Here is a 72,089-nt window from a genome sequence, read left to right as displayed (position 1 = left end):
TCCCTAGGAATTAGTGCTCAGGTCAGGTGCTCTTGCAAGCAGCAGGTGTCCAAAGACAGGGCATGGCCTGACATTACAAAGAGAGCAGATACTGGCTGCACTGTTGTGTACAAGTCCTCTCAGACAGCCAATGCTCCAGTGCCTGCACGGTGCAGACTGGCAGTAATTTCTGTAGGTGATACCCACGAAGCTGCATCTCTAAGCCATTCAGCAAACTTGTTGAATCCTCCTACCTTTTGTCTTGTGCTGTGCCTATGCTTCATTGTCTAGCACAGGCAATATACTTTGATTTGCACATAATTCCTATTTTGCTTCAATATCTAATTTCACACAACTAAAAAAAGAAATTGATTTATTTATTTATGAGGCATAAAATTGTCAATAGCCATTAAGCAAAAATCTTATTCCACGAAAACTCTAGTAGATTCATCTTTACTTTCATGGTCAGATAATGTATTTATTCAGTGTCATTGGAGCATATGGTTAAGGGTAACAATATTTTTTACTAATGTGTTATATACAGAGAAGTTCTAGAACATTTGGGGGCTTTTTTTGCATTTTTATGCATTTGTGCATTCCAAATTCATTTCATTGTCCATTAAGTTTTAATGATTTTTCAGTCTTTCCAGGCAGATTTTTAAATGTATTAAATTATGAGAAATATTTGGGTTTTTAACTTATTTATGGTTACTAAGCATTACAAAGACAAGGTAGAACTAAAACCAACTATTCAGGCATATGTTGAAAAAACAGTCATCTTGGATATAGAAAAATTTTAAATGTAAAATTTCTTTCCATTCGATGATGATTGAAATTGATTTTTCATTCCTTCTGAATCTTCTGTAACACATTTTAAGATATATTTATCCATTTTTTAAAAAAATATGTAAAGTAAAATTGTGAAAATATCTTTTTTGTTTTATTTAGAAAGAAGTTGAGAAAAAATTTGACTCAGATTAGAATTTTTATTAAGTTTGCTGCCTTTCCATTAAGTATTAATTTAAAACAAAGCAAAGGATTTCTCTTCAATTTTCATACGTCTGTCAGAAACATTTAGTATAAGTAGCAGAAGGCAAACTACCCAATTGCTGTTAATTCATTTTAGAGCCAAGCAAATATTTGGGTTTTCTCTGTGAAAAACCACAGAGAATATTTGCATTCCAAGTACTTTCTCACTTTCTTTCATCAGCTTCATAAATTCGAATACTAAGATTTTGTAAAAGAGAATAACTCCATATCATGAAATGTAGTCATTAAGTTGACGAAAACAAAGAGAAAGGGATGTTTTAATTGACAATGGAAGATCACACAGATCACTCAGTGGGGCAGATGGTGGTCATGATGCATCCTGTGGCTGAGTGGTGGATGGAGTTACAGAAGAGTTCCAGGGCCAAGGACTCCTGAGGTGGAGCAGACAGCCCTTCTGGGGGATTGAAACAGCTCCAGGGAACGCTGAGCCCAGCGCTGAAAAGACCGAGGTTCTCAACACTTTCTTCACCTCTGTCTGTCCAGCACTGTTGGGCCCCAGGCCTTGGGAACAGGAATCCCGGTTGAAGTGAACACAGACCCACTGTCAGTGAAGGAAGGATTGGGGTGTCAACTATTAGAGGAGCCTGAGACCTACAAATCAGTGGGCCCTGGCAATATGTGCTGAGTGTTGAGAGAGCTGTCTGACACCATGGCAAGGCCACTTTCCATAATCTCTGAGAAGTTGTGGAGATTGGGTGATGTCCCAGAAGACCGGACGAAAGCTAATATTGACTCTATCTACAAGAAGGGTTTAAAGGAGGATCCAGGAAATGATAGGCCCATTGGTCTTGTTCGGTCCCTGGGGAAGTTATGGAATAGAGGCTCCTGGGAGACATCAGAAGTCAAATGAAGCACATGATTGGGAAAAGCCAGTATGGATTCACCAAGGACAAGTCATGCTTAAAAAACCTGATGACCTTCTGTGACAAAGCAATCTGCTCAGTTGGTGGGGGACCAGCAATGGGCATTGTCTACATAGATTTATCCAAGCCTTTTGATGCGGTTTCCCATGGTCTCCTCCTATGTTAAGGTCTGTACAAGTGGTCTGTGCAGTGGATGGGGAATTGGCTGACAGGCTGCACCCAGGACATGGTGGCAAGTAGCTTCCTTCAAGATGGCAATCTGTCACATTTGGGGTCCCCTGGGATCAATACTGAGTCCAACACTGGTTAATATCTTGGACCAGAGGGGCCATGAGGCCCCTTCTAATCTGATATTCTATGATTCTGCAATAGTGACATGGGTAAGTAGTGGAGCTCAAGGACAGCACATTAATATTAACCAACAGTGTAGCAGAGGATAAACTAATTAAAGAATAAAGAAGCAAGATTCAGTCTTCCCAACTCAGAGCTGCTGTCAGCCTCTGTAAGCTGAGCAGAGTCATTCCTGTAGGGATGTCAGATCTCCAATGAAAAACCCTCTGCTTCTGGAAGTAACGTTAGCATTTTAGTCCTTAAGGTTACTATATGGCAACCTGGAAAATAATGTAAATTGGTAGAGCAATATAAGCAAAAGACACATTCACCTGAAAATTCACATTTCATTCACACCTGCAGGAGGAAGGATTGAATTTTAAAAGACAGCGAATCAGACAAATATTTTGATTATCGAAAAGGCATATGTTCTCAGTGTGATGTGGTAGCTAATACAGTCTTTGGATGCACAGACATGTAGGGCTGTCTACCCATTAAGGCATGCTCGAGTTATCATTCAGAGCTGGAAGCATTGTGTCTGGTTCAGGGCAGTGCTCCATGCAAGAGTAATCGGTCCTGCTGAGAGGTGACATGTTGGGGTCTCCTCCCCTGCCATGTGGCCCTGGGAGAGGGGCCCTGGGGGGGAGACACGGGGTTTCCCTGGCCCCTGCTCAGGCTCGTTCCCCATGGGTTGTTTTGTGTTCCCTGCGTGGGCAAGGACCCTCGGGTCCTGTGATTGAGGAGTTCCTCGGCAGAGCCCCGGCCATGCGGCTGGAGAATTAAAGACCTCTGAAACATCTACCACGAATCTGTCCATATATACTTCTTTTCCACGGGACTCCTGGTTTGATATATGCTTGTTACAGTAATCCCCGCTGTAACAGTGACACAGCCCTGAACTATGCCAGGAAAAACCCACAGGAAAATAAGTCTTGAAAAAAACCCCAATCCAACTCACTGCTCTTGTACACAGCATTAGAGATAGCTGGTGAAATATCATACATGTTCTGTGACCTCTGCTCAGCTTAGTGAAGATTAAGATGAATGATTCAGTCATGGTGCACCAGCACAAACTCCCAGACAGCATCACTCACTACTGCTGGGCAGCTGTCAGACCCGATAAGATTGCTCTGCTGTTTTGACTGTAGATGGCACACTCATGAGAAGCAAATATAAACCAAGGGTGGTAACTAACACCACATAATTTTTTAAGTGTCTACAGTGCAGGTGTTTACAGACCAGTCAGATTTATCAGCCCTCAGCACAGCTAAGGAAAATCTGGTCAGTGAAGTCAATGGGTAAGAACTCAGTTGACTGAATAAGGATGGTGGATGCCGTTTGAGATGACATGGAGGATGTCATCTATCTACAAAGGGCTGGGCTATATGACCCCATCCCAGAGGGAAACCAGTGCTCTGCTGCAGCAGCAGCAGCAGCAGAAGGATGCACAGGTTAGCCCACAGCATCTAACTGGCACTAGGCACTAATGATTTGGCAGCTGAATATCGCTATTAATTTTTATCTTCTGAGAATAGGTATCTATATTGGGAATCCAAAAATCTCTTTGAATTCACTGTTTATTAAATTTCTATTATCTATAATTGCCTAAATTTATCACACACATAGGTGTTACACAACTCTGTAACACCTAAATTTGGTGTCTAAATCGGGAGCCTCATTTCTGACAATCCAGAAGACACAGAATTAGGTACTAAACATTCCAGCCTATGCATAGCTGAGGCACAGTGTTACTACTGTTTTCCAAAGCACTACCTCATTTCCAAAAATTCATTTTTGGATTGTTTTTCTCAGACTTTCCCAAATACTGGTTTTCAGGGGATGATTCCAGGGATGAAAACTTTGTAAAATAAAGAATTTGCAGGTGTGTGAATGCAGGGTACAAACATGGCAAGCTTTGCTGCAGTCTCCCTTTGAAACTCCTGATTTTGTGGACATTTGCACTTCGACTAACACCTGCAAAACAAATCTGTCTAATCCCAGCTCCAGAGGCAAATGACCTGAGACATGTCAAGTGAAATTTATCAATCACAATCACTAAGGCCAAATCTGTTTCATGCAGTGGAGCAGTGTGCAGAAATTTAAGGTAGAATAGGCCCAAGTCAGTAAGCAGAACAGTGTGTAAAGCCAGCTTGGATCTGGAATTAATCATTCATTTATGTGTAGCCACTGGCAGGGTTTAGCTAAGGTAGGATGAGGAGTAGTTCTGAGCAAGGTTTGCTGTACAGATTAAAGCCTTCTCTGCACTAGCCAACACTTCTGAATCCAGAGCTGACATCCCCATCCTTCTTTTGGAGTTAGCCAGAAGCAGAACTGAGGAAGCCCAAGCTGAAACCTCCACATCCCTGTCCCATGGGGAGCTACAACCTCCCATTAAAATATGAGACAGATAGCAGGAAAATCTGATCACCTCTATACAGAAGGATGAAAATGTCATTGTCGTAAAATATTCGCTGTAACAGGAAATGGATTATCAGGTATTTTGAGTTCCCTTTGGCAATATGCTGATAAAAAAAGGCAAATAATTTCAATTTATCTCAAATAACTGGACTCTTCCACCTATATATTTGAGTTTGCTTTATCAGATAAGCAAGAAAAATATAATTTTAGATTTATAAAATGCTGAGCTTGTGGTTAAAAGTAATGGGTACAAGATCTTTTCAGGGGTTCTTTTTTTGGTTCCGTTTAATGCTTTTTTTTGCATTTGTTGGAAGTTATTAAAGGGAAATACACTTGCTTTATCCAATAAGAACTGTAAAATAAAGTGCAATTAAACCCTCCTACTTGCAGATACTTCAAACAGGCAAACTTGAAAAGAAAAAAAAAATAGAAAAACACTTTGAGGAATCCAAATTACATCTTCTATCAAAAATGGAGATTTGGTGTCAGGTGAAAAGACATAGTAACCAATCTAAGCTATCAAATATTAATACAGTCAATGTAGAACATGTTTATATTCGTAGTCCTCTTGGACTAATGCCAGGTAATTTTACATGTTACCCCTATTTAATTCCCTTTTAGTTTTGCTCTTGTCACCTAGAACATCACTGACAACCTACACTGCTTGGTTAAAATATTGTCCTTTCATTTTTCACAGACAAAAGCCCCATCTGCAGCAGATGCCTCAAGCAAGTCTTGATAGGTTACAAGGCTGCATCAGATATTACATGGGTACCTGGTGAGCTTAGAGAAATCTGCCATGTGCTGGGTCTGCTTTAGGCTAATAGCCAGGAGATCCCTTGGCCCAGGCATCAGGCAGAGATAACAAAGAAGCTTCCCACAACAAGCCCGCAGAAATGACACGCAGGGGCTTATGTGCCTTGGCAGGCTTTGCAGTGGAATGTGAAGGGAGGAGATAACTTTTACATTTGGATACACTGAGAAACCATGATAAAAATTGTAATCAGATCATTATCACATTGCCAGAATGTCCAATTCAATTATAAATCTTGGATGTATAATAAATACATCTATGTAGCCTTGGGCCCATATTCTTTTCCCTGTACTAAAATTTCTTTTGGCTACAGTACAAATTTCAGTCAAGCAGTAAATTTCAGGGCCAGAAGAACATCATGGCTACAAGATGAAACTGTGCCTGAGTGAATTTTGGCTTGACAGAGCAGAGGAGGAGGAGGAGCATCAGGGCATGTCTCCAACATAGGCTCCAGCCTCACACAGCAAATGGTTCCTGGCTCCCTTCTGCTTCATGACTGTCCCTGGTACTGAATGGCAACAGGGTGCTTAGGAAAATGGTGAGGAGCTCGTCCTTCTTGGCCTCAGGCAAGTATCATGCAAGCTCTTGACTATGAACCTCCTGCTCTGAGACTACATTTAGCTTCACTGACACAGTTTGTGGTAACTGTGGCCTCAAGCTTCACATAACTCTTTATACCCTGCTGATCCAACAACCTGTTCTTAAACCCATGATTAGACTTTGAAGGCAGTGAGGTTGTACTCCAGATAAAGAAAATTGTGGTTTGTCTACTGCTAAAGACATTTTCACCTAAAGGTCTCCTTGGTCAAGTATCACACATTAGCTGTGTTGCACTGCTTGGCCAGGTCTCCACTGGGCAGCAGTTAGAGACACAGAAGCCTTAACCTCTTTTGGGTTCATTTCAAAGGTCTCAGCACTGTGCTGATGCTGCCAAAGTTGCCACATGGTTTTGTAGTACAAACTGAGGTTACATGTTGGGCACTAGAGAGACTGGCATGATACGAGTAATTGTTTCAGTGGGCAAGTCCTGTTGGACTAGCACAGGATAACTTCTAAGGGCAAGAATCAACCATCAGTGGTATCATTGTCTGAAAAGAGCAAGAGGAGGTGCAGTGAAACCCCTATTAATTGATGCATTTTAACAAGCTAAGGTGTGTGTACACAACTCATAGCAGTGAGAGCAGGATCCTCATACGTAAACAAAGGCCCATCTACAAATCAAAGATCTGTTATTAGTTGCTGAAACAGAGCTTGCTTTGAAACCTCTGTCAGTTGCTGCAAGCACATTTATTAACTCAATAGGAGTTGTGAGTGTCCTTTGCTCCAGCAGAGAGGCAGCTGAAAAAGCCTGTATTTCTGTAATGGAAGGGGCTTTTCTGACCAGTCTGATTAGCAAGACAGAGCAATTCATCTACAAGGAGAGGATTCACAGTAATGCCATTTTTCATAGCCAGCCACAGAGGTCAACTATATTTTCTCCAGAGTCCTCAGCGTGTTAACACTTTGAAACACATCATAGGCCCAAACTCTTAGTTTATCTATCATTGCTCTCTGAGATGAGCATTTTGTTTTGAAAGAAGCTGCTCTAGTCAATGCTTTTGGACATTTTCCCCTGTTCATTGTCATTTGGGCCTTGTGCTAACTCCCACATGGATCTAATCCAAACAGCTCAGCCACCCTAATAGTGCAGATATGGGAAAAATAATTTACTTTTTCCTTATATCTCATTAACAGAAGTATTTATCATTCCAAGGACTGTTTTTGTGAGGGGACATCTTCTCCAGCACTGCATGAATTCCCGAAGGATTATTAGCTGTATCACAGCAATTCTCTAATTTATGGATGCAAATATTAAGGTGACTTATAAAGAGAAAAAAAAAAATAGATTCTTCTTTGCTCTTATGTGAGAGATAAAGAAAGACTAGAAATTTTCTGCTAAAAATTCCTTTCTCTATTGAGAGTATTATGTGTACTTTCCTGTTTTGTGGGAATCTTCTGGGATCAATCAGAGAACTACTGGGTGTATAAGAACTCTAATTCAGATATCACTATGTAAGGTGGGAAAGGGGTTTAGTCAGATCTTTTTGTCATTAAAAATTATGAATGAAAGTTTAGCAGTAATCTTGATAGAAATTGGCTTTTAGAATGAAATTCTCATCCCTTTTCCATGAGATAACATGAAATAAGGCAAGGACTGATGTTCCTGAAAGCACCTCTCTTTCTGTGTCTTGACAATCTATGTGTCAGTTCCTGAGAATTTTTGAACCAATTGACCAATTTCAAAAGAATGCAATTTTGGTGCCTATGGCCCAAAAGTACAACATTCACATAAACTTCATGGGAAATGGTGGTTCTACAGAGGAGAAAAATTCAAGTCAGCAGCCCTCTGGTGGAAAATAGGGATTATTTGGTAGCATTGTAGAACTCCGTGGCAACCCCTTAGTCAAGAGGTAGGTTCAAGTGTGAACTGGTAAATAGAGATCACTGGAAAACACTGAGGATGCTTTATGGGACATGTTGGAAAACAGGTGTTGTAAGGGGTCTAGGGAACATGGAGCTCAATAAATGTTGCAGAATGGATCCTTTTTTTTCTTAGCAAATTGTCCTCAAGAGAAAAGGATTTGGGGAAGATGCTTCCTGGTATAAACTACCGCGAACTTAATTATAGTAGTTGATTATCTGGCCACAGCTGCAGTGCTTATGAAAAGGGACACTTAGGTCATGAAGGAGATTCTAGCCACAGTGAATTGCTTATTTTGTTTGTCCCTCTTCTTTCTGTCAGAAGGTCAAAGAAAAGTTGACTATTTAGACCACACTGGCTATTGACAAAGTTCTGGTCAAATATTAATTAATGACTTGTCACAGTACCCCTGTGAATGTTGCATACATTCCAATAAACCATGGTAATGATAATGATGTGGGGGAGGCTGAAACACTGAGACTGCTTTTCTTGCTCCAGAACATGCAATGAGTCAGGAGGACAGGAATTCAGGGTAGCTATGGACAGTCCCTAGGAGAAAACTTCATACTGAGCTGAAGACATGGACACTGAGAGTCCCCCAACCCTTATCCCAAGGTGAAGAAATGAGGCAGAGAATGATGTCAGTCGTCAGGTACACTGGCAGAAGTTTTGACTATTAATTGTCCATTCACCCTGCAATTCTCTTTCTGCAGGCCTACATAAGAGGAGCTGTTCCAGTCACACTCACACTAAACCCACTAGGTTGCTGAGTATGTGATTTGTTGGAGATTGTTCAGCAATCTTTAATGAGAGCATCTCTAACAGCTCTTAGTTCATCAATCAAAACAGCAGCATCTGCATCCTTTCTTCCCTATCAATTTTGCCATATTTTTGCTTCTTCCTTCTGGGCTCTTCATCAGCTGCATCTCCTGCCAGCCTCCCCCTCATCACCCATCAGTTGCCACTGCAGAAAAAGATGCTGATTTCCATACTGTGACAGCATCTCAAGAAACAAAACACAAATGGTTAACTGTAAATTATTTGGACAACAGCCATGACCTCCCCAGCAGTTCTGAGTGCTGCTGTTCTGCTCTTACATTTCTTCATGCCACAGAATTGCCAGTGCAAACCACACACTGCAGGGACCACAGCAGCTAACAGAGCTGGCAACTGGCCAGCATGTGCCACGCTGGGGGAGGGTCGGGGGGAAAACACCCCATACAGGTGGGACAGATCCATGCATATGGAACCCTTGAATCAGACAGGTATAGAAATAGATCAAAAGCAGCAAACCTTCAAGATAAGAAATCTATTACAATGATGCTGCAGGAACCAGAAGAGTGGGGGTTGTTTTGGTTTTATGATTTTTTTTTTGGGTTGCTTTCTTGTGTGATTAGCTCAGGCCAAGGGAAAAAAGATGAATTCCATGATCTGGCAATAAAACTGCATATCAATACTTTGCTTCTCAGTAATAAATTTCAGGGAGTTTCTTATTAAAACTGCACTGCTGCATTGCACACATGCACAGAGCTCAGCTTAATGGCGTAGCCAACGACAAAACACTTCAATGCAACTCCCTGATACCCAGCTTGAGCATGAGGTGTAAATCATGCTTTGTTTTTATTAAGACCCTGATTCCAGAAGGCAAAAGTTATACATTTTAGCCCATCCTTGTGAGCACTACTGATATGAACAATGACTTTCCAATATCAGGCAACTATAACTCACTATAGGAACTATCTGGATAAAATTTAAATGGCAAGAACAGATTCCGAAGAGGCTGGACACATACACTAGCAAAGGCAGGCCTGGCAGTTCCTGGGAGACAGCTCTGGGAAATGTGTCTTCTGGTAGAGAAAGCTGAAAGGATTCACTGATACTCTCGGACACAGTCCAGACCATTTTCAGTATTTGTCCTGGCAAATAGGAACAGAAGGAGGGTGAATACTGGCAACAGGGGAATGGGATGCAGAAGGAAACAGAAAGTAGAGAAAGAAGTAGAGTAAGTGTAACACTAATTAAAAATAAGGAGGAAAATATAACTCTTGGTTACAGGGATCAGTACCAGCCTTGTGAAGAAAGGTAGGTTAATGTAAGTGTGACTCTTACTCATCTGCCCCTTGGTTTAAACTAGAGTTTTATACTCTATAACAGCTACCTTACAGAAATTATCCCTTTCAGGCAGGGAGAAGTAAGGAACTATGCAAGTTGCAGATACAGGATGATACTGAGATATCATTCTTTATACTGTCCTGAAATATCTATGGTCAGAATCAAATGATACTGAGAGATCAGAAAAATGCAGTCTTAGGTAAATATCTGGAAGTCAAGGTTTTTCAGGGGTTTTTAGCCTAGTTTTAAGGCATTGGGTGAATGTAGGCATGTCATTTAGTTGCAGAAGCTTCTTCAGCAACAATAGTATTTAATTACAAATTACAAACTCAAGTAGCCCTTTGTTACATACTCATCATCCTGCATTATCCCAAGGTCACTCAGCCAGCACAGTGATTGGAAGTGTCTGATCAGACTTTTCTCAATATTTCACTATGTCTGAAAAGAAAACTGCCTTGAAGTCACATCTTACATTTCTTTCTACTCCCTGTGTCTCTCATGTTGTGAGATATTACAGAAAATGATGACCAAGAAAATGAGTTTCTACTTTAAATGATGCCTACCCACTTAAATCAGCATGATGCTATTAGAATATCACATGACAGACTCACATTGAATTAACCTTTTACTGTTGCATATTCACTGCTTAATCAGATGAAGAAATGCCTTGCTAGCTCTTGAAAATGTTTTACTCTGAACATTGACTAATTATCATATATTTACATATATTCAGGAAGCTTCTGGCACACTGCTCAAGTATTTATCTGTCAGTATGGTAAATATCTTTTCCTTTCACAATTAAAAGGTCTTACAATTTTACAATTTCCTAAAAATCGTCTAGCTGGTACACTCTAAAATATCCTCTACTCTCTATAATAAGTCACAGCTTTCAAAGCATGACAAAGGGAACTTGATGAAATAGGTGGTATATCCGGGGTGATGTTTGTATGATAAATATTCTGGATGATAGCAGTCTGTTTATAATGCATACAGGGACAATGCAATCAAGTTTTACTACCTCTTTTGCTTTCTTTGAGGCTTGAACTAGAACTAGTACAAGACAGTTACTGAGTGATGCAAGTTGTTTGTCCCTTGAAAGTGGATTGCTGGTGTTATGGACCACAAAAGCAAGCTCCTAAGCACTGGGATACTCATTCCTTTTCTGAAAGGTTCTCTTTTTTTTATGGCATGACATTCATAAATTGTCTCACTCAGAAGGGGCATCTTAATCCCGTACATAAAGTAAAAATATCTCTTAGCCATATCAGCAATAATTAGCAGCACAAGTTAGGAACAAATCTACCTTAGGAGAAAACTTTATGAGAGAACAGAGATGATTTTTTTAAAGTTGCCAAAAATGTGCTTAGGAATGGGTGCTGCTGCTGACATTGCAATTCTTCTAATTAGTTTATTCCCAAACTTACTACTGCCTTGGATGAAACACAGCTCTACTACGACTCACAATAGATTACTACGCTAGATAACTAGCTAGGTGTCAACAGGTTCATACTCTGAATAAACACACTAGTTTAATACATCATTAATGTTATTAACAAGAAAGATCCCAGATGTATGCAAAGGAAAGCAAAACCACTGAATTTTTCACCAGTTGCTCTTCTTTTATGTAAAAAAACTTTAAAACCTCTGCTCTTGTGCACATCAATGTGCATTTCCAAAGGCTTATTAGGATATATTTTGGGGCAGACTTGCACATTTATGTGTAAAATCTAGGAGCAAAGGCCATAGTTGAACTCTCTAATATTTCAATAGGAAGATATATTTTCCCATGAAGAATAGTGATACTTTAGTCAAAGTCATGTTTGCATTACATCAACAGAACATCAAAAATAATTGCTTTTTTGTACAGCAGAGCACAGAGGTCTTGAAGTCTGGTATTGGAATGAACGTTTAGAGCATAATGACAGTTATAAAGTTATAAAGCTCTGCTGTAGATTTGCACATGGCAAAGACAGAAAAGACCACTATAATCTGTAGGCCCCCATAAAACAAATAACTTAATTTTCCTGATTAACTTCTACTTACAGCAGAAACTAGAAGAGTAGCCAGTGATTTTTAAATTCCTCCAGTGATGGAAAAGTTATCTACTACAGCTCTTGTTAAACTGTACTAATGATAAATGGCCTTTGCTGTTAATAGTGTGTGTTCTACTTATTGACTAGGCTCCTCTAGGTTTAATTTCAAGCATTTGTACCTTCTTGCACATGTCTCTGTGGAACAGAGGTGCATCTGGCTTTATCAGATTTTTGTTGCACATGTAGCTATTTAAAAAGGCAATGGATCCCTGCTTGTAACTTTCTTTTTGATAAACTCCTGTGTACACAACCAAGATTTCATTAGTCCCTTGGCCAAATAATTGTATTTGAGCCAAGGTTCAGCTGATTATCACTATAGCCTCAGTATGCCTGTTTTAAAGCCATTTCTTATGTGGATAGATCTCCCCATGCTGTAATCAGGTTCTGTATCCCTCCTTCCTAAATGAGTAATTTTACAGTCAATTTTATTGAAGATCAAATTAATTGCTTGCAGCCTGATTTATCAAGTAATTATTGTGATTGGTTTCTTTCTGTAACATATCCTCAACATTACTTATCATTCTCAGTAATTGCATCTTCTGTGAACTTTGTCAGCAGCAATTTTCGATTTTCTTCCAGATCAGCAGTCCAGTGTGGAACACACGGAGTCAGGGACCAATCTCTTAACGACCCTGGTAAAAATCCAACTTACAGTGGCAGGTTGAGACATAGCAGTTGCCTTGCTCTTAGAGCAGTCTGGGTAGACTGTGGATTCTCAGTGAAAATTGTTGTCAAATCTTGGTGTAAATATGTCACAGAATTCTAAGTTTGCAAACTAACTAAGTTTGTTAATCTAGTCACATTTTTTCTCTTTTCCCAATCCTCTTTACCTCTTGAAGAACAGTAGCTGTAATGTGCTAAACCTGTGTCTGGCTCCATTCCCAGCCTAACTGGGAGGAGTTGAAAAAAATGGTTTTTTCAGTCTTTAAGGGTAAACCTACTTATTTTTTGTCTCTTTGTTTACATCAAGGGAACTGTGTTCATTGTTGGGCAATGACATTTCTAAAGCTCTATTGAACAAAACTAAAGTGTCCACTACTACTGTCCTTCAACTTTATAATCAGAAATATGCCTGTCTGTCTAGTGGTATTTTTACTGCAGGAAAAGTTCACATCATTGTTTTGACATCCCTCAGCAACTGTCACTTATGCTTTTATTTGTGTCACTTATGCTTTTATTTGGGTGGTCATACATGTGCACTGCATGATGGATGACCTGAATTTCTTTTGTTGGTTTTGTAACCTGGAACTCTTAACAGAAGTAACTCATAAAATAGTCCATTTGATCTAAATATGGCACAAGCAGCATGACAAAAAAAAAAGGCTTTCATTAAGGTGTCTCTACACAGAGTTACAAAAAGTTCTTGAAGTGTCCATTAGTTAGCTTTCTTCTTTTTTTAAATTAATTTTTGAAAACTTTTAAAAAATATTTGTCATTGAAGAAGAAAAAAATTGTTACCACTTCCTCACTATTGCAAACACGTAAGTGCAAAAATTGTATTTCAAGAAAACAATATTTTTTACAGAAGTACCATTGAATTGATCTTCATGTGAATATACAGGCTTTTTTTTCCTTTTGAACTTACTTGCTTATCCATGCTGTACTGATTTTTTCTTATTTTAATAAAAATAATAGAAAAAGTCCTGATGAGATGAATAACTAGGTCTTAACTAAGTCATTCAAAGGCATCTGCCTGATCTCATGGCAGTAGCCATTTTTAGGTTTCTGTGTAGTGGAACAGATTCCTCCAGTTTGCAGTGTGTTCAAAAAATCCAAGCTGTTCATGGCTTCTGAGGGCACAAGACTTGTGACATGCTTGACAACTCCTTCTATCTTGTGAGTCAGATGACTCTGGAAGTCTATGTGACAAGCCTCTGGTTTCTTTAACCCTTCAGCAACACCAATGCATTGTCTGTGTCACAGCCCAAGATACACAGAAGTCTTGTAGTTTACATTCCATATCAAGCCATAGCTCATGAGGCTTCTGTATCTTCCATGGTATAGCAGGAAGACACCTGTCTGAAGAACACTGTCTGTTATAGTCATAAATAAATTTTTCAGTCTGCTTGAAGCAGAGGATGTCAGAGATCTTGTCACATCTTGTCACTTAAAGCATGTTAGGGTGGTGTTGACTAGAGGTAGCAACACAGGGTCAGTCAGATGGGTCAGATGGCAGTATTGGATGGATAATAAACAGTGTGCTGGCAAAATGGAAAGCATATCAAGTGACATTCCTCACAGTTCTGTTTTGGGTAGAATACTATTCCATGTTTTAATTAATTACTTGGATGATGGAACAAAGAGTGACTTTATTAGATTTTTAAACATTATCCAGTTTAGAGGGACTGAAAGTATGTTTCGATACAGTCCAAATGACTTTGAAAAATTGAAGAAATATTTTGGAAAACAAGGATGCAATTCAATAGCCAAGTTTTATACTTTGAGAAGAATAAGCTACAGCAGGAACACAGGATGTGAAATTATTAATCAAGTACTGCAGTATCAGGTTGAGATACAGTAGTGACTCTCAAACTGGAGAGAAATCTAATCGTTTTGAGGCTGCAAAAGAAGTCCAACATTGTACTTGAATCCAGAACAGCACTGTCACATGAAGTGATTTTCGTACTTTGCTTATCTGGAGTCCTGACTTTCATTTTGGGCATACAGTTCAAGCATAGCCTGCTTGGATAAAGGCTGGAGGAGAATGAGGTGAATATTTATAGCTCTTGTATATATAACTCACTGACAAGCAACAGAATCACAGAAACATTTGGGCTGGAAAACACCCCTAAGATTATGGAATACAACGAAGCACTGCCAAGCCTGCCACTAAACCATGTCCCTAAGTGCCGCATCTACACATCTTTTAAATTCTGCCAGGGACAATGACTCAACCACTTCCCTGAACAGTTTATTCCAATGCTTAACAATGCTTTTAGATACGACACTTTTCCTAATATCCAATCTAAAGCTCCCTTGCTGCAACTTGAGGCCATTTCCTCTTGTCCCATTACTTTTTCCTTGTGAGAGAAGACCATCCCCCACCTATTTACACCCTCCTTTCAGGTAGTTGTAGACAGCAATAAGGTCTCTCCTGAGTTGCCTTTACTCCAGGCTGAACACCCCCACTTCCCTCAGCTGCTCCTCATATGACTCCTCATAAATAGTGGCTGAACCAGCCACACTTGATTTTTTTTCTCGAGTTCCTGCTGAGAAACACATTCAGTCTTATGGGGGAGGCCATGAACATACCATCCAAATAAAAGGATGTTGTAGGTGCTGGAACTACTCTGAATATTCATGAACACAGATTATGCATGCCTGCAGCATGTGTTAACCCTGCCTGGGGCACATTACAGTCACTCTGATTAGCACATTTTCTTTCTATGCTGCAGGTCCTGGTTCAAAACTAAGAACCTTGAAGGTGGAAAGGTCATTTGGATTAGATATATCCTTGAATCATATAATGGTTTGTGTTGGAAGGAACCTTTCAGATCATCTAGTTCCAACCCTCTGCCATAGACAGGAACACCTTCTACTGTCCCAGGCTGCTCCAAGCCCCATCCAACCTGGCCTTCAACATTTCCAGGGAATGGGGCATCCACAGCTTCTCTGGGCAACATGTTCCAGTGTCTCATCACCCTCACAGTAAACAATTTCTTCCTGATATCTAATATAACCTACTTTCTGTCAGTTTAAACCCATTGCTCCTTGTCCTATCACTACATGCCTGCATACACACATATATCAAGAGGCATTGTCTCTATTAGGGAGTGCTAAAGGCTGTTCAACAAGAACAGTTCATGTTTTATGTTTTCAAAGTTCTCTATAGCAGTGCAGTGTCTTTGTTCTCAGTATAGATGTAAGTGGTTTGCTTTGGTGGGTGACCAGTTTAAATACACTGTGATCCTCTGTAACAATCTACCTTGTTTTCTCTAGAAAGTTTATAAAAAATATTTTAAAAGAAATTGCACATGCATATTGCATTTTTCATGGATTGGGCACTTTAGATTTGTCTTATTTTTCCATTCAAAATAAAACCTGCCTTCATTATTTTTCATGCACTTTGAAACCAGCATTGCTCTGACTTTTTGACTCAAGTAACATCAACTCATTATTATTTGAATTCTTGGCTTTTTTTTTCTTAATGATAAGGATGTTCCTTTTCAAATTAACACATTTCTGACCAGATTAGAACAAAGGAAATGCTGACTCCAGTGACACTTTAATGTATCATAGAATAAATATAGCCCTTGAAAAGAGAATTTTTTCCTTGTGTGGTAATTAGTCTTCTGATTGAAGCAAGATTATTTTATTTTTACGCTCCATTACAACATAATTTAAAATGTTACATTTATTTAATAAGTAAAGCAATACAAGTAGTTTTGGCAGGACAATATTTTTACTGTACCAAAACTAATTTTTTTTATTTCAAGCAGTAAGTTCCAGCACCAGAAATATTTTGTTCTTGCTCACCATACAGTAAATATTTAATCATTCATTGTCACTGCTAAGCACAGCTTTTCCTCTAGCTCTTTCTTTACAGTCTGACATGACTAACTACTCTTGCCATTATGTTCTCATTTTCTAATGTCATCATGAAGCAGTAGCTTGTTGTCTTCATAATGAGATCAGTGCCTGGAAAAAACAAAGCAGAGTAATCATGCATCATATTTACCATAACTGACATGTTATATAAGGGGAGACCTTGTTGCAGCCTTCCAGTACTTGAAGGTGCCTATAAGAAAGATGAGGACATAATTTTTAACAGAGCCTGTTGCTATAGGGTGAGGGATAATGGCCCTAAACCTAAAGAGTGTTGAGTTAGACTAGATATAAGGAAGAAATTTTTTGCGAAGATTGTGGTGATGAATTGGAACAGGTTCCCCATAGGGATGACTAATGCTCCATCCCTGGAAATATGCACAGTGAGGTTGGATGGGGTTCTGTTGGGGTTTTAGGAGCTCTCCTGGGTTTTTTTTCTGTTAAAGGAATTTTGCCCATACATGTTGCTAGGGGAACAAATGGCTGGATATTTAAGAAAAACAAAAGAGCTGGCTGCTCTTCTGTTTCACCTGGGAGTGTGGGCAGTTCGGTCTCCGGCGTTCGGCCAGAGAGGGAGGCTGCTTTCTTCAGCCACTTTTCCTTCTGGTGGAGAAGCCCCGGGATCCCAAAGCCCGCTTTCCCTGCCCTGCTGGGAGCTGGGCTGTGGCCGCCCTGCCCCGCTGCTGCTTCGAGCCTTCGCTACGCTGTAGCCCTGCTTGCCCTGCCTGCCCAGACCTCCGGGGGGTTCCCCGTTTGGATACACCTCATCTCCCACCCGGGATTTGTGCTCGTCCCTGCCGTTCCAGCCTGCCGTTCCAGCCTGCTGTTCCCGAGGGTCTGGCAGACACCGGGATCGGCTGCCCAGCGGTTTGTGAAGCCTTTGTCCCATCCCTTCCCGGGATCCCAGGGCACCGGTGCCGCGTGCTCCCCGAGCTCGCTCCGGAGCGCCCCCTGCAGCCGCGGGGGAACCATCGCACCTGCCCTGCTCACCGGGAGCCGCCAGCGCCCCTGCCGGCTGCGAGCGGAACTGCACCCGAGGGGAAAGGGCCTGACAGCTGAGAAGGCTGGGACTGGGTTTGTGATTGTTCGCTGTTACTGCCATAGTTATTGCTGTTTGTTTGCCTTGTTATACACATATAGATATATAATAGTAAAGAACTGTTATTCCTATTTTCCACATCTTTGCCTAAAAGCCCCTTGATTTCAAAATTAGAATAACTCAGAGGGAAGGGGGTTGCATCTGCCATTCCAAGGGAGGCTTCTGCTTTCCTTAGCAGACACCTGTCTTTCAAACCAAGACAGGTTCTGAGCAACCTGATCTAGTGGAAGATGTCTCTGCTCATTGCAGGTGTGTTGGACTGGATGACCTTTGAAGATCCCTTCCAAACAAACTCTTCTATGATTCTACGCCGTGCTTGGAAAAGAATAAACTATAAAGGATTAGGAGCATTCAGTAATGAACAAGAGAACTTCAGAAGCAAAGAAAAACAAGGTAGCAGTCTCATAACACAAGACAGAGGTTTTGCACCAGGTTGGTAAGTGCTGGCCTGGGTACATGCCTGTAGAGGATGTAAGTTAGTGTAGCTGAAATGAATAGAGTTTGTCTAGATGTACAGTATAGCTCATAAAACAGAAAATGAGCATTGAGGGGAAGGAAATGTGAAACAGAGCAAAAGGTTGACAGAACCATTGGGAAGTGCTTTCTGGTGATGCCCTCTCAATACAATGGCAGAGATGTAGGGCCACTCACTGCTCTCTTCCACTGAACCTCAAAAATGTGGTGAATGGGACAGGTGAAAGAAATGTAGGAAGCAAAATAAAGTTTAATTACCAACATTATATGACTTGTAAGCTGAAAAAAATTTAATTAGGACTATTTTCAATCCTTGATTATGATTCTTCAGAAATTCCTACCCCTTGGTACCTAGCAGCATCAAGTTGTATATGCAGCTGGCATGCTACATACACAGTCTGCCATTTCTGCCTCCTGGTAGGACATGCCATTTACTCACTGCATGGCTGCTAGTATTTGCACTGCTTTCAAAAGTTACTTAAACAATTGTCTTGTTCTTTGAGAACTTTAATAATGTCAGGAGTTTCTGAGGGGTGCAATGTTGTTTTAAATTTTATACTGTCCAATCTAGCATATGATGGTCCAAAAATTTATCTTAAATGTCAATTCCAAAAATTCTGTGTCCAAATAGCTGTTAGGGTTTCTTCATGCTGATTACGTGGAATCTTCTCTGCTTGAATCTTCTTAAAAAATGCTGTAAAGCATTCTTTTCTGAATATGCCAGTGTTGTTTGTATTAGTTCATAAAAAGTGCTGGTTTCACTTGAATCAAAAAAAAACCCTCCTATTCCATTATGCCTTAACATTTTCTCAATCCAAAGAAAAGGAGATCAGCAATGCAAACGTCTGCACCTGTTTTAGCTTGGGTAATAGAGCTGCCTGTACAGAAGGAAAGAGAATTCATGATTTTGTTTGTGACGTCACAAAGCAGCCACAGAGGAGGACATTACTGAAACTTCCGTGCAATGCATCAGCTGCCCTGCATGTTTTTCATGAGAGAGAACTGGAAACAGAGAACATAATTGTCATTCAGACGTAGCAGGAAATAGCCAAAATACCCAGTTTTTCTATAAAGATGGTGTCATGGGGTTAAATGTTACAAAACAAATTCAAACTCAAAGAGGAGGGCTCAAAGTGAATCCTTGAGTCCACTCTGTGGGTTTGTTGGGTATTTTTATAAGCAGGAATGTACTTGAAAGAAAACGTTTCACCAGTCAAAATTTTTTTCACCTCACAGTGTCCCTATTTAAACCTCTTCTGTGTTCCACATGACACTGAATACATGAGGAAAAATCTACACAGCAGCTGCATTAGCAGTGCAGGTGCATAAACATTATTCTCTGATTCCTTCAAGTAATACCTTCTACTAGTCCTGATATCAGTTCTGGTTTATTGTGAGCTGAAGAAATCTCTTCCTGACTGAAAATCTATATGATGAACTTACGACAGTACCAACATTTTACATATTCCCAGCTGCTCAGTGGGATCCCTGAGATGAAACAGAAGAGCACACCTCACTCCCTGGTCTGACAGTACAGGGAAAACACTTCTTCTCTTTTCTAGTAGGTAATGGCCATTGTCATCATAACAGGGGCATAGGAGAGGGATGGAGCTCACAGTCCTGCTGTAAAATTATATATAGCTTATGAAAAGGATAAAATAACCTCCAAATGCACTGTATGAGGAAACAATGAGCTTTTACCTAACTCTTGTCTATGGTGCAAGCAGCCAGGTAACCATTCTTTGCAGGTATAGAAGGAGGGAAAAAATATTGTTATGGCAACTGTTTGGCGGTTCTTTCTTGTCTACAAAAATGCCTCCAAATCTCTGAGGTTCCAGGCAGCTGGGAATTTTACAGGCTCTTCTGACATATAAATTGTTATTGTGCACAAATATTTGCACAGTATTGTGCATGCCTTGATTATGTGTGAATTAATTACTGGTATTATTAAACAAAAAAATTACGGTATTGTTAAAAACAGCAGCAGTAACAACATTTAAAAGTGAGATTCTTGGTTTCCTGTCCAGGAAAGAAACAGCATCAGGAGGATGTCTGCAAAAAATGGAGTGATAGAAATTAACATGAAATCAAAGCTCAGAGAAGAAATAAACCATAAAGGCAGGCTGGGTGAGATGCCTGGCCAGCTGGACAACATTTACATTCCAAGCAGCATTCCCATGATTTACTCTGAACACATGGTGAGGTCATGACTATCAAATAACTCTAATGCAGATTCACGTCTTTGTGCCTGAAAAGAAAACTGAAGGACAAAAAGATTAAAAATTGATCATTTAAAGAAGTGTTTTAGTATTTCACAGAAGTACGTGACAACTTCCATCCACAAGGATTTTCAAAATCTTACTATAGAGAAATCATTTTCTCCTTCATTGACTTCGCAAAGATATTTGATATGGTGGGATGAAACTGAAGATGAATTTCCCATAACATCCAGCTGAATTTTCACGTAAGCTTTGTTGCAATAAAAATATTTGTCAAAGCTGAAGGCAGAATGCTGGAGTGCTTTGTCATTATAAAAGGCATAAAACAAGGACATATATTACGGTGCTTGATTTTTACCTATTTTTAATTTATTTTCTTGCATTTTTTTAACAGAAAGGAAAAAACTATAGTTAAATAAGGAATGCTAGCAAATTCCAACACTTATAAACTCATACTTATCAATTAATATGCATATTTTACACTCTTGACTGAAGAGTGGATTCATCTCCATAGCTGCTTGTTATCAGCTTAATCCTAAATCTCAAATTCCATTGAGTCTTCTGAGCTTTTTCCATGTTCTACTAAGGGTCCTCTTTTTTTTCTCAAATATGCTTAAATTATTGACTCCTTCAGTGTCCTTCATATCTGACTACATGTACAAGACATGTTGACTTCCTTCTTTTAATTAATTCAGTACTGGCACTCACAGCAAAATAAAGTTGGTGCCTATACAATTGCCCCCAGAATTCTGATTATGAGCTGACTTTTCTACTGTTCCAGGTCCATTTGGTATATATGTTGTGTCTGCTGTCCTTAAAACAATCTTCTTATATGAAATAACATAAATCATTAAGTCTCATCTTACATGCAAGATATTATTTTGTCTCATATTCAGACTCCTCCTGTTACTCCAGAATCATAAGGGTTTTCTGCCATTTCTTTTGGTTGCTGTTCTTATCTGAGAAATAATAACGTGAGCTCTCCCTTTGATGTATCTTATTTTTTTGTTTATACATAGCCTTTCAATCATATTCCTCAGGTGATAAAATATAAAAAATCATATGTTCTGTAAACCTCAGACTTCCAAAGAACTTGCTTCCTACCTTAGTGCACTGCTAAGATCTCCCAGAATTTTGCTTATCAATTTGTTAAAATAAAAAGATCTGATCACTGTCCATATAGAAAAACAAGTTGGATTCAGACAGTAGCTAGGAAATAACTCAGGTGAAGACAACTGAAAATTTATTGAGAAAGAAGAAAAGATCCAAGAAGCAGAAAAACACCCCATATTATTTGTTGAAATAAGTGGAGACAGAAAGAGAGAAGCCGAGCAGATGGATCTAGGCTGAAATACAAATCCAGAAGTTGAACTTTAACAGTTTTACAACCCACAAAGTAGCTTTGTCTCTTTAGTAATCATAAAGCCAATGTATACAGTTTGTGACAAATCTAAAAGGTGACAACTACCATGATACGCTATGTAAGGGTTTATTATCAGTGCCAAGGAAAAGGCAAAAATGTTGCTCTCATAATGACCAAAATGGTATATTGCAGCATCATGTCCTGTCTGGGGATATCACACACAGTATCTGGGAATTGTTGAAGGAGCAGAGCTAAATAAATTGTGCTGCAGTATTAAAAAGTAACAAATAAAGCTATATTTTATATAGATACATGAAGTGTTAGAACTTAAATGTTGAAGCAAGCTAGATGTGAAAAAAAAATCATAGTAATACCTTTATGATTTTCATAGTTCCATTTTTTATTCCTAGTATCTGGAGACTTGCTGCCTGAGAGGCAATGCAATTAAAGTGGACAATTAAGTCTCATTCAGGTGCTGTAGTCATTACAGATTTGGAGTAGCACTCCACCTATTAACATTCAGGTTTCATTAATCCAAATTTTTGTAATGGATGAAGTGAGGTGTTGGTATTATTATTGCAAATGACCTTAATCTTTATGTTTTCAAATTGCATATAAACTATTATAGACAGATGGAAAGTTTTTACTTTGTGCACACTGGCAAAGACAGACATCAACACTGAAGTTCACATGATCTTCAGGCTGTTCTACTCACAACCCCCCACACCACTCCTAATCACGTTCTTACCCTGAGATCCAATCCCATATCCAGCCCAGGGGTTGATGAGAATCACCACCTATCACACTCAGGTAATATGAATTTGCATTGCTTCAGTCTTGGATTCCTGAGGGCAAAAATCAGGGGAAATCTGGTTCAGGTAGAGTCAGAGTCCCCTGATGACTTTCCTAGGAGGTTGTTTAGCAGCCCATGTCCCAGAGGTGCTGTTGAAAGCCTGGTCCTCACCCACCAGGCTGCCCCTCTGTGTTGCCATCCTGAGTACTCATTGTACACAATCACACTGACCTACTGTCACCTCCTGGCATCCCCAGTCACATGACAAAGTCCTTAAGGCTCATTTTTTAGGGCAAAGGCAGAAGAATTTTCCATCCACCATCAGCCTGGCCTGGTCAGAATTTCTTCCTGTTCCCCTGGCTATTGATGAGCATGTTCTGGGCGCCTGTATTCAACTATTTATCATGGAATAAGTCAAAGGGGAGCACATCAGTTTTCCTGGCTGCTTGCCAATGGCCAAGCTCCCAGGACAATAGAAACTAAACATAGACCCTTCCTAGTATCTGCATCACAGGAGCTGTAAAGCAAAAACCTACCCCAAAGGTTCAAAATATCCTGATGGGGATACCTGGGGAATGTTTTCGTTCTCATTCCTTAGGCTGAGTCTGACCAAACTTCCACCTGTAAACCAAATGTCTGCATTCTCCCCATAATGACATTCAACAAACACCTTTTTTATACACTGTTCTAAGTAGTCTTCCTTTTGCTAATTATAATTAATGAGGTGCTTCTGAAACTACTGTGATGGAACATGAACACATTAGGATTAGTTTGCTACAGCAATTGCACCATCTTCAATTTTTCTATCTTATTTTCTTTACCTTTCACATATAATAAAATACCAAAAGCCCTTCCTCAAGTAAACACCAGAATATTGAGTTTCTCTAATACTCCGCAATACACAAGTGTGCTGCATTGAAAAATAGCTGCATTAATTCTAAATGTTTATATTGAATTTTTTATATTGAATTATTAAAATGACACATTAATTATTTATGTGCAGCATTGATGTACTTCCCAGTAAGAAAATGTATGAAATAGAGCTGTCAAATATAAAAGAAGGGAAAAAATGTTAATATTTGCAACAGAGGACTCCCTCCTCATTTCAGAGTGAAAAGTTTGTTGTTACATTATCCATCACGGGTTGCCATAAACTGTTTTCCACTGAGATACATAGTTATAGGGACAGCCAGGTGATTACTCCCTTTTCACATTCATGGTATTAGGGATGAAATAAATGCATCCATTCTAGATTCAAAATTGATAATTTGTTTCTGATGGGCAAGTGACAGAATATCTTAGAGGTTTATGGATTAATTTAGATGTAAAGGGTCCTGAAGAAAAGGAGGGGAGGAATCCAGAATCATCATTCTTTAGAGAAAGGTTCATTTGACTGGGTTTTATGCTGGTTTCCTACAGAACAGAGCTACAATGTTCTGAATATGAGGTTGTTTTCTGATCTCTAGACCATGTCAAATATTTCAATAATTGTGGGGTTTTTTGCTAAATTAGAGCAAGCTAAAATTATAAGAGCAAGAAGAATTATGTGTCTGAAACCTTTTATTTAAAAAATCAGTAAAGAATTCTATCTCCTTTGAACCATAGTGTATCCTAACGTATAAGATTGATGGAAATAATAATGAGGTCTTTATACAACCAAAGAAAAAGAAACTTATTTATGAAATTAATAATTTGAATTTCTGTATCATGTGACATAAGTGTGATTTCAAAATAACTCAACTGAAAGCACATCCTAAGCTTCACTTATGGAATATATTTCTGGTTTGTCTATAAGTTTTAGACATAAAAGTTCTACCTTTCATCTAAGAAATTAAGGGGAATACCACCTACAACCCACCACGTTTATAAATTAATCTCCACAGCTATTGAAGGCAATGGAATCATGGATTCCACTTTGTACTGACCATTGGTAATACTGCATTTTATCAACAGTAAGAATCATATATCCAAGTAGTGCAAATTGAGTAAAGTTACAGACAAAAAAGTGCCTCATTATGCCTATAAAGCATTTAAAAACTGATCAACTCCCCTGAAGTCTCCAAAACTGCAATTATTTCCAGAAACTGGACATTGTAAGACCAGTCAATATAATCAGCAGCAACTCTCTTACCTCAGAGGTCAGCCCTAAAGAGAATTCTATATTTATTAGAGAGTGACGTGTAATATGTGTATATGATAAGGAACTATTTGTTGCTCCCTGAAGATTATTAAGATATCAATTATTTAAAACGTGTTAATTTTTCTCTTTCATCTGGATAAGTATCTCTGCTCTGCTGCAGTTTTTAATAAAAGATTGTATCACTTTTCCAGTTTAGTTTCTAATTTAAACAGGTTCCCCATGCACTGTGCAACTGATTAGATATTCCATCTATTATTTGAGGTTGCTATAGCTCTATTATGATTCTTTGGTAGGTCCTTCACCTACCTAAACTATTGTGAAGTAATCTATTAGTATGAAAATTGATTAGAATTTAACTTCATTGTTCTCTTTATTACATGAGCAAAGTGGGGTGGAATAGCGAAAACTCATTCTTTGGATTCAATACAACTTCTAACAGAACCACCAGTCCATGAACACCAATTGTAGAGCATGCCTGTAGCACTGAGCCAGTCCTGATTTCCCAAAAAGCTTTGCAAAGCAACATTATAATTTCTATACAGCTTTCACTGGGAAGAGTTGCTGGATTTAACCCTGGAACTCTTTATCAGGCACAGGATAAACAAAAGAGCCTTAACCTACAGTACTTTGTGGTTCAAACCTTCACCTCTGCAGCAGGAAAGGGGAAAGCAGGAATCTGAAACTTGAGATATCCAAGGCAGATACAACAAGCTCTGAGCAGAAGCCCTCCATCCTGCTGTGCCAAAGTGGATGACTGCCAGACTCTTTTTGGGCTTTTAGGGTGTTTGGTTGTATTTTGTCTGTGAAGCATTTTCTAAGACATTGGTTTTATCCAGATAGGGCAGAGGAAATTAAAGGAATGGTTTTTTCAACCCATCGTGTTACCCTCTGTTTTACTAAAACCGAAAAATTTTGGAGGGAAGAATTATAGCTTAAATATCTCATAAGTAGTACTGGGTATTATATTTTAAGAATAAATTTAACCTGTGAACATAGTTATCAAAATGTCTTGTGCTATGATGGCTGAAGAATGCTATAACACTACTGACTAGATGGAAGCTTCACTCAAGAACAGTATTTCTTTGGGCTACACAAACACATTCAAAGGTGCATCCTCTGTCAAAAAAACTGTTGTGTTTTATGCATATAAAATCATAGGAGAAAAATATCCTTGCAAGTTAAATTCAGAAAACATTTCTGTAGTCTCAGATTTGTGCAGTAATGACCAGGAGATTTCCTAATCTGGAAGGAAATGTTTAAATTTGGTACATCATTACTGAACATTTTAGCAAGGCAGCTAGATTCCTATTTTAGAACGGGAAAGGTCAGTTCCCTGAGGGATTGTCCATTTTGTGATTTCATTTACAATAACTTTGCTTTCAAATTGAGCAGTATTCTCTAAAACTTCAGGCCATAAATGTATCACAGACTGTTAGAAAGAGCAGACAAAGCAGATAATGTTAGGAATCTGCTGAGGCACAGTGGTTTCTGGATTCTTTGGAATTTTTTGACAGTACTAGTTCTTATACTCCTGCAGACTTACCATTTGATCCTGCCTCATCTTTCCCAGTTTTCCTATTAGCAGTTCTTAAATGGTTATTAATTGTAAACACATAGAAATCACTTAAAATTCAATGGTCTCCATAAATATTTTGGGGACTACATCCCTGGAAACAGGGCCTTAGGAACAAGAAGGAGAGCTGCTAGACCAAGCCAGCTGTCTGCATGGTCCGTGAAAGGAGTTGGAGGTCATAAGGACAAAAAGCTGAAATATGCAATACAAGTTTTGCTTATTATCCCTGAAGAGCAAACTGAGAATGGATATTTTCCCTTTCTCTTTTCTGTGTTCCTCTGTGTTCAATTTGTTAGCTATGGAAAAGCAACGGTAGTAATGTAGCTGAACAAACCATGCAAGTTGATTGATTTCCTTTTTTTTTTTTTTTTGCAGGAAAAATTTTATTTAAAAAATTATAATAGGGAATAATATAGAGGAGAATTTCTAGAAATCTATATTTGGTTTAGGGGTCAAAATCCCATTTCCCCATTAAGGGGAAAATTCAGTAAGTCCATCTGATTCTAATTCTGATTCTGATTTTTATTCTGATTCTGATTCTTCCCCACTCCCCATCAATAAAAAAGAATTGATCATCTATTTATTCCTGAGAATCTTCATTTCTTGTTTTGTGGCTTTGTGACATGTTCATGTGAAATGAATGCTTGAAATTATCACTGTGGAATTTTTACTGTGGAGGAATAGGCCATCAAGTTTCAAATCAATGTGGATGATTGCAATGTGAACAATTTTCTTGAAATTAATACTGGAAGTGAAAAGCTATGGCAAAGAAGTAAAATCAAGGTTCATTTTTAGACACACTCCCACTATTTCCACAGAACTTAGATAATTAACCTATATAAGCATCTTACCACATTTCTGATTTTTCACTCAATGCCCATTTCCTAAAACCCACTAAACTCAATGAAAAGATTTCTGGGACTCTCATCCTAATTCAGGTATTTTTCTATAGGGTCACTTCGCTCAGATTTATAACACCCAAAAGTCCTAAGAAATCACTTGTAAAGAGGATGGTTTTTGATAAAGACTCTGTGTGGTCTAGACCCTGATCAAGACTACCTGTGTCAATCCCCCAGCAGCATGAACAATACCCACAGAAAATGCTGAAATCTCTTTTTCATTTCTGTAGCTGGAGCCTATTTCTACCTAGGGCAAGTAGAAATAGGGGTTCAGTCATCACAGAAGGCATATGGCTTCTCCAAAAGGAATATATGCAGGTTCTGTAAGGCAACTTACTAAACCAGACAGTTAGAAACCATATTTATCTCGAAGAGCTTGCAATCTAAGTTGCAAAGACTGTGAATGGGTAGATAAATGCAGGTACAAAGCAGTCAAATGGCTTTGTCAAGGTTAGTGACAGAGCTGAAATTAGAAATCAAAGAATCTTTAATCCCAACCAAGGGATTTCAGATCTACTAAAGGATGCGTGTGGCATGTGACTTTAATGAAGTTTTAAAATTTATCACAAAGGAGATACTTGTTCATGAAAAATATTTCATGTTGTAGCCAGGCTGCAACCAAATGCAGCTTTTTCATGGAAAGCCTATTTTTTTTCCTGCCTCTTGAAAAAGAAATGAAGAAAGAGGCAGAAATCAAATTGAATTTTGATGAACAACTGGAAATTCTTGTCTGCTGTTCCAGCATATTTTGCTGGTGTAGAACAAAGAAAAATAATAATAAAAAGAAATGTAGCAAATGAAATATATATAGATTAGCTAATTTGGATTTATTGAACCTTACTTCTTTATAGCAACATAAAAAGACTGGTTTAATAGAGGAGAATGTGAGGACAGACATTCATAAAGAATAATAGAATACTTTGATACAACTTTTTTTCAATTATATATCTGGACACATACTTGCTTTCTCTGACACAGCTCTGCTCATTTTTTCTTAACCTTTACTGTCCCGAAGTATCAGAGTGTATCACATATCTGCAGTACATAAAACAAACTATTCGATTTTTGGAATTACACTTTCCAAACCTTATTATTTCTTATCAATTATTTCTTTAAAAATTACTTTTGGGGGGTTTCGTGTCAATTATTTTTGCAGATGCAACACAGAACTCAGGAAACGAAGCAATAACACATTATAAGCACCCTGATCGTGAAGAAGTCACAGCTTCCTGAAGCAGGAGGATATGAGACAAAAAGATCTGAGCTGTTTCAAAGTGCTGTTATTGAGAACAGCAATAAGGCAGAGAGAACCACGTCTCTGAGGTGCTGGCTCAGCACGTGCAGCACAAGGGGCAGCTGAGGCTGGTGCCAGCAGTTTCTCACACACACAGTATGAGTGGGAGCAGAATATGTGCACACATATGAGAATAGGTCAGAAAGGCTGCCAAAATTCAATGTAGGAAGACACATTTGAATGCCGCAAAAATATCTTTTTCTACAATTGGTAGTGCAAAAAACAAAGAAGAGCAAATTTTTCCTCTGAAGGAACTGTGACGTAGTGTGATACAGTTCCAACAACACATGCTAACACTTAAACACTTTTCAAGTCCTTTGGTTTTTTTTAAACTCATAGCATGAGATTTTTTATATTCTCTGGACAATAAGCCAAATTTAATAATCAAAATTTAGCAATAACAATAGGAAAGGAGAAGAAAACTGCTGTATTTCTGGTGTTAGCAGCTGCACTATTCTGTGAGGATCAGAGGGTTCTCACCTATTGAGAACACACAGGAAAGGTGCACAATGAGCACACTGCAGTCCTAAGTAACTCAAGATGAGCTATTTGATGTTATGTGCAAAGAAAAAGCAAAAACCCTTGAGGCATAAACACTTAGTTCTGAGGGCAAATGTCTTTTTCAGTTCACACAGTGACAATGAAGCTTCCATTTGCTTGAACAATTACCTTTTAATATTATACATCTAGCATGGATATCTTGAAAAGATATAGGAGCAGAAAGCTATTCATGTTAACTTGGAATCTCTGCAATACTTAAGTCTGAACTAGTCAGCCCCACCTCTAGTCAACGGAGAGGAATAGGCACTTTGATTGTCAATTTTGGACAACTATCTTAGGAAGGGATGAATCATGCCTTAGAAACATTCATTTTTCTTTGAGCCTTCTAAACTGTAAATCTCTTGAGATAAGGGTCTTTTATATGAGTTTGTGACTCCAAATGACATAGGATATTGATATACAACACCTGGTTTCAGTCCCAAGAAAGAATAGCCCATGAACAAGTATAAAGAAGAGGTAAATGGACAACCATTTAGAGTAATTCTGAGCACCACCAGAAGGCTGGAAATTTGTGATCGATGCAAATGGCACAAAGATAGAAAGAGTTTTGTGGATCATTGACTTTTCTGACCTTGGTCCAGAAACCTATGTACTAAGAACTGGTGGAATAAATCAGCGTGGCTAAGTACAGTGTCTTTGTCACAGGATGAAATATTCCCCCACAAATCTTCATAGCCTTCTGCAAACTTTAAACTTTATATCTCTGAGGTAAATTATTAGCTACCACTGTCAGTGTTTCCCAGCTAATGCAATGGAAATGAGGAACAGCTTTAGCAACACTGAAAATGACTCTACATTAGAAATAAGAAATAGCATGGGAGTCTTCTTAGCAGGTTTGATTCCAGTTCCACTATGATTACTACAGTAATTTTCCAGTTAATTAATCTAATACACTGCAATCCTGAAATTCAAATTGTTCATGCTTTCACAAAACTCTTTCTTTTGATGCATTGACCCATTGCATTAAAGTAATAAGCAAATTGTTTAAGAACATGAAGTGAAAATAATTTGAACCATTTTCTTTCTTATTCTTTCAAAAGGACCTTATATACCACATAATAGTCTGCTCCAGCCTCCAATGAACTTCACAGAAAGACTCCTATTCATTTTAATGAGGGCTGCCTTAGTCCTGTGATTCTACTAATTTAAAGCAGCTATAAATGAGTCCCCTGGTTTTTAAAATACATGGCACAATATTGCCAGGAATAAGCATGTGTTTCACAGTATTTTATTTTTCTTTTATTACTGACTTGATGTCTTTTCTTATTCCCACCAAATAGGAAGAGAGGAAGAATAAAAACTATTTCCCCAAAGAAAATACGGAATCCTATATTCAGAGTCTTGACCATATTCCCAAACTTAGGAGGTGGCTGTTTGCCAAGCTAAACTCTCCTCCAGAGCTGGTGAGTTACAGTGTTCTGCAGAGGGTGATGGTCGGCTACTGCTCCCTGCTCAGGCAGTTGGAGCAACAACAAAGGAGCCACCAGTTCTCAGTCACAGCTCAGCCCTTCCTGGAGGTGAGAGCAAACTGATGGTGCAGTGACACAGGTGAGAGCAGGAGCATGGAACATCACTTGCTGAAAAGGAGAGTGATGCAGAAAACCACTTTCTAGCTAAATCCTTAGCTGATATAAACCAGCCTAGCTCCACTGAAGTCAGCTTGTCATACATGAAATCCCTATTTGTGCTTGGTCTTTGCATATTAAGTGCTTTAATTAATTAATTTTGAGTTAATTATTTTTAAATTGAATGTTACAATTAACCCATCAGCCCAGGTACAAAAATCCAGTTCCATTATCAGTGTTTTCATTTGTTTAAAGTAGTTTATTAAGAGAGTTGCACCCTTCCCATTTAAAATTTTCCCAGTTAAAAATCACAAACTTGCCCCTTCTCAAACTTCAAACCACTTGTACACCATAAGAGTTACCTTTCCTGTGTTTACTGTGTACTTTTACAAGTGTTTTTGAGGTGTGTTGGACGCATTTTAATACTTTTTGTAGGTGTTTCACTTGCATTTTGATTCCAAGGCCAAAACCCCACCCAGTCTTAATAGCCAGCAGCTATTTTTAGCTACAGAGCCATTACTCTGCAGGCAAGCTCCAAGGCAACCTGAATACCTGAATTTTAATGAAGGCATTGTAGTCCCCTTATCTCGACTACTACCACCCCCTCTGACAACGATGAGCCACTGGTGGATGAAGATTATCCATCAAAGGGAAAGCACCAATCGCTTTGGACCAAAGGGGCAGGCTGTGGGCGGGCTGTGGGCGGGCTGTGGGCGGAGCAAAAACTATAAAAAGGACGAAGTGGAGCAGCAGGGTCTCCTTTCCCCTCTTGCTCTCTCCAGACCAGCTGTGGGAGATGTCGGTGCTGGGCATTAAAAGCCTTACCCCTTTTAAGGGGCTTTTAGTAATTTTCTTAAAGTCAGCCCAGCACTGCAAGTTCTTTTTCTCTACCTGAGGTCTAGTGCTGTCTCAGCCAGAAGATCTCACATCCCTGCGCTCCTGGGGCATACCATCTACTGAGCCATAGGATCCCAAATTTTTATATTTTTCTAATTTCTGTAATTTTTCAATTTTTCTGTTTTCAATAAATTAATCGTTTTAAGAGTTGTCTCATTTCTCACAAGCTGATGTCCCATCAGTGGATATGAGCTGCAGAACGGACTCATTGAGCCTGCGCATGGGATGGCCTCACCCTCAGACTCTGCCTGTTTTTAGGTTCACATAAGTACGAGTGGCCTCACTTGCCCTTGGGCTCCAACTGACATCACTGCAAGAATGCAACATAATTCTTGTTTGCTTCACTGCTTCTACCCATACTTACTCACTTAGTAACTGAAAGATACTGTGTTTTATATATATCCATTCAGATGTAAATTTACATTGACATACTTCTGGGAAGCAACAATCCATATTTACCAGCACTGAAGGCATGAAAACAGGTACATTGTGCAGTGTTTTAAACATCCACTTCAGCTCCTCTTAGCCCTTCAACAAGTTGACAAAGGACAGGGAAGCACTGTCAAACAAGCACTCCAGAGCTGGCTAAGGACACAATTGCTACCTTGTCTTGTGTGCACTGCAGATATTGTGCAGCATTTTGGAGGGCTTGGCTCTCTCTCATCCCCAGGAAGGATAAAGACAGCAGAGGTCCTGGCAGCAGTGGGTTGTCTCAGCCTCACATATATTTAGTAGATTGGAAATTTAGGGCAATTTTTTATTTCATGTCATTGTTTTTACTTTATGGCTGTCTTGGATCTGTTGCTGAGCTCTGTTTGCTTCTGAGAATTATCACCTCCTTCCTCAGTTTCTGGATTTCAATAAATGCTTTGCTGTTGTTGCAACCATTACTTTGGTAGGCAGCTCTCCAACATCAGTGCATCTGCTTTGAAGCTCAATGAAGTCAAATGATGCAGAAGCATTTATTTGTGTCCATCTCTTCTGATATCTAGCAAAGTTCAGGGAAAGTCTTAGAGTTCTGTCAAAAGCCTTGAGTGTGGGCTAACTGAGCCAGTCAGAAAGCCATTAGGCATGTGTTACCTGACAGGTCACCCTGCAACCTTTTCAGGGAGAATATTTGGACTGTTCATAACTAAATGCCATTGTTGGAGATACAACTACAAAAACATCACATCTTATGGCTAAAGCAATTTAATTGGCGAAATTTCTGGTCAACACTCAGTAAATGTACTGCAAATAATTAGTACTTCTTGCTATTAACATCCCCATATTTTCTTAATAATGCTGTTTTATTTTGATAATCTGTTCCCATGAGGCTGCTCATGGGACTGTGATTCATTATAGACATAAAAGAATTTGGTTTTATCTGAAGAGTGCAGAAATCAAAACACCACATGCAAATACAAGATAAAAGTTGAGGAGCACAAGAGAAATAAAAGAGAGAGTTACTGATCCTGTGTTAGTAAGAACCAAGCAGCACGAGGGGGAAAGTTACACATCACTCAGTGCCTCATCACCACACTGAGGTCTGAAGCACTAGTCAACATAGTTAAAAACTTCTTTGGTCATCTCTGCCCAGTCTTGTTCCTCAAGGTGAGCTGCACAGCAGACAGGGCACAGACTTCCTGTGGCGGAGATTTGTATTAAACATTTATCATCACTTGTGCAATCTGCCCCTGATCAGCCTCTGCAGAAAAACCTTGTGGCTTTTTGGTATAGTATGCAAAGCCTTTCAGAATCAAGGTCATGGCACTTATGTGTATTTACACACACATCCTAGAGGCAGGCTGGAATGGGTACATTGCATCACAGACCCTTGGGTACAGCTGCCACTCACTGACTTGCCCCTAGATGCAGTTCCCACTTCTACTTATGCCTGCAGGTTCGTGTTTTGGACTTTTAGTCTTTAGACCTCAAAGTAGCTATGTCAGACAAGAAATTATGTGTATAAGTTGAAATATGAGAATAAAGTCTACTTGTAATGACAACATTTAATGCCAAAACAAGTTAAACACTCACTGGTTGAGGAGCTTGTGGAAACTCCATTGCTGACTATTTCTGAAGGTGTAGATGATCCTGATTAATCCAAAAACCCAACAGACAAGCTGCCTGTGTCTCCCCACCATTTGTAACAAAATCTAGGTGAGTAGTGTCCACGAACATTGATGTTGCAGATGCACACAGGAAAGGAGATGTGTTTCTTTGAGAGTAACCAGTAATGTAATAGCTTTTGTCTAAGTAGAAATACATTTGCTTGTATCTTCTGTAGAATATGTATTTCCAAGAAAATGGAGGTATTCAATGTGAACTGCCAATTCAAACAAGAAGCAAGTTTGGAATTAAATGCTGACGGAAGTTTAAAATATATATCTGCATGAAGTTTACATAGCAGTTTGCATAACTGTTTGCTGCAACAAAGCAATTCATCTGTTCCTTCTTCAACAAATGCTCTGCATCACTGTGAAGTATTATACTGTGTGACTTACATTTTTAGAATGCCAACTTCACAAATCTCAATCCTGGACTGTCTAAATGGTTGTTGCAGCAAGAGCAGAGTCAGGTGACACCTGAAAAATTTGCAACAGTCTTCCTGGTGGTATCCTGGGATGCTTAAGACCTCTAACTTCTGCATTTTCAAAGGCAAAATATAAGAACTCTAAAGAGTATCCTAGATTTTCAGGACTTTAAAGGCTATGCATTTTGAATTTTAATCTGGAAAGCAGGCTGGAAATTATATTTTTCCAGGTGATTCGGTTTTTCTAATTTAAAATCTTGTCATAACACCAGCTGCAGCTTCCGCCTACTTTATTCATTAGAAGAATGGTGCTTGTTAAAACAATAAAATTTTAGCTGAAATGTGATTTCAGATCCACAACTTAAGAAAAGATCTTCATCACTGCTTGCTGCTTCTGACAAAGCTACACTGGAAATTTGTATCAAGTAACATGATAATGGGCCTGCTGTTACAAAAATAATCCTCTTGGTTATTAATAATAAATAAGGTTGAACACTGATTAATTCATTACATAATATTAAAAGTATTTTGTGAATTAGAGTCAGAAAACAAGAGATTGTTTATGATTAATGAGTTCTTTTGAACAATTTCCAAAATCAGTTATGTCTAATGCAGAGCACAATGCTCTGGCCAACAGCATCTACTGCTCTTTTAACTGGGGAGCTGCTACCCAGGGTCCCAGGCTGGCCTGGCTGGAAAGTACCTGTCCTGAACCAAACCTACCACTGAACTCAGATCCTCCCTATTTCTCAAGAAAGCTGAGGCAGTGCACCAAAAGAAACATGCAGAACATGTTGCAGGATCAGAAACAAAAAGATTAAGAGGAATGAATTTGATTTTAACCTGTCCACTTGACCTTCGCATTCATTCCAGCTTTTCTTTTAGATAACATTCACGGCTGGTTGTAGCTGTAAGTTCAAAACTTGCTATCCCAGCTTCTGGTTAAAGTTGCTCCAAAGAAACAAAAATCCCATTAACTTTTATAGAAAAAGGGTCATGACCCAGGTGATCACTTAGCAGTGTTTTCTCTTTCTTCTAAAAAAGATAATATCCAGAAGGCTTGCAAAAAAAGGGAAAAAAAATTCTCTAAAGAAAGAGTAAAAGAACTCACAGAACTCCCCTCAGGGCTTAATGAAGGAAAGCTGCTGGGAAGTTTGATGACTTTTTGCCTACTGAATTCCAGAGAGATCCTCAGGGGTGAATCTGTGCCCCCTCCAGCAGCAGTGACTCCAACCACCTCCCAAAGCCACATCTCCAGTGGTAAAAAGGTCTGAACCTCTGCAAGCAATGTATTGCAATTTTTACTATATTACCATGAAAAGCCTTGCCCTAACACACAACCTACGTGTTACTCTTATTCATCTGGGACATGGAGGACAGCTTTTCTCTTTGCAGCAACTTTTCATGTATTTAAAGACTGTTACCAGAATCTCAACTTTTTTACTACATTTCCATTATATCTCCATTATGCTAAACAGTTCTACTTTATTCATCATCTTCTTGCAGCTCTGTGTCCAGGATCTATGATTGTTTATATTTCTATTTATTTCTCTCACACTTTTGCTACACTCTGTAGCAGAGGTTAAGAGCTAAGTATGTGCAGTGTATCCTAGACCATTACGAGTTCTTATTCAATTCAAAAGAAGCTGATAAGATACATGAATAGAAAAAGCTGGGTTTTTTTTGTGAGAAGCAGATTAATAAAAACTGATCTGTTGGGTAAAGAGGATTCAATATTTATATTTAATATAATGAGAAAAATATTTTAAAATAAAAGGCAAAGAACTTTCCAGGGATAAAGAACTGGATAGGAAACAAAAAATAGTGTAAAAATTAAAAAAAACTTAGCAAAGTCCATCATGACTGTGTACTGAGTCCACTATCTTACTTATCAGTGAACTAGAAGGACACAAAAACGGTTTGAAAAGTACCATGTTAAAAAGGGTTATCTGAAATAACTGCATCTCTAATCAGGCATTTCTTACATAACAAGAAAAATAGCAGCACTCACAACAGTAATTTGTCCAGTTTTTCTTAGGTCAGCTTTTTATGATCCCTGGTTACGTTTGTTTTTCCTTTCTACAATTCTGTACACCTTCCCTTACTATTCATTATGTTTAGTTGTATTTTGGGTAAGCCCTCCATGAATTTAACTGCTCCCATTTGGTTTCCGCAGTGCATTACATTAATATGTTCCACAGTTCAGTGATGTACTCCCTGAAAAAGGCTTTCTTTTCATTGTTTTAAACCTATTAAACATTGTTTTCTTGGCTGCCCTTCTGTTGTTGGATTGTGAAAAACAGTGAATAATCAATGCCTATTCACTTTCTCCAGGAATTTATAGGCTTTTATCCAAACTGCCTAAATCATCTATTTTCCAGTCTATTTGTTCTGCTCTGTTAATCGTCTTATTTTATAGAAGTTGTTCAAACTCTTGATCAGCTTTGTTCTATTAAATCCCCTCTGAGATGGAGTGACCAGGAGTCCACCCAGCAGTCATGGCTGAACATGTCATATTGAGTGCTACTTGCCTTGCTATTTTTACAGAAAATATATAGCTATTTTATGTGATCCTGTATTTTTCCATATGCTGAAGTAAAAGTTATTGTTAGACAATACTTTGGTTTTCCTTTTGCTCTGTTTGAAACGTAAGAACAAAGAATTAGTGTGAAACTTTACTGATTGTTATGCTTCCCATTTCATATCTCACAGTTCAATTTCAAATGTCTACTAAATATAAGTATTCTTTAATATATATTTTGTGGTACACCTTGAGTTTATATTTTTTCTGTCCTAATTGCATTAGGTGTCTGACCACAGCTGACTATGTTTTCTGAAGACTACTGTTAAAAACACCACTTGTGACACCTAGATCTATTGATGTGTTTATCTTCTTCAGTCAGCAGCTGACCAGCTCTTCCATGGGTTCTTCCTATCTTTCTTTAGGTACTTACAGAATGTTTTCTTGTTCATCTTAATGACCCTTGCAAGCTGTACCTCATTTTATACTTATTTTGTGCTTTCTGCTATTGTCCATGAATGCTTATCTCCACTTGTCTGTCCCTGGCTTAATTTGTCCATCTCCGGATTTCCTTCCTGTATTGCCAGCTCGTGACCCAGCCACAGGAATCTCTTCCTGCATTTCATCCTCTGCACTTGCATAGTTTGTAGTTGTGCCATTACTGTAATTTTCTTAAGAGAGCTCCCTACTAGCTCATTTCCCTCTATATATAGATTTGCTTTGAATAGCAATGCTCTGAGTTTAGTGACACCTTGACAGTGCGGGGATGGAGCAGACAGCCTCAGTCTCGAGGATTTCCTCCTCAACAGACTTCGGATCCTTTCAAGATCCCCAATGCCATTATAATTTGTATTGTGACTGATTTCACTTCCTACTCACAGAAAACTGCATCTACCTCATTTTCACCGAAAATTTGTCTGCAGAGGATCCCTGCTATGGCAGATGCCTTTATTACTGTTTAAAGAATTCCTATAACTACATCTATGTGTTCAGCACTTAAATACAAATCTTTCAGTTATAAAGCAATTTTTTTTCTGCAAAAGGTGCATATTTTGATGCTAGTATTCTGACCATGTAATAACCTGATGCAAGATATAAGAAAATAAATGATATGATCAATGTAAAGATTTTGTAAAAAATAAAAAGCAAGAGTGGACATATATATGGAATATTTGAAACAGAGCTGCCTTCCCTGAAAAACCTTTTCATTAAAGTAAGCATTCAATTAAAAAAGAAGGAAAATTGAACTTTGCAGCTAACACACAGGAACTCCAACTCCGAGACTTTGACAACAGAAATATTATTTGTGTGTGTGTGTAAGGTGCAGTAGGAGGGTTTCTCACTGGTTTCACTAAGGTATCACAACTTCACAGAGCTACCAAAAGGCTACTCAGAGATGTTACAGAATATAAAGTTCATTGGCCACTTCTAAACCAGCACCTTGGAAAGAACTGCATCTCAGTGTCAGGTGGAGTTCCATGGTCTTTACATTTCTACATGGAACATTTTTTTGAGCCTTACAGCAGAACTCAGCTCTTTGAGTCAAACACCTCATTAATTTTATTTTACATGAGAAATATTACTTTTCCTATGTCTGCCAGTCAGATCTGGGATAATCCTGCAAGAAGCTGAATTCAACTAATATCAGCAATACCATATATATTTAACTTCAGGCCATTTAGCCATAATTCATAAGTGCTATTACATTTAAAAGCCACTGCTCTATTCAATTATTGTCCTGGCTTTGTTGGGAATGTGTCATCATTGCCATTATTCAAGTTTATTCTCTATTCTTTGTGAGATTTCTACAACTTTTACTAAAAACCCCCTCATTTTTACAGGCGTATACCAACTGCTCTGCTTCATTGTCCTTATAGTAAGTCACAGACAACAATGTTGGGACTTTTTGTCTCAGTATTTTGATGAACTGTCTGTAAAAGTCAGAGGTTCCCTTCCAATTTTTTATGTACAGAAACTCCTTGATTGTTCAAAAATACGTCCGGAAAAAAAACCCGCAAACCTCAAAACTTTATTAAAATGTAACCAAATTCAAAACATAAATAATATCCAATGAAAAAGGGAATCCAAAATTGATCAGCAATTAAAGGTGGTGTCTTATGAAAGAAAGAGTGAATGTTATTTTATTTATTGATTAGCTAAGTTGCATTTCTGGGTGAAATGTTTGGTGTCAGCCATTCAAGAAAACTTTATAATATAAAGAATGAGCCCAAAGTATATTATAAATAATTTTAGCTTCTAATGTGAAGGTCTTAACAATAAACTTCCTTTTTGAAAAGAAAAGTTTGGTTTCTGCTACTGTATGAGTCCAATTTCTAATAAGCCCTTCAGCATTAATAGAGAAGAGACTCATATTCCATATTAATGGATGCCAGAAGTGCTATTTGATGACAAATGTACAAGTAGTTTTATCTTTTGGGCATAGTAGCTGAATTTATTTGACTTGGCATGGAAAGCACCAAGATCTGCCGGTAGCCTGAATGTATTAAATAACACCAGTACTAAAGGCAGTAACCTGGAAGCATCCAGAGAACAAAATCCAGGGTCACCAACAGAGCAGAAGAGGATAAGATTTTTACATCCACACCTTATAGCTGGGCACAGCTTCCTTATTATTATAAACATTGTTGAGGACTTACACAGCCCTATTGAAAGGCAGTAAACAGAAGACTCTGGACAGTGTCTAAGAGTGCATTTAAATAAGCAAGTAAAGATAGCCACACACCACTGGGCAGCTCTGAAGTGCACACAGAACTTTCCTGCCATGGGATTCAGGCAAACCTTTCCATCTGCAAATATAACACTGGAAAAAAACCTGTGACTGGGTAAACCAGTCACATCGAAAAGGATCCCCAACCTCCTTTTCTCACATAAACCTTGATGTAGATTCATTAAACTTGCTAAAGGATAAATTTGGTGCATCCCATGTTATCAGGTGTTTTCATTCATTTTTGCCATTTTAAAGAGAGAGACCTATTTAAGGAAGCAATATTATAATTTTTTTTTTCTACATGCTGATTCGGATCAAAGGACTAATTTATAAATTGTTGCATTTATTAATCTAAGAAATGGTCTAAATTGTATTTATCTTGGCATTGTGTTGAGTTGGTTTGTGTTTTCATTTTTGTCCCCAGAGTGACATGTTCTAGCTTATCTAGGTAACTCTATTTTAGGCAATTTTCTCTTTCAGATATGGTGTTTTGTCTTTAAGTGCCACTACAAAGACTATGGCTCCTGAGGTTTTATGCTCAGCCAAAAGTATGCAGTCACAGATTCTCATTTCTAGATTAAAGCATTTATACAGATTGTCAAAGCTCTCTGTCCTGCAGTTCCTCACAGACCCATCTGTGTTTTAATGAAGATAGTCCCCCAGTTTACATTACTTAACTTTGGAAAGTCCCACTTTATTTTTTAGCATGTCAGATAATATATTTTAGCCATTTGTAACACTTCATTTAACAAACAGGATTAATCTCTGGAACTGGTCAGTGTGTGGCCCAGGCCAGGGAATACCAGAGCAATTAGGAGATGTCTCTTTGCTGTAGCACTGTGGTTTCAAAGGCAGCAAGTGGAATCATTGCTGAGTCCTTTTTCTCTCTGGGAGGCATGAAGGTAACAAAAAATCAGGCAAGGCTGTGAACCAAGAAGAATTTAGTTCAGATGTGTCAGAGTGTTTTTAACCAAGGTTCGGAAGGAAGTGGCCTTTCCACATCTGCACTGATGAGAGAGAAGGAACAGACTGACTCAGGCGCTGATGGTGCCACCACAGTGTTTGCATTCACTGCAAAGAGCTACACAATCCAGCTCTGGTCCAAAAATGATTAAGACACACAGCTGGACACTCTTGGAGCCCAAGGCCAGCAGATCAGAGCAGTGGTCACCTGGCTCTGAGCACAGGGAACACGAACAGAGCGCTGCCTGTTCAGCCATGACACACTGGGAACGTGAGAGCAGCCAAGTGCATGGGCTGTGTTTCTCTGCTGCTTTACTCGTTATAGATAAATGCTGACAGCACTGCACATGGCCACCCTGTATCAGCCTCCAGCATGGTGACTACGTGGTGACCTGCTAGAGAGGCAAAACCCTCCCAACAATGGGGATTGCAAAAAAAGTTTCTGCTCACTTATCTTTCTTCCAAAGCCCATCACTCACGAGTCCTATTTCCAAAGTCAGGTTGCAACTGTTCAAGTTATAGACTATTTCTGAAAGCAAGACTGTGCCTTTTTGCATGAGTAAGACCAAACCTACTCTGTGTTTGTCATTTCCCCAGCAAGGGTGAGTGGCTGCTCAGGCCCTGAAAACCTCATTTTCTGTCCAATTTTTTTTTTTTTTTTTTTTTTTTTTTTTTTTTTTTTTTAATGGAGAAGGGAAGTGTAGGAAATTAGAAGGGTAGGAATTGATGGAAGCAGGAGTGTATTTGAGCACCTAAATTGCTGAGCTCACCAGCAAGAAAGTAAATTGACCTGAGGTTTTGCTGTGCTTTGGTATTCATTTTTTGGTGGTTTTATCAATATCTTAGGTTTGGACATATGCTTTTAAAATTTTTTTCAAGACTGTATTCATTAATAAACAAAAGAAAATTCAGGTTCATACTATTTTCAGTTATTTGATTTATGCAAGGTTTTCCAGCTGATTTACAGCATGAAGTACCTGAGTAATGGACAGTAACATTGTTCTCCCCATTCATTTTATAACACACAATTTTATGTTTTTGTTTCTTCAGATATGTTTGCATTCATGCTGCAAATAACACACTGTCCTGGGGAGGCAAAGCAGTATTCATATATATTTAGCAGGCCCCATTTAAGTTAATATAAAATCACTGTTCCTTGAGATTACATCGGAAAGAAGTTTTACTGCCAATGTGGAGGTATGAAGGCACTATTGTGTGGGCACAAAGCAGTGTAATAGCTACTTCTGGGAAAGCAAATAGCAATCCTAATGTACGATCTCATTAAAATACCAAAGCAAATTCATTGAGGCTCCTGAAAAGTAACATCATAATGCCATTAAAATGTGAGGTTACTGAAAAGCAGGACATGACTTTGACAATGATGGTTATTTCCACACATGATAGTGGGGAGCTGCCATGCCAAATGCTGTTCCTTGTGGTTTGTTGGCCTTCCTGGATTTTAGCTGTACAAATGCAGGTGTCTGCTGCCAGATACTACATCTATATGTAGAGTTAAATTACATCTCCCATTTTCAATTGTATGCAATACCATTTTTGACTATCTAAAAAATGCTTTGTGCTGTGTATGCTTTTTAGCTTCGCTGTGCCTGAATGTTTTATTGGAACTCAGGTAACTTGAGAATTACTGGGTAGTAAATGCAATAGTGAGGGTATTTAGATGTGGGGTTTTATATTATTTTTCAAATAATGGCCTATGGTGCAACTATTACTGTCTAATTATTCCTTTTTGAAGGCTATTTATCCTTTGCTACAGATTAACCTTGCAGGTTTGAAGGATTTATGAAAATAAATCTGCGATTTCAGGAGGGGAGCATACAACTTTTTTTATGTATGTATTGCAGAGCAGAAATTATTTTCATACATTCCCTGTCTAGTTTCAGTTCTGATTATTGATTTGAATGGGTTTTTGCTTAAAGTTGATCTCTTGGTCATAATGAGTCATATTTGTCATTTGGTCTTGAGTCATGATGGTCTTCTATTAATATTTCATCTATATCTAGGTCATCAGTGTCTGCAGCCATCCATTGGCCACAACTTTTCTGCTTTCACAGTAGCTCTGATCATTTGAAATGTGTTTCCTTGAGGAGAATTCCAGTCTTAAAAAATCCCTAGTTAAAACTCATGACTCAGGGTTTTTACAGTGTTCAGATCTTTAGGGATACTGAGCCACCTATTTCTGATTCAGTAGCAGATGAATTTTGTAGTGTTCAAATTACTGTCTACAGATGTACAAACAAGCATTTGGTCCAAAAGATTGAATCGTTGCATCTGCCTTAAGTACTCAGGTTTCCTATCTAAACACAGTGAGATACCTCTCAGAGTGAAATTCTCAAAATCTTTAAGATGACACCCATATAAAGCCTATAAAGCCTATATAAAGTAAATATTTCCTAACAGGGCTATTCAGCTTCCCACACACAGTGAGGAGCTGCCCAGAACCAGTGGGATAGGGAGCTCAAGAAGGGAATGGTCTGAACTATACCCAGGCAACTACCCTGCATAGGGCAGCCTGAAATCCAGACTTGCTATACCAGACTGTTAATTTAAGTTGTTTTTCTCCAGTCATGGAAGACAGAGGTAACACTGATTATCTGTAAAAGGCAATCTGGTTTTCAATGCCTTTTGCACTGATGAGGGCTGGGAGCAAGCAGGCTGGTGTTTATAGATGTTGACAAGTAAGTTCCCCCTTATTTCTATGAAATTAATTACCTGCAGACTTTCTAATCTCCATTTAGGTGATGTGAAAAAATAGTCTGATTGCCAGTCCCATTTATTTAAACACTTTGGAAATCACTGCCATATGTCGACATGTATGTACAAGCCCTGATTTTGAACACATAATTTTCTCTCATCCTTAATGTAGCTAAATGCTTTTGCTTTCCCAATCTCTGAGCAGACTGAGAGCTGTTTGCTGCAAAATCCAATTCTCTACTGCTTGCGACTAAGGCTAATTCAGGGACCATCTGTGTGTACTTATAACTTAAATCATTCCTTTCAATGTGCTTTATATTGTGCTTGTCAAGCTTCAGCTTCATTCTCAGTGGTGTTGCCTGTTTACCTAGTTTTGCCTTTTCCCAGTAGAGCTTATCACATTCCTTCTGAGCTTGCACATAAATAATTTTGAGACAGCACCATATTTTACAAGTTTCCGCATTTTGGTGAACGGCACAAAAAGGGCAGTTTCTGCACAGCTGAATTGCAAAGGACACTGTGCTGGAATTGCTGCCCATCCTGCCATTGTTCTCTCTCACTTGCACAGCACTGCCCCATGAAACATCCAACAGCAAGGTGTTATTGCCACCCTAAACAGAGGCAGGGCAGGGGAGGAGGCTGTTCCACCTCAGCCTCCCTGATGTCCATGTATCCTTGTTCAGATCAGCGAGGAGGAGCTGGTGTCTGGTAGGACAGTGGCTGGCACCTTGAAGAGTCCACTGAAGATTCATGTGACACACCAAGCACCTCTTGATGGATGACTTCTTTCAGAGAGCATGACTAGAGCACAGAGAGAGATAATTAGCTCTAAGGTAGCTGTCTTAAGTACCAAGAGCAATGATGCCTGAGGCTTCACTGCAGCTATGTAACCATTTGCCAAAGACTGTTGCTGTGAGTATTCTGCACATCTAAGCCAGATGGACTTAAGGTACTGCAGGCAGATCAGCTGCAACCCTTATGCACAGGCTCTCTAACTTGCTTTCTGTACATTCACCATCTTTTCAGAGATGTCAATATCTCTTATGCTCAACCACTTACAGGAGGTATAAAGGGTCTGTGTTTCTAACGAGGGATTAATCTCCCTGAACTCCAGTTCTCAAGTGTATGCAGCTGGAGCTGCAGTACTGGCTGACATTTCTTCAGCACCCTGCTCTGTCACCAGCTCATCAGGTTTTATCATACAGCTTGTCAGTCTCTGGGGATTTTTCTGAAAGTTCTAGTTCTCCTGTGACTTTAAATTTTCCATAGTGTGTTGTGGAAAATGTTTCATCTACAGCCACAAGCACTGGAAAGGAAAGAAAAGACTAACATCTATAATTACTAATGCCACATGGTTTTTAAAAGCCTCAATTACAATTACCAAAAGTTGATCACTGCTAAATGTAGCCCCCAATCAGAACTGGAGACAACTTTGGCAAGCAGCACATGCTGTAGTTACTGTCAGCTGCCCAACTGCAGGGATGTCTATGTCTTCTCGTCCCAAATATTAGTGTCCTCTGAGGAAAGGAGCTGAAGGGCTCAGCAGCATTACAGGTGTCTGCAGGTAGAGAAAGGAGGAAACAAAAAGTAATCAAAATGAGAAACAAAAGCACTTCATGTCAGGTGTGTAAGGTACAAAAGAGGAGGAAAGGGAAAAATGACAAACCTACAGGTCCTCTGAGAAATGGAAGATTGTAAGCAGTGGGTGAAGGTTGCAAGGAGAGGAAACAGCGAGGGAGGAGCACAGAACAGAAACGTGGGTAAGTCCCTACCTTTTAGGCAGAACCATCAATGTACCAGTTCCCATCTGAGTCTTCATCCTCTCCTGTGGGGCCTTGCTGAACAGGAATCTGCCAGATGGTGATCTGAGGTGAAGGAAAGAAACATCCCCTTAAACATCTGTCCAGGGACATTTTGCACTTGGAGAGAAGGGACAATCAGGAGAAATCCTTTGGGTGAAGGAAGGAAACGAAACATTGACAAGGGTTTACAGGGAGTAGTACTTCTCTCATGTATTTACACTGCACATACATTGCAACCGAACCTGTGCCTCTGTGTCTGCACAATGTCAAGCATATTTCAAGAGCTGCACTCAAAAAAAAAAGAAGGGAAATATAATGAGAAAAGGCACTGTGGGTTCTGTGTACCCAAGAAACTTGAGACAATCCCACTGAATAATAATTTATCTATATTTAAGGGTTTCATTCCCACAATATATTTCTGTGTATCTTCAGCTGTCTTAAAACCTGAAAGGTGATTTTATGGAACACAGATTTTTAGGTTTGGGGTTTTTTGTAGACATGTATAGAGGCATATAAATGTGTGATGAATGCCCCACCAGCACCCTTTTTCATTTAAAACTCACTGACTTTCTGTTGTGCAGATTGCCTTTGCAGTTTTCTGGGAAGAACCAGAGACAAGCCATGAAAGGCAGAGGCAAGGTGCTGGGAGCAATACTCTTTAAAAAAAGGACAGAAAAGACAATAGAAAATTAGATACAGGAAACAGAGAAGAAGGGGGTAAAATGTAAAGAAATAGAATTGAAGACCAAAAAGAACTACTTATCTACACAAAGTTAAGTATATCCTAAGAAACGATAATTTTTTTAAACAAGTTCCACAATATTTCTGTACATAAAAATATATCTGCTACTGCACAATTCTGCCAGAGGGCTATATGAGCCTGCAAATGCTCATTCTCTTCTAAGCAAATCTTCTCTTAAATATTTTTTTTATCTCATCTCTGTAATGGGTGCAAAAAGTCAGCAAATTGTGAGGTGTATTACTTAATGCATCTTCCTTCAGTATTTGAAAACTGCATTTGTACAATATTGTGTGTACTGCTAGGACCTTGATACTGCATTTTGTCATTAAAAAAGAAATCTAGGAACATGAGTAGTATTTTCTGACATGTGGTATAATACATTTTTTGACGTGAATATTGTTCCTAAGAGCCAAGAGTCAGCACATAAATGTGCTGGTTTTTGGTAATTCTGATTGTGAAACATGGCCCCCTGCCAGACAGAGCTTTTGTCTCAGCAATCACAGAGAACTGCAGGATTACCAAAGCTTTCCAGGCTTCCTAAAAAATTTTAAGCATCATAAGATCTTCCCAAATAAGTGTACGCTTATTAAAGAAAAGATAATCTACATATAACTAGGGGTTGTTGCAGTGTCTTGACTGGAGTTATGCAATCCTCACTAGAGGGACATTTCTCTTAAGTTCATTTTCATGCATTTTTCAGCAATGGAAAACAATGAGGGAAATGTATTAACTATCTGTAAATTGTTAAGAGGAGCTTACAATGTTCAGTGTTAATGTGTAACAGTTCTTATTATGAGGTAAATGCTGATAACCTACAATGCACTCACAATGCCACTGTGTACTCTGCTTACGTAAGATAATTATAGCAAATGGGAGAGTTTTCCACAGGAAAGGGTTGTTTGGATCATCTCCTCTTAGTACACAGCTGTACTTTTAAAGTCTATGTATTGTGGCTTTATTTCATTAGATAAATTAGTAATAAATAAATCCATCACTTACTTGGGTTGTAACCTTAGGAAATCTCTCCTGCCTTCACTTTTCCTATCTTTTTTATATGCCTTATCAATCTCATTAGATTTCCAAGTCAGGGATTATCTCATGACATATTTTGCTCTCAGCTATGGCTCAGTAAAAAAAGACCTTGATCTCATTTAGAGTCTGCTCACTACTGTAATATAAAGTAATGTTAATAAAGAGTTCAGAATAGTAATACTTCAGTTGCTGTCCTTGAAGACTATTCCAGAGACCAACACTCAAAGGAAGTAGACTTCAATCAAAGGAAGTTTTCTTTTTTCATGTATTATCACAGCCTTTTCTTTCTCTGCATAACTTTATCTGCTCTCAGCTGTTCTGCTCAGTGCTGTCCTGAACAATCCTTATCTACCTCAAAAGCCCACTCATCAAAGATTTATAAATTAGATGAATGTTTCATCACCTCTTAAGTTAAATACACAGATTTCCCTTTCTAACCTTTCTTCAAGTCCCCCTCAGCCCCTGGATTTCATTTTGTGGTTTGCCTTTAGCCATCCAGTATTTCATGCAAAGGTACCCTTTTTCCTACAGACAGCACAAACAAAATATCACCAGGAAAATTTATGGCCCTAAAAAATTGCTTCACAAGACCTGAAATAGCAAAGCATTCTTATTAATCCTGCATGTACCATACTACAGGAAAGTAACATGGTTCCCCAGTGACAGACCATAAACCACGCTCCTACCAGATTTAGTACCTTTCTCAGAAGAACAGCTTCCATGTTTAAATTTTAAAATAAATGTTAGATATTTAAAGCAAAAGGATTCCTTTTGCCCTTCAGATGTTTAGCCAGTCATAAGGCACAACAGGAACTCCTTTGCCAGCACCAACATCCAGCTCTCGCGCTGCTGGTGCCACAACTGATTACACTTTACAGAAAATGAGAACTGCTAGCAGCAGGTCCTGGAAGGCTCAGCCTTCTCCCACCTTTTAAAGGCTTTGATTCAAAATGTGATTCACAGCTCCTATATGATTTTTTTTCTCGTGTAGATATACATTTGAAACAGTATGACAAGCAAAAAATGTTTGCTTTTCTTTTGGGGGATATGAATACAGCACACATATTTCAAATAAAATAACTCAAAACACTGCATTAAGTGATGGACTTTTTTTCACACAGAGCTATTCTTTCAAGGTCAAAATCTGTTTGCTGTGAAATCCAGAGGATATTCACAATTGATTGCAGTGGCATTGGGATATTACATTAAGGTCCAGGTTCTCTCCTCAGAACTTAGCTTTCATATATGCAACAAAGTCAGTGATATGTGTGTGGCATTGTATTTTGCAAACTTTCTCATGATTCACAGTATTATTTTTGTAACTCCAAGTTAGAGCTGGAAAAACACGAACAAACTGTAAGAGAATCCATCTGCCTGAAATATTTAGTGAACAGTCACAACCTATCTAAAAAGCAAAATGACAGGCAAAGCAGGTTCATTTTCTTGTAGGGTCATTTGAGTAATTTTCAGTTACTTTTGCTTCCATTCTGTTTTCCTTTATTCCTTTCCTTCTCACACGGCATCCTCCAGTCTCTATCTTCCCTCCTCCCATTTCTCCCATCTTAATCCTTACATAAGGATATAAACACCCTTCTGCTCTTAAGATACATGGACATCTTTGTGTTTCAAAGCACATTCCTGCTGAATAGAATGTAATGTTCTGATATAATGCAATAATGGCTTTTCGTGAATATTATCTCAGATTTTTAGAGAGTCCAGCTCTGGACAGCTTCACCTGAACAATTTTTGTGCTCATGATTGCACTAGGGATGGGGAAGGTTGTAAAACTAACACAGTGACTGTCAGAAGTGTTCAGGTGCCCAAGCAAAAGTGTCTAATGTTGAGATAGCGTGGGGCATCTGAGACATCCCCTCAGTGGTAGCAGACACAATACAGGAACCCTGCAACTTCCTGCCTGTATTTGGACAACTGAACCAAGCCACTTTTCTTTGAAGATGAACTGCTGAAGGAGCTCTGTTCCCAGAATTAAGTAGATCTCTGATGGCTATAACCATTCTATAAAGGAGCTTAGATGCCATAGATGTAATATGAACACCTACATATACATTTTAGATTATATGCCTTGGTTTAGAGCCAAGTTTCATTCACATGGTTTCAACTGGCACAAGCAGAACTGTGACCATTATCATATATATCCAAAAAATTTCTCATTACTTGGTCACAATTTTGATGCCAAAGCAAGGTGGGCTTCTCAGAAGATTAAAAAACCCCAGCCCAAAACAACAAAACCCCAACAATCACTTCAAAAGGAAAGGAGTGTCTATAGTCAGTTTCTTCATACACAACCAAAATCATACCAGACCAATTAAAGTATAGGAATCATCTAATATCTTCAATCTGCCATGCTGAAATCTGTGCAGAGGATGATCCTTATCCAGAGCAGGAATAAAGTGTCTCACTGTGACACAGCACAAACTGTAATTCCAAAGACTTCTAAGTATTAGCAGATAATCTGATGCTAGAATAAAGTAATTACTATTAATCTTCTACTTGATATATAGAGGCTGCAATGTGTGAGAAATTATTGCCTTTCTGAGCTTGAGACTTCAGTGTAAATAGCCTTTTAAAAAATAAACTTCCATTATTGCAGTGCAGAAAAACTGACTGGCTTTAGTGAACTCTAATGCAAAGATTTTGGTTCCATATACCAATTAAAGCTTGTTTGGAAACATGGTGTTTTATCAATACAAAAGTACTAGATTAAAATCAATACTGTAACTGATGTTAATTTTCAAGAGGAGAAGCATGTATTTTATCTATTACATAATGGAGATTAACTGGCTACAGACCTTAACAACAGCTAGACCAGAAATCCTTGAGAGGCAGCAACACCAGCTCATGATTCAATCTCACACTGCTGCTATGGAAGATTCAAATAACTGCAGATGACAGAAGGGTCTTGAGACAGAAAAACCTTCCATGAAGTTTTTACATGGTGGCCGTTTCTCAGTCTTCATGCCAGAGTAAGCTTTGATGCTCTGTGTTCTTGATCCTACAAAGTGCTGAGAAATCTGAAATAATGCTTAATCAAAGGCAACTGGAAGTGTTTAGGGTTTCATCTACTTCTGATTTACCTGCACAAAGTGTTGGGGAAAAGTGCATAATAAAAAATGCTGGCCGGGTTGATGCATGAACAATGTCTTCTTCAGTAAAGTAGAAATGTGGCATTTATACACAACAGACAAAGAGCCCTTCTGATGAGAAAAAACACTGACTCTAATATTTTACGAAAGCAGCTACTCTTCTTACACACACCAAGTTACCCACCACTGAGATTATAAAACAGTCTTCAATCTGGGGCACAGCAAGACAACTTAAATGTTTAGAATTTAGGGTTTGTAAACTAACAATGGGTTTCTACTCTCGCTTGTGATAGTGATTTTCAGTATCATTTATAACTTTACTTACACATTTTAGGACCACATCAATAGATAAAACTGATATGCTCATTACTTGGGATGCAATCAGGGACTGTACACTCAGGAAGAAAATACTTCTGAGATTATGTAATCTTGATTGTGTTTTAAGTGTCTGAAGCAGAGCATTTCAAGGAGGCACCAAAAGGAAATGTATAATGAATGATGTCCTGAAAATTTCATGAAATTTGTTTTCTGGTGGAGAAAAGTGGCTAACTTATGACTCTGTCTGCTCTGACACCATGTGTCTAAAGCCATTTTAATGCAATCAGTGAAGCTTTCAACTGTGTAAAGCTAACACAGTCTTAAAATTGGACCCATTTTGATTAAATAATCTTTAAAGTCAGCTTTAATTTACTGTATCTATCTCTACAGTGTCTTCTGAGTCTTAATTTTATCAAAAAATTAATACCGATCACAAGTCTATTCTGATTAAAAATAAAAACACATTCGGACACCAAGACTGTGAAATGACACCACGTACATGTGTTATTAATAGAAGCCAGTGCTGCTGAATGCTCAACTAAGACAACAATTAAAGTATAATGTGTTGTTCTTTCAGGCTTTCATGGAATGGAGGCTATTACAAGCACTCTTTCACTTCTATTTACAGGGAAAAAACTGGGTATTAGGAAACAGTTAATAATGTGGGAAATGAGATAATGAATAGAAAGCAGTAAAGCTTTTTGAAGCCAGAATTTCTGTAAAATTTACTGTTCTCAACAGGCTTGTAAATACACTGAGGTTTAAACAATCTCATCAGAAAAGGAGGAGTAGAGGCAGGGTAACTCAGCTGCTCCTTTATTTGTCATGGCTATGGGGGCCATCAGGCTTAGGTTGCAGCATCTGCTCTGAAGTCTGCACTCAATAAAATTTTGGTTCCATCTCATTTCATTAAAGTGGGTAAGGCCACAGCTGATGTCTGTGCAAGAAATGGGCAAGAATCAGAGAACAGGCTGAAACTCATTTGCGTACATTGGGAGGAGCAGAGAAAATGGTGATGCAATCCTAGACTCTGAATTAAAGCTTGTGTCCCTTAAACACAGAAGGAAACATGACAGGGATGGCTTTAGACACGGTCCTTTAGCACATGGTGGCCCTTGATCTGGACACATTTTGCTATTTTGGCACAGGTAGCAGTCAAGTACTCATCTTAGATGTGACCTTCCTTATCTATCTCAGCCATGACCACCTTCAAATTAGACTTCTAAAACATGAGGCTCCATGGTGCAGGAAAAACCAGCACCAAGTCCAGCATGCCTTCCTTTGCCTGCAAAGCCAGTGCTTATCTGCCTCATGGTCTCCAAACAGTTCCCAAGGTGTGGAGCTGAGAGCCATGCCTTGGATAGCACAGAACACACCTCTCTGAAGAACACTTTGTTTTGGATGTAGCTGCAGGGCTGAGATGAGCTGAGTGACTGATTGCCTCCTGTTTTAAAGGAAAGGGCATCACCAGAAGGGCATTCCCCATGAAGCGTGGAACTGATTTCACTGAGCTGCTACAAGATCTTCTCATGCATGCAGAGGTTATTGATCTGGCAGCTCTGGGGGAAATCTTACAGATTTGGTCAGAAAGAGAGCCAAAGTAGAGTTTCTTCAGTTGATTTTTCATATTGGTTGGATGTCTGAAGCCTTTACTTATACCTAGGGGCTTTTTTGTTTGTTTGAGTCTCTGTAAACAACTGTAATTACAGATCTATTAAACTGAAGTCCATAGAGGTTTTGTATTGATATTTTTATTGTTGTTTAAATCAAAAAAATGCAGGTTTGTGTCATTTTTTCAACTACACAGTTGAGTGTAAAATCCCAGTATGTTCCAATAATGACTTTTTTTACTTTCTGTAATGAAGTAGGATTACTGAGGTGAGACTTCAAGGCAGAAAATTGCAGACAACAATACTGAAAGTGTGTTTTTTACTTTCAGAAAAATATAGAGATTACTTAAAATCTTTAAAGACGGACTTGATCAGTCGTAGATTTCAGTACATACATAATAAACAGGAACATGAAAGTCTGTTTGTACAAAGATGGGCACAATTGATGCCCTTGATGACAGAAAAGCACTTCAGGTTGTTTACCAAATACACTCTCAACCTTCTTGCCTGCTAAGCTATCCACCTAATTATCACTGATTTCAGGAAAAAGAATGGATTTACTTGTCCTGATGTATATTCAGAAAGTTATCATTAGGACTACAAGGATAGCAGTGCAATTTTTTAGCATCCAAAATATTTTCAGTGAAGAGTGAGGGGTGTCACATGTTAATTGCATGAGTTCCTTGTCTTTCAGCATAACATTGATCAGAAGATGGTTTCTCTTGCTCAAATGTTCCTGTCTCTGTGTTTCGCAGTTTTATCTGTTGTGACAGATGAGCCTGGAGTTTCAAATGGAAGGTGATAATGTGCTAGTCACATCATCCCATTTGATTAGTTATTTCATAAAACTATTTTGATGACTAATCACTTTTACCATGTCAAAATGAATCCTACTCAGTTTGAAAGGTACTGTACAGACACAGTAGTAATGGATTAAAATTACATGTGGATAATGACTTTAAAATTTTTAAAATGCAGGAACATTAGTGCTCTACACAGTTTGTAAACCACACATATGCTTATGCATAACAATCAGGGAACAAGCCTGACTCCTGAAGTGTCGTTGTTTGATGACACATATTGTATTATTTTTTTCAGAAACCATTGTGGCTCTCTGTCTTAGAGTCAGTTAGGTTTTATATGCTTAAGCTTCTATTTGGAAGTCTGTTCCCAATTCTTGTTTCTCTCATGGTTAAAAATCTCCTCATATCCAGCCTAATTGCATCCATAGCTAGTTTATATGCATTTATTCTTGTGTCAGCACTGTCCTTTACCATAAATAGTTTTTCCCCTTCCTGATGCTTACCCATCAAGGATCTTTATAGAGCAATCATATCCTCTCTCTGAGACTTCATCTCATGGACTTAACAAGCAAAGCTTTTTTAATAACTTTTTATGAAAAGCCTCTCCATTCTACTGATCATCCCAGTAGCTGTTATACTTCTGATCCAGATTTTGGTTCAACTTCTTAAAAAATACTTTAGGTGGGTTTTTCTCCACCATCTTGAACAATCCCTAATGATTCTATGATCCACCTGTTACATCTCAATATTGTATTTGACTTTTTTCTTTTTTATTGTTATTTATGGTGTTTCATGCATTGATTGGTAGGTGCCAGTCACTACTGCCCCAAGACTTTCTCTACCTACTGGTTTGTATGTGTACATTTGTGCATTTTCTAAAATCTAACAAGCACTTCTGTTGTGATTAATCACAAAAATAAAAGCAGAATATCTGTTATTCTGCAGAGTATCTCTCTCTGCACTTGATTTATGGATAATTCAACTCTATATCAATCTGAATAGTAAGAACTCAAAGAAATATTATTTCATGGTTTTGTTCAAGAGATTCTAAGCTTAAAGTTCCTGAACGTCGTTGAGACAACTTCACAGTCTGTTAGCAATGATTAATCAAGATTCAAGTTTTTGAAATAAGTCTTAAAGACATTATAACTATTAGTACTGACTTTAAAGATATGATTACAGACCCTGTAGATGAAGTCTCAGAATCTCAGATAGGTTCCATACAGTGGGAATGCAGAATTCAAACTGCAAAATCTACCTGGTGTTTTGGGGAGAGCAGATGGACTAATGATATAATGAGGCAATACCACCTTTGTCTTAGAGAAAGCAAATGAAAAATTCGTTGTGTAAAGGAAAAGCACTATAGGAATACTCTCAGGCATCAAACTTCCATTAAAACTCTGTAACATGTGAATCTGACCACCTTAGACACATGTAAAAATGCAGATTTTAAAACTTAGGCAGATGGACTGAGTATAAATAATAGGCCAGAGAGATAAAGTAATTCACCCTTTTGTTTTCTTCTTCTTTTTTTTCCTTTTTATTTCCCTTTACATTTTATGAGAACATTTCAACTGGGGAAATAATTTTGCCAGAAAACATTTTGGCTGAAAAACTGGGATAGACCTGACATACTTTTACAGTCTAAAATATAATGTGTCCTTGATTTAAGAAATCTGACTCAGAAGAGAATAAAATTATGAGCCAAGGATATTCTTACAATTAAAAGTGATTGCTTTTGCAGTGAACCTCTTCACTGCTATGAATGCAGGCAGTTACTTCAAGAGCTTTGTCAGTTTGAATGAGTTTTCAAGCAGCTGTCACACATCTTTAGCCAATTTTTCCTTGTCACACACTAAAGAACCAGAATTACTGTCTTTAGCTGTTATGAAAACCACTTGGATTTCTTGGAATACTTTAAAGAGAAATTTCTGTAGCATTTCTTGAACTTATTCAGGATGGCAGCCTGGCTCTCTGGGACAGTCTGCTAATAGGACAGGTGCAGTACAGATGCATTTTCCCACAGAGTCTTGCAAGGGAGTGTAGCTGTGTTTCATCATAGTGTGAGAAGATCCAGAAGAAGGATGGGCTTGGGGAATACTTCTGCTGTACACCCTCTGTGTGACCATGATCAAAACCAGTCTGTCAAGGAGAGCTGAGGAGGTGATGATACTTCATCACTGTGTGGAAACACTTTCATGAATGATGGTGGGATGTTTGCCTGGGACTCAGAGGGAAACCTTTGCTCATGGCTACATGCAAATCAGCTCTGATAGAAAAACCATTAGCCATGGTAAAAGGGGAATGTACTTTGGGATACTGACATGTTAATGTAGCTCTTTGGCTTCAGGAACTGGAACTTGTCTTGCTCACACAATTCGGAGCACAAGCAGTGAAGGTCATAACTGTCCAAGCCTATCAGACAAAAGCTCAAACACCTAAGACATGTTCATAGGTATTTCTGTCTTCACTTTCCTTGTGAGTCTGATTAATAGTTTATGGTGGTTTTGAATTCTTCTGATATATTTAAGATGCAAAAACTGGCTATTAGCATAGAGTTACACCAAACCAAAAGTAGAGCCTTTTCTCATTTTATGAAATGTTACTGCTAGAAAACACCTCATGGTGGTGTAAGAGTATCTACACTAACTAACTAACTAACTAACTAACTGAGCATATGAATTCCTTTACTCTTCAGACAGGATCTAACACTTGTTTTCTGGTGAGACCTGTGAAAATGTCAGTCCTAAGCATATCTGTTTACACATTACACTTTTTTGGGTTATATGTCAGATCCTCGACATGGCTGTACTGTGGTTAACGAGTTATGAGCCAAAAAAAGTTTGAGGTCAAGGTTATGCCAGAACCATCTTTTTTCCTGTGTGCTTTTCCCAGTGAACTCCAAACACAATTTCTACTGAGGGAAAGGGCACTCAGTCACAGGCAAATGCTGAGCTCTGTCCACAATGTGTTACATGCTCAATTAATCATGAATCCAAGCCCATCCCAAGATCATCATGACGGTGCACTCCAAGGTTGACTGAGTCCAGTGTTCCTGAAGATGGTCTGTGGACAGATAAGTCACAGGGAGCCCCATCCATGAGAAGCCACCTGAAAGTGGTAATTGATAAGCATGGTATAGATCTTTTGTTCATAAGCTTCCTTAACATTCTGATGGAAGTTTTCTAAGTCTCCTGAGTGGAACAGAAGTACGTGCCACACATATCAAAACAAGAAATTACCAAAATAAATCCAAGGGAAGTACCCCTCATAAGAGTATTAGGTCACAGAATGCAATTTAAGTGGTGGTCTGTCTTTTTCCAGGGCTTAGAGGGGCAGATGGGTAGTGGAATCTGGAACTGAACACGCTTTTGCTCAGACCCACAAAATGTTTCACTCTACCTCACTGCTGACCTAATCATAAATTCATGACTGCTGTAAAAAACTCAGGCTTTGAGCTTTATTGACCCAAGCATGACACCCAGCAATTCAGGAGGGAACAATCTAAACATCTCGTTTCATTTTCTTTCATGAAGCCAAGAGCCCATATCACTTTCAAGTTCATTTCAGCTTTCTTGTGTGCTTCAGCAGAAAACAACCCCCCTATGTACACTTTTGGTCCACTAAAATTATATGAAATTTATCTATGCTAAATTTCACAGAGTTTCTAAGGGCAACATTTTATATATATATAGTTAGCCATATAGAGAAATGCATCATGCTGAGGGAAAAGAGTAAAATTTTTATATAGAAGTGTGCAATGTCTGGGTTATTGTATCCCTTAAATAGGATAGTCCTTGAATAAAGAACTGCACAGAGCTTCTCAGAGGCAGGGATTCAGCAAGCACCCTGTCTGCTTGTGCAACACTATAGGAAGTGAAACAAATTAAAAATCTTAAGATATTCAAAATCAGGCTAAGACAGAATGAATCAAAGGACAGTGTTGGGAATGGGAGTTTCTAAATATATATATATATGATTTGGAATTTCCTTTCTTTTATTTGGGAAACCTCATAGATATTCTTTCACTCAAGCTTTCAGTTAGTAAATCAATTTTACTGGAAATATATTCAGTTTCCCAGAAAAAATAACTGCATATTTCTGTTATGACTGAAGCACCAAAAAATTGACTAAGAAAGACTTTTCCCACTGTATATAGTAAAATCAACTTGTATCTATAAAAAAATATTGCCTTTGTTTTGTTCATTTGAGACATGGACACTCTAAAAGTTAATGTGAGTTTGGGTTGAACATTTGGTAGTTGAACAGCACTAAACCTGGGTGATTAGTTTAATTCACTTCCAAACTGAAAATAGTTAAAAAAAAATGCAAACACTTGAATTCTGAATAAAGATGCTCAATCATGGATTCATAGCTTTCATTTTCTTTAAAATCATTTTTTAATTTGTATTAATGGCCTTGAGAGTCCTCACACAAAGAAATCCTGACTCTGTTGGACTCACTCTAAATTCAGGATTTTTCCTAAGTGTGAAGCTGTGGTAAAACGGACAGAAGTTTTTTTTTAAAAGGTCATATATAAAACCTCCAAAGAATTTGTCATATGCATACAGATGTAGATAATAGAAAAGGAATAGTATCTGAACACATCAGGATCATTTTGCGCCAAAGAATCATGAGATCAAGTCAATAAATGTTAATGCGTTTGTTAGGACAATCACTTTCCGATGAGAAGCAGGGAAAACTCAGGGAGAGCTTGATCAGGCAACAGAGGAATGATAGATTTGGGGAGCATGATTGTTTTTCAACCAGTTATTTAGGTGAGATATCATTGTATTTATTTCCCACTTGTTTTGCTCCCACCCCAGAGATGGTTTTGCTCAGAATAAGCTTCTTATTTCAGGTCATGTAAGAACTTGAGAAACTTCTTTTGCACTGCCATGGAGACCAGGATTTCCATAGAACGCGGGTAGCAGATTCTGGCCCAAAATACCTGCCACATTTTCTGTCACTGCCAGAGTGCACATGTGGGCCCTACCGTCCCTGCCCACAGCCTAGGATCCCATTCCAGCCCCGGGACCATCAGTCCTGGCCCCAGAGAGGCCACAGGACACATCTCCAGCACCACCACAGCCCTGTCCCACCTGTCCATGGGCTGAGTCTGGTCCACCCCCAGCCCCCATCCCCAGGGCTGGGGCTGCCCAGGAGCCCTGGCCAGCTCCACTCCTGTCTGGGAGCTTCCGCCCCTCATCCCCAGCACACCGGACACAGAGGGGATGGGAATGGTCCAAGCAGCCATGAGTAATGAGCTAGCAACAGCAGAGGAGTAAATCACAGCCCTTCAGGAGATTCAATAACTTGTCGAGCAAAAGGGTAACAGGGATTCTCTCGGATTGCTAACAGGACAAAGCAGTTACCAGCTCTTCTTTATTTGGAGAGCAGCAGCTGAAGCTGACTCATACAAAATGTTAAATCTAATACTGACCTGCTCTACCCTCTACTACAATTACTGTGTCTCTACTTGGAGACTTATGTTCTCCATACAATATGTTCAGCTCATCAAAGTGAGGTATGCAACACAAGCCTCCATAGTCATGCTGGCTTTCAGGAATATATATATATATATAAAAATGGATCCTTGAAATTATATAGATATAAATATACACGTAGATAGGACAAAAATCTCTATGAAATATCTGTATACGAAGTCAGATTTTCTTTTAAGCATGCAGTTCAGTCTTGGTAATAGCACACACAAATGCTGCCTGGAATATGGTAGGAGCTTTAGCAAAGATGTAGATGTCCAGAAAATTCAGATCTATGCATGTATATTATATATTTGTACTGTGCAGAAGGAATAGTTCCTTTGTGAAGATTTAAAATAATCCATTGGAAAGGTCATCAATCAATCTTTAGGCAAGGAAGCCAAAAGTGAAAAGTCATTTTTACTTAATACCCACCTCTCTCTCTGAAAAAGAACATTTAAAATAATGAGCTTAAAAATAATATCAAATTATCAATAATATTTTTCAGATCTGAATTTTTAAGTATTTCTATTTTAGGTAAAATTCTCAATGTTTTCAGATCTGTAAACACTCCTAAAAAAACCCCACTTTTGTTACATGTATATTAATTTTCAATTAATGTATGAAGTGTTTCTAAGTCCCAAAAAATCATTCATAACAGGGATTTCATTCCTAGCAGGGATTTTAATAACAGTTGCCCAACTAGGTCTGCAAAAAAGCGCTACCATGGTGTTTCACAGATCTCTCTGTGCTCCCTGCAGAGCATATTACAAACATGCCCTCAGTGACCGTTCATAAGCAAGTGATTGGTTTTTTTTCTTTCTTTGACCACCCTACACATCATGCTTTACCTGTCAAAGCCTGAACTGAAAAGAACTCATCATCGCCTTGGCAGATTGTCATATTTCTGACTTGATTCTGCATGTTCACATTAAATTCATCTGCCTCAGCAAAAGGATTGGGACTATTGTTTTATAGACAAATGTGTCCAATTGATCAATATTATACTCTCATCAGGCCACGGAAAGTATTTACTTGCTCTCAGTAAATGCCAAAATTCCCTGTCTAATTCAATATTCTAGCAAATGTGGACACATTAAATTGCTTTCCTGTATGTATATCTCTATTGACAAGAGATTTCAGGCTAATCTCCTTTATAACACAGAACTATTTTAATGGTTGAATGCTTCAGCCTTTGTCCCTGCTGGGTAGTAGAGCTAATCATGCTTTCTCTTCCATAATTTCTCTTCCCTCTCTGCAGATGTATACAGAACATTTTCTCCATAAGCTTAACAAAAAAACTTTACATTTTGGAAGAAAATGCATGTACTAACAATAAACAGAAAGTTCTGCAAAGTTGGTGCTCAGGCCTGGAATTCTTCATTTCATCCAGCACCATCACATACTTTCTGAGATGCCAGAACATGGTTTAAACACCTTACCTGTTTGTCAGACCTAACCTAAGGTATGTTTTCTTGGTTCTAGACCTTGTTAGAGATTCCATTATTTGTATGACACAGGGTTAGAGGCTGTATTCTGACAATCTGATCTAGGCCATCAAAAGTGTCAACAGTTGTATTTATATCACATCAGGCACTGAGAACCTCACAGGAACCTGAAGTTAATCCTTCTGCCATATATCAGGGCCTCACAGCAGGCAGGGTAAAGTTGAGTTGTGCAATAGTTCTCTACCACCCCAGCCCAAACAGAAGCAAATTATCCAAGGCACACAAGATTTCACTGGCACAGAAGCATGTTCCAGTGTCTCCTCCACCATGCCAGTTCCAGGACAGCACTCTCATTACAGATCTGGGTGACATTTCACCAGGTTGATGTGTAAGTTAAATCAGACAAGACTATCTATGAAGGATATACCTATAATATTATCTATATGCTATATATGGCATGGATTTTACAAACATACCATATAATTTGTTTTTTTCAAATTCAAGGATGCATAAGTATATTAAAAAAAAAAGACACAAAAAAAACCTGCAACATGTACACACAAATAAAACAACACCGAACAACTCATTGAAATAGTCATAGGACCGAGTCAGTCACAGGTCCATGGTCATAAAAATACCACCCTGGCATCTAATTTCATTATCCTTTTCTACAGAAAATAGAACAGTAATTCTTTGCCACCCACACATAATATTTGCTGCAGCATCTTACCAGGGTCAGATGAAATCTTTTCAGTGCCTTAAACTGTTAAAAATTGATTTATATTTGCTTTCTCACATCAAGAATAATAATGTACCTTTATGATCAGAAGTATTAGAAATTTTATGTTAGCAGGTAGGTGGTAGTGGATATTATTTTAAAAGAAAAAAAAAGGCAATACCTTGTGACTTTTGAAAGACAGCCCTGCAACTTGTTAAGTAATGCAATTCAGGCAGTACCTCTTTGTGCTGCCATGACTCTGAGCAGGTTTCTATCTGCATCATGTGTGCTGATAAGATAGTCAAACACCACAGGTCTGTGATTTGTAAACATCTGAATCAAGGGCACTGCTACATTCCCTGATCATTCATGCAGTGGAGTGCAGCAAAATGGAACAGAAAAGCTCTTTGGAGCTCTGACTGCAATGCCCAGAGTTCAATAAATTAGCTGAATCTGGGGGAAGGTTAAAAGAAACAAGCTGGTTTTATTCAAGTTATAATTATTTTTCTTGTATCATTTTTGGCATTCTCAAAGCCTGTTTATGCCCTGGAAAGGCATGTACTTCTTCCAGCTCCATGCAAATTATTACCCTATGCATGACCTTGCCAGACAGCCACATTGAGCATTTCATTGTCTATGGGAAAACTCTGCTTTAATTCAGCCAAATAATTATCACAAAAGTAGTGCAATGAAAAAATAAAATCTCTGGGTCTAGTGCTGCAATACTCCCATTTTTTTAGTGATTTGCAATACACATGAAGTGGAAATAAGGTAGTCATGTCAAAATAGTAGTGATTTCCATTTATGTAATAGATAAAACAAAAGCACAAGGCAACAGGGTCCATACACATTTCTATTTCAATCATGAGACTACATACTGCATGTCAAAAGGGACATCTGAATTGACACTAAACATGTGGCTGCAGTTCTTGCTGCTGCATTATGCTCACATGGAATTTGCCACTGCCTTCCCAACTCTGAAAATTTATCTGAAAGGTACAGATCTGTGTGTCTCAATAAGAGCTTTCTCTTCATTGGGCAGTTGTCCCTTCCACTGTGACATGAAGTGTTACAGAGGATTCCCAGCTTCTCTCATGTGTTTGGCATAAGCATTGCAATGATGCCCTATTTGGATTCATTACCCCCAAAGAAGGGAAATTGCTTCAGATCCTGCCTCTTTTCCCGAGTTCATTTTAGAATACCAGACCAACTTTAATGTCAAAAGAAGTTGTTGTTTTTTTTTTTTTTTACAAGTGGAGAAGCTCATCTCATCATTATAAATTGAAAATTTTAGAGGAGGCATTGGTGCTTGGGGAGCAATTTAGTGCCTGAACATTGGTACCTGACAATGAGGGCTTTGACATGTGGTTTTCTAGGTTTATTTTTCTTTAAATAGAAGAAGCCATAAATGATGCATTAATCCAAGATATATAAGATGTGCTCTTTTTTTTGTACACAGAAACACCCTTAACTTTCAGAATCTCTGTTTTGCACACACCCAAGCTGTGTTTCATTTAGTGAAATCAGGTGAATAATTAGCTATGGAATAGGGTTCAGGGTGTCTGCCAGGTGCTGCAATCTGTGTCATTACTGACCAGCTTAGCTCTCTTTGCTGCTGGAGCTACAACACCTTTAACAACAAAGCTGACCACAGTTAAGTCCTCTAGGTCTGCAGGACCTGCTGTGACACTTTGACCTGCAGAGCAGATGTACTGGTGGAACATGAAGGCCCCATGAGAAGAGGTTCCAGTGGGACCCAATGCATTACGACCCCAAGGCCGGAATATCCAGTACTTTAAGGTGTACAAAATGGTCATTGAAGTCCTCTTCTACCCAGCTTGTGTCTTAACCCTGAAAAACCCCCACTTTGCCCTCCAAAACCATGGCTTTCATACAATTTAAAAGTAGCATAGAAGAGGCAACTTTTCCCCCTGAAATAAGAGTCCTAAGGACCCTAGCTTTAACCAGAGTGAATTAAGTGGGGCAGAAAAAACACTGTAATCAATGTTCATTTTAGGCTCATTTAATTTTAATTTTTATTTCTGGGTTTCAAAATTGGATGAATAATCTTCTTTATGAACATTTATATTGCACTGAAAATTTGATAGCATATATCTTTGCAGAAGTGCTAAATGTTACAATATATAATTTGATTCTGCTGGTTTAGGATAAAATTTATATTCATTACATACAGATTGTCTAGCTTAGTTTTTTTACATATATTTTTTTTTTCAGCCTGGCTCTAGGAAAAATAAAAAGAGTGTCATTTCAGATTTTTCCTAAATCATTAATTTAAAGAACAAAATTTTTTTTGACAATAAAATAAACTTTAAAATTACATTTCTTGCTTTCAGGTTTGAATACCTCATAAGAAATGTAAGTGATGTGTAAGGATGAACCTGTTATTTAAATATTCCTCATAAAAACTACTGTTTGTCTCTTTGAGGTCCTGGGACACTTATTGATTGAAAAGTCTCCCAAAGCCAGACATTTCAAGGAAGGAAAAATTCAAATTATATCTTTTAAGTCTTACAGCTATGTATCCCCAGTGTTTTCATGTGCTCAGATCTGTTTTTCATGTAAACCAACAAGCTCATCCTTTGTTTGGTTAAGTAAATATAAATAAAATTAACAACTGTATTATACCTGCCTGTACTCACATGAGAGATTTTGTGGCTTTTTAAACCATAAAATTAAGCCTCAAACAATTTATCACTGGCTAGAATTTCAAGTCAGAAGTGTTTTATATTACCATGTGTCTGAGATTTTCTATCATTTAACAGCCCCAGTTTAAATGAACCTCTTGCAAGAGCTGCATGCAGACATTGCTGGTGGTATTACATGAGAAACACCAGGAAGGACCATTGTCCTCAGTCATGAAAAAAACCAAGTAAAATACAGCCTTTAAGTCCTACCCCTCCCCTACAAAATAAAATTAAAAAAAAAAAAAAAAATCACAGTACCATTTTGGAGGACATGCAGCAGAGCAGTGAGACTTGTGTATTGTATCACTGCTTACCAGGCAGTACAGAAAACATCTGATGCTGAAGCTCATTCCCAGGTTCAAAAGAAACCTCACATTTATTATTAGGGACAGAGAAACAAGTAATATGTGAAAAAAAGATACTCAAAACGCTTGTGGAGAGACAACCAAGAATCATGTTTGTGAGTATGATGTTTCCTTATAACTAAGTCACAGACAGAGTGAGATGAAAATGGCGGTGCAGATCTCAGCAGTGCTGTGCTCTTTTACATCTCCAGCAATGTCAGATCTAAACAAATATTTATTTGAACAGAAAACTTTCTTTCAGAAGATGGGTTTTTCCTCTCAGGTTTTCAATGCAACTGTTCTCCAATAAGTTCTCATCTGATTTTCTGAATTACATCACATTATTTATGAAATCATAACATAATCATCACAATATCAATTCAACAGCCAGGGAAAACCAATCAGAAAAGCCCAGGCTGAGCAGATTTCCAGAGGTAAAGAATGAAAGAATTTAAGTTTTTCCACTTTAATTTATGCCTTTAAGAACCTAGGTTGAAACTACTAAGTCATCTCTTGCCAGTGAAATTGCACTTTTAAAGTAAAAACAAGGTGAAAAGTTCATTTACTATGATTGTTAGATCAAGTATTGGATTCTGAAAAAGTATTTCTGCAAAGGAAAGATCAGAGTTTTTAAGCAGTAGGGAAATGCAGAAATCACAGGGAATTAGTAAAGTGGCCAGAAACATGAGTAAAGAGTGCAGGGGAATTGTTTCTTTCTGTAGTTTGACTTTTTCAGCATAGTTTTGATGGTGTTCACCAGGGTGTTACAGTGAGTGTTATGAGGTTGGACCATGCTTTCATTTCACAGCCTATTTGCTGCTCTGCTGTGGGTATTTCCTGTACTTTATGGTCTTCCTGACTTTTTGATACTTTGAAAGCAACAACTTGTGCCACAGTTTTCAGACCAAAGTTCTTAGTCATCTAAATGTGCCATGGATTTGAGGGAAGGCTTGTAAGCAGCAGGCTGTAGGGGTGATCCTAGGGCTGTTGCCCCATGGGTTGCCACATTAAACTTTCTGGATGACCAAACATGAGGTCCTATACCTGCATGAAGACCTGAGGTCCACTGCTGTGCATCCCACAGCCATGTGCTCCTATTCCAAGCCCTTCACACCCCAGCAAGGACCCCTGAGAGTCCAAGTGCCCTGTGTGTGTGTGTTTTCTGCTCTCAAGAGGATTGAGACGAAAGCACAGAGGAATGGTGAAGGTATAAGAGTGTATCTTAACAATCTCTACAAAACCAGAGAATTTAGCTTTCTTATTCACTACTCTGCTCGCAGTGTAGGCTCACATAAAAGTGACAGGTAGACAGAATCAAAGACTAAGAAAAGATCACAGACGGGTTCATCCAAAGACAGAGCCCAGGTCGTCATCTCAGTTATGAAGGCAGAGTTAGAGACGTGGCCCCTCTGGCAGCCCCTCTGCATCCCTTGTCCCTTTCCAGCAGCAAGAGGCCACCCCTGCCATCCCCTCACAAGCAGAGCTGCACAAACTGTTGGCACTGCTGACCAGCCAACACAGCTCTAGCAGGCACCTGGCCAGTGCATTTGGAAGTCCTTGATGGTGTCAATGCACGCAGTATCAGAGGATCTCTGAGTGATCAGGGATGCACTGGTTTTAGCTGGGATACAGTTAATTTTCTTCATTGTAGCCTGCATGGGGCTGTCATGAAAACAGTGTTGGTAACACAGTAATTTTTGCTGAGCAGAGCTTACACAGAGCCAAGGCCTTTTCAGCTGCTCACCCCACATCACCAGCGAGGAGGCTGAGGGTGCACAAGGAATTGGGAGGGGACACATCCAGCACAGCTGACCCTGACTGACCAAGGGATATTCCACACCCTACAATGTTGTGCTCAGCAATAAAAGCTGGGGAAAGGAGGACAAACCAGGGGGCATTCAAAATTACAGTGCTTGTGTTCCCAAGTAACCATCAAGCAAGATGGAGCCCTGTTTTCCTGGAGATGGCTGAACACCTGTCTGTCCGTGAGAAGTTGTGAATTAAGTCCTCATTTCACCTTGTTTGCACACACTACTTTTGCTTTACCTATCAGATGATTTCAACCCACGTGTTTTCTAACTTTTGCCCTTTGATTCTCTCCCTCTTCCTACTGTGGGGGGAGTGACCAAGTGACTGTGAGCTGCCTTTTGGGCTTAAACCACAACAAGGGATTGATCTCATAGTAATCCTGTATTTAATCCTATTGCTCAGCCTGAATGTATAAAGTGTTGTCATACTGAAAGGGAACACGATGTTTTTTATGGGCCACATCCTTTAACACTGGATTTCAGGACACTTTTGCACCTCCTAGCTTACTAAGGTCTTGTCAAGTGGACTCAAAGGTCAGAACCCTTCGAATTTCATTATATTTGTGGAGCTCTCCAGATCAACAGAATATCAATCAAATTTCAGTGAAATTTTATTTTTTATTTTGTATGGATGAAAAGATGCACAGTTTTACTTGGCTGATGTTAGAATGTAACTCACAACATTTGGTTATTCGGCTTCTGCCTAGGTGTGTTTCATCACAGCCTAACCATTTCTGAAACTCCACAGGGATTATAGAATATAAGAGAAAAAGGGCCTGTTAAAACACCACAGTCCTTATAAATTCTTATCTTGTCAAATTTTCAGCTGGAAAGGATGACAGAAGCATGAAAAAGCATCCTAACAGGGTACAGAGTCCATTAATGCCCTTAAAAGAGACATGAGCCCAGCAGTCTTCCAGTATTGTTGTCTTTGAAGGATGGATAAGAAAGAGCTAGAGATTGCCATGTGCAATGAAGACTAAAAGCACTTTTCCTGCAGAGAGGACCTCATCTGACATCAATTTAAAGATAATGATAGCAGTCTATTAAAGGCAGGTGAAACAAAGGGACAAAAGAAAATGTGTCTAAATAAAAAATAATGGTCATGGAGTTTAAAGGACTCAAAAATAAACACACATTAGGTTACTAACTGGTAAACAATAAAATCTTAAGTACCATCTATCATAGAACTGAACAGATATAAAGAACAACGTTCTTCACCTCAGATTGTAAATCAAAAGCATGCTTTTTACCAGGAACAGCCCAACAGAGGGAAAGAAGTTCTTTTGACTCAGTCTTGACATTGCAGACATAATGGCATCACCTCTCAAGACAGAGAAGGATAAGTCTGAAGTTCCTTCTTAGGGTTTTTTCTGATTTATTTAAACCAAAATTAATTGAAGGAAGATAGGCTGCTCAGGACTTGTGTTATATGCTGGGGGCTGAATGACAGCTCCATCCAGCTGAACTGATATGTCTTAAATGGTCTATAAAATCCTATAAAACCCAACAGTGTTTCCAACCAATCTGGTCACCATGAAATATAAGACTCGTTTCACAAGTTTTTTAATTTTCCTCATTCAGGCTGAGCTAAGAAGATATGAAGTTACAAATACAGATTTCTGCCAGACTGCAGTTCGCAGAACAGATTCGCAGCTTTTATACATGGTTGCATCTTGTTAAACTCCACAGAGACATGCAGATTCAGAGAAGATGAGTATCTTGTCCGTCAAGCAAGCAAGGCTGTTTTATGTGTGGAAAGGAACAGTTTATTTTAGGACTAGAAAAGGAAACTATTTTATGCAAGACTGCACTAGCCTTGCAGAGTCTGGTTTGAAACAAAATTTGTACAGAGAACCTGGATTGAGTTCACCTATTGAAACTTGTAAATAAGGCATTGCTCCACAGACCTGACCAAATTCCCTCAACAACTCAGAGTAGAACTTTTCTGTCTCAAATATCTTCCAAAGATTCTAAAACTGCTGGCACAGATGCCACTTAGATATGCTAGATAGATGCTTCATAACAGAAGAATTTAGAATGTCAACCTTTTTATGCTAGAGGAAAATAATTATTTGCTTGATCTTTGATACAAATGAGTTTTGATGCCACCCAGCCACACATACAAGCATGTGTGTGTCCACATGCACCCATACATGCCAGCCAATCCATTACAGTGCTTTGCAATAACATTTTGCATATGAACTTTCCAAACTTCCACATCCTACTTTAGATGTAGCCCACATGGAAAATTCAAACGCAAAGCAGAAAGATGAATATTTGACTTGCTATTCTAACAGACTTGGATGACTGAAACACCCACTGCCAGTAAAACTGCTCAAGATCTCTCATGAGAACTTAATATGCAATTTCAGAAAGTTTACTTATCTGGTAATGTCTCTGGAAAGCTAGTCATAATCATCATCCTAATTAAAAGATGTCCAAATTTAAACCGACAGAACCATCAGCCTAAGTCTGTCTTCTGTCAGACTTGTAATATGTTCTGGAGATATCCTATATCCCACATACTGATTTGCTGGTGACTGTGTGGCTGTTAAGAGAAAAAATGTTTTTCTTTGCATTAGGAAGTGCCAGAGAAGAATTTTCCTACATAGTAAATGCTACTTACAGATGGATATTTTTCATTCCTCAGTGTTTAAAAAAAACCCCAACCAACTTTTACACAGGTAACATGTGTAAACCAGTTGATGGAACTAGTCACAGAAAGGTTTGCTTTGGTGCAAATTCCATTACTTCGATCAGTGGTGGAAAATAGCTTGGGGAGAACAGTTAAAATGCTTTATACAGTGAAACAAAGAGAATTTGTGACTTTTGTTCCACAAAAATCACAGATGTGTTTGACTGAATTTCTGAAACCAATTCAGAATTAAAAATGCAGAAGAAATGGCCAATGATCACTTTTTAAAATTTTCATTCTGTAAAATCAGAACAAAAATCCACTGAAGCTGAAAATAACGCACTACTAAAAAAAAAATATGCTAATAAGATTCGAGTCAAGGCTCCCTGTGTGTTACCTCTCTGACTTCAGACTGTGATGATTTAATGTTGCTCCTATCTCCACTGCATTCACATTAAAGAGGACACAGGACAAATCATTATAGTGGTATTTAGATACCTGTTGCTTCTTTTTCCCTGTGCCCAGGACAGCCCAGAGGAATTCTAGGCAAAGCCTCTGAGCAACTGTTATGGGGAAAAAAAAAAAAATTATTGACAGCTTTTACATTTGTTTGGAGCACATAACAATATCTAGAAATTCATTGCAGAGGTGAACCTAAGCAGAAAATATTTTATTTCCCATGTGTGCCAGTTTGGCCAAATTTAGAAATATATCCTCTGAGAGAAGGCAGGTCACCACCATCCCTCCCCCACCAGTTTCGGGAAAAAATAAATTTTCCTCAAAGGTAAGTGAAAGAGATTAAAACTATTTATTTAACAAACACACAGGAAAAGGATAATAATGCTAAATAATAAAATCTCTCGCTGTGGAGAAAAACCTGGGAAAGTGTTCGAGTCCTCCCTTTGGTCTCCTCGGAGCTGGGACTTGGCCCAGGACCTCCCGATATGCTCTGATATTGAAGCAGTCCAGTAGAAAAGGGAGAAAATCCAAAATTCCAGGGAAGGAAAAAGTTGAACTCTCAGTCTCTCTCCAGAGAAAAAGAAGCTGAAAAACTGGCCAAAAGCTGACCGGGCAGCTGCAAGCTGGGTGCTTCCTCACTCCCCTGCTGCAGCTGGAAAGAAAAGTTCCTATCTCTGTGTGACCTTGAACAAGCTGCAAACTGCTTTGAAAAAGTTTTGCTCAGTTTTTCCTTCCCCCTCTCAGGCTCAGTTTAGAGGCATAGAAAAGCGCAAAAATTTCTGTGCATAGGGCAGCAATATGGGATACACATCATAAAGCCACCCCAAGACACCATGTCAGTCTAGATATACCAAAGTGGAATGCACATGCCTTGGTGACTCAAGGATGTGCTCTCTGAGATGTCTTCAGTTCAGCAGGTTCTTAAAAGTGCAGGGGAAAGGTTTTACTGGGAAGAAAGCAGAGGATTTGGCACGAGTAAGTATTTTTTGCATGGTCCCAGCAATCTGCCACCACTATTTCTCCTTCTCTTCTCCTTTCCTCACTGAATGAGGTGCAGACTCCTACATGGGAAAGCATGGGAGGAGAAAGGGGAGCACAGGAAAGGACTTTGAAAATCAGTGTATCTTGTGTCATGCTGCTCAGAGACGAGGCCTGGCACCATAAACCTCCTGAACCATAAGTCCAATGTATTTCCTATGTGCAGAACAATTGTGTCACAGCTCCTCTTTTGTTGAGGGTTCCACGGTATTGCTTGCAAAAATAAATTACAAACAAAAATCAATTCTGTGACAATCAATTCTGTGACAACCTAAAATGTTGTTCACAGAAGCAGGTGATTTGTGGAATAAATATTAATGAAATAGTAAAATAGTAGCAAATGTTTATTCCCAAGTTCCTAATGCACTCATCCATGCTCTGTAAGGATGACTTGCGTCCTTTCAGTCAGTTCTCCCTCTGGCTATTCAGAGGTTCCAAAAACACTATGGTACTTTTAAAAAGGTTTCCCATTATGAACGGAATCAGAATTTTTCCTGAACTTTATGAGGTCCTCTGAAATGGCAGAACATTGAAATGCCTTTGATATGATCATTTTCTCTCTGAGTAATTATAATTAGCTCTTTTCTAATATCCTCTTTTGGCTTTAGTACAGCTAAGGCTATAAAACAGACCTGAAATTTTTCCCAGGCACTGTTGGGAACTCTTTTGTATTTTAAGTCAATATCTAAATATAAAAAATGTTCTTAATGTGAATGAAAATTCTGTATGAAGTCAAAGGACTTTTATGATGTTCTACAAAGATATTAGACCTCTCTTCCCTTGAAGTACCCTTGACTAGATGGCTAGAAACTCATGAGAGGCATTCTAGAATCTGTCCTGATTGTCTTCCTTCCTCCCTCATTTCATCATTTTATCCCTCTCTTACTCCTTTCCTTCTACACAGAATCTTCCTTTCCAAATGACCTGAGCCTCTTAAACGTTCTTGCCTCTCCAAAAACTTACTCCCCTTTCTTCCTTTTCCTTCTCAAATACTTCATACACATCGTTTACAGGTACTGTGTTTCTTTCTGCAGTAAGAAATCATCTTCAAAGACACCTGCCTGTGGCTCTCTAATAACAAACTCATGTCAACTTATTTGATAACTGCTTTCTAAAAAGCAAGTATTCAATCTCTGCCACTCTTTGTTGAGGACTGTCTTGTCTGCTCATATTTTTTGAATGTTTTTCGCTATCAACTTTCAGAATATGGTCTTGTGTTGGTCATTCAGGTGTCTATATGTATCCTAGAGGGTTCAGCCATCATCTGCTGCTTTTTCCCTGCCACACACTGGGCAGCAGCATTCAGAGCACCTTTATTCTGAGGAGTCTCCATTCTCCTTCTGTGGGCAGCTTTCACCTATGACAGAAATGTAAACCTCCTCTTGTGTTTCTGTCATGTTCTTATCACAGGATCATATGAAATTTTGGATGGGAGGACAGCAGGCATTGTCTAGTCCAATCTGCTGCTCAAATCAGGGTCAGCTCTGAAGTCAGATCAGGCTGCTCAGGGCTTTATCCAGCTGCATTGTAAAAACCTTCATAGAAGGAAAATGTGCAACCTCTCTGAAGCCCTCATCTTGTGCTGGGCTGTTCTTGTGAATCTCAGTCTCGACATCCTCAAGAGTGCTCTAATGGAGTGTAGCTTTTCTCTAATGCTCACCTACTATGAAAAATTCATATTCTTTCCAGTCATCAGGTTACATCACCTGCCTGCTGGTGTTGCACAGACTCTCAGAGACCAAAGTCTTTGTGTAGAAATTAAGTTTTTTGGATTGTGGCATAGGATCAGGGCACAGTTGGACTGGCTTGTGGACCCCCCGGAGTCCCACTTTCAAGGGTTCTCACAGCAGCATCTTCAGATGGATTGAGTGAGACTCCCTGGGATGCCTTTCTGCTCATTTCATATAATCTACCTGCCTGTGGCTGTATGTGACCACTTCAGTTCATGTGTGATAAAATGTTATTGATTGTCTCCACTCTATCCGAAACAGCTCTGAAATACCTAACCAAAGAGCTGTCCTACGTGACCGTTTCCGCATCTGTAGGAATATATTCTATTGGCTGTTTACGCCTTTTGCCCACGTACAATTTGACTGATCCTGCAGCAAGAATCTCTGTGACACTCCACCCACAGCGTTAATCAATAGGTGTAAGCAAATAAATTGGACTTGACACAGCAGGAGCGGCCCACTGGAATCTCTAGGGCTGTCTAAAATTCCCACCTGGAGAGCTCTTGCAACAATCAATAAAATACTTATTTTTTAAGGTGGCTGGTGCTTCAAAAAAATCACCTAGTTTTTTAATTCTCTGTTGGAAAGTGACAATGACAGCAAGCTCAACTCCTAACTGTCGTGAGATGGGGGAGTAATAAAGTCCTGGGAGTGTTTTGCTGTCGCTGGTATGTATCTCAGTCATTTCAAAAACCCATGCACTCCTCCAGGCACTAAGTGGAAGTCTCCAGCTGCGACTGAAATTTGCAAATTGGTTTACTGTAGCAACATCAAATTTACACAAGCATAGAAATGCATTTTTATTTGATATTTTTTGGTTTCTGCTTTTAACTATGTATAAAGAAGAAGAACATTGTATTCATTCATATAGTATGGACAGGTCTGTTTTTTTCTCAGCAACAAAATACATTTGTTATGAATGTATTTATGTTTCCTGTTCCTGATGTATTTCTTCTATTTTACTCAACTCTGCGAAGGGTTGGTGCCTGGTATTGTTGTAATTTGAAAAAAAAGTCCACAAACAAACAAAACCATACAAAATACAAAAACCTTCTCCTTTTGTTTCTTACTTTATATCAGTATCTTATTCTCGGAATGAAAGACTGAATTAAAATATTCTCATGACACCCCATTAATGAGGACTCAGGGCTGATGCTTGCTTATCTAAGTCCTGCTTTCAGTTACCTGTATGACACAGCAAGGCTATTCATTTGATCAAGCTCAGAATATGCTTAAACCTCAGAATGCATGAATTTAAGAATGCAAAGGGGGGGGGGAGGGGGGGGGTATATGGCCCAGAGAATTCATTAGAAAACTTTTGCACAA

This window comes from Corvus kubaryi, unplaced genomic scaffold (assembly GCF_017639235.1).
Source record: "Corvus kubaryi isolate FWS band 111438036 unplaced genomic scaffold, C.kubaryi_AGA036_p1.0 137, whole genome shotgun sequence".
In the NCBI taxonomy this organism is placed as follows: Eukaryota; Metazoa; Chordata; class Aves; order Passeriformes; family Corvidae; genus Corvus; species Corvus kubaryi.
Note: the sequence above shows the minus strand (reverse complement) of the source record.